Source organism: Zingiber officinale, chromosome 5B (genome assembly GCF_018446385.1).
Source record: "Zingiber officinale cultivar Zhangliang chromosome 5B, Zo_v1.1, whole genome shotgun sequence".
Lineage (NCBI taxonomy): Eukaryota > Viridiplantae > Streptophyta > Magnoliopsida > Zingiberales > Zingiberaceae > Zingiber > Zingiber officinale.
In genome coordinates, this window is record NC_055995.1 from 122,179,316 (window position 1) to 122,250,563 (window position 71,248).

Consider the following 71,248-nt stretch of genomic DNA (forward strand, 5'->3'; position numbering starts at 1 on the left):
TGTATTGAGGAGAGGAATTGGGTGAGGGAGAGGATCGCCCTGAGGGGAAGCTGAGGAGGCGGTCGGGTGTGGGTGACGCGATGAAGAGGAGGAGGAGATCGACATCGCTTCGGTTGGGGGAGACGAAGAGGAGAAGGAGCGACGATGGGTTCGGCGACGGGAGAAGAAAAAGAAAAGGAAAAAAGGAAAAGAAAAATAAAACTTTTAGGGTGCGTTTGGTTTGTACCGTTTTCATTTTCAGTTTCTAGAAAACGCGTGTTTTCTAGAAAACCGAAAACGACTTTTTGTCATTCTCTGTTTTTCTAGAAAATGATAGCCAATTTTTTAGAAAACGCGCGCGGAAAACGTAATCCAAACACCGTTTTTCAGAAAACGCGCATTTTCCAGAAAATGAAAATGGAAAACGCGCGTACCAAACACCCCCTTACTCGTTTAAGTGGGTAGCTTAAACAGACTTTCCCGTGGTTCAATAATTAATCCCCTTAAACTCGTCATACGAGCTCTGAAAAATTCCCAAAATATTTCTGAAAATTCCTAAGAATTCCAATAAGGTTATTCGTCTATTATACCTTATGATTAAAGTTTTATTTGTTGTCGTATTTTACAGTTTCTCTGTGCGAGGGCGCATTTGCTGGTACAAGGTGCCTCCATGTAGCTCCGAGATGCCTCCTCACATCTTTAAGACACTTTAGACACTGTCCATCCAATTCTTGTTTATACATTTTAACCCTGCACAATACGTTAATCCAAAAAAACAAAGTGTAACGTGCAAAACAAAATTAACACAATATAAAATAGCATTATTAATTAAATCTCGTCCTACCAAAATCAGAATCTAGTCACGGTCTTAGCTTAGATATCTAAAATAGTTCTAAACTAGACCAACGCCTACAGTCCCACTAGACTCATCCTCACTGGATCACTTTTCTCCAGTGACTTACCTCCAGTTAATAATTATAGACATCATTGATGTCAGGTGCCTTGATTCACTAGGACTTCCTGTCATATCTCAACTAATCTGGACTTTAGTCAGTTGTTAACCCAACTGGACTTCTTCCTGTCAAATCTCAACTAATCTGGATTTCATATCAGCTATCAATCTAGTCAGACTTCAACCTAATATTTTGGTCTTCTAGACCCATCAAATTTGTATCTTGTACACTTAGTAAATAGATTAGATAAACATATAACATGCAACTTTAATATATTTATCAATTGCTATTATTAGTATTTATTACATATTTATAAATAAATTTTAAATCTTAAACTTTAAAATATTGAATATGAATACTATTATATAAAAATATTATTTATCATCTTAGTAAAAATATTTAAATTTCACTAAAATTATTTTTAAATTGATCGAAATAACCTTTTGTTGTATTAGCTGATGTACGGTGTAGTAGATGGTCATAACCGCTACAACACTTTAAAAAAGGTTTTCTTAGAAAATAGAACGTCCTTTTATTTTTTTTCAGAGCCATTTGACAATTTGTTGATTTGAAAAATCTCCCATTTGATGTTTTTATTTATAAAAAGGACGCATCCATTTTATAAATGCTAAAATATTATTATTAAACAGTTTCTACAATCTACACAGATGATTCTCATGGATCAATTATTAGACAATTTCTATACAGTTTGTTAGAGTAAAGATTAGATTTATTAAACACTTTCTACACAGTTTGTTAGGGTAAAGATTAGATTTATTAAATCATCGAATGACATTCTTTAAAAAAAAAATCAAATGAGCATAATATTATTATATTTAAAATACTTTTTATCCCTATATTATTAATTATAATATGAAAACTTTCTGATAACAGCTATAGCCTTCCTTATATCAGCTAATAGGTAACTTCTATAATATAAAAAAATAATTATTTTATTTTAACTGAAATTATCATATAAGATTATTATATCAAAATATTCTTTTAACCAACTTAGTTAAAATTACTTAAATTTTATCTAAATTAATTTTAAACAATAGCAAAAACTAATAAATAATAACTACATAGTTAATAATTAAATTTTAAACCGTAAAATATTGAATCTTAAGTCTTAAATCCAGAATATTACCATATCTTATAAACTCTGTCAAAAATATATAAATTTTAGGGTTAATAACTTTAAGCCACCCTGAATTTTATAGCGAGTTACATTTTGCCCCCCTCTATTTAAAAAACTACACTCAACCCCCTTTGACATGAAGTAAAAAAAAGGAAAAAAAATAAATGACTAAAATAACCCTAACCTAAATTAGATTTTTAAGAAGAAAATGAAAAAAGTAAAAAAAATCTCATAAGACCATTGAAAGCTTAATCTTAACTAAATCTGATTTATATATAGGTCTAAAATTTCACTTGTTTATAGAAAAAATATCTTCACAAAATTCATACATGCACCAGTATAAATTTACATCCTTCGTGTTGGCCCTGGGACGGGTTGGCGGGGGTGCTAGGGCGAGCACATTCGCCTTTTTCTTATACCACAATACATGCACCAGTATAAACAACAGAAAAACAACAACTCTAAAAGTGTTAATCAATCAAAAACTCATTTTACCAAATAAAAAAGAGCTAAAATTCTAAATTAATGAATCAAAATTAAATGAAGATGGAACAAAATTTATCATTAAAAAAATAAAATGAAGACCCTTTGACGATTTAGAAAAAAAATCACTCTTTTAATTTTTGTCCAAAGGTAAATTTTTATTTCAAAGCAGCTAAAAATACTTTTCGTTTCAAAAAGATGTTTTGAAATGAAAATTTACTTTTGGGTAAAAATTAAAAGGATGATTTTTTTCTAAATCATAAATGGACTTCATTTTTTATTTTTAATGATAAATTTTGTTCTATTTTTATTTAATTTTGATTCATTAATTTAGAATTCAGAGTTACTATTTTTCTGTTATTTATGTTAGTACATATATGAATTTTATGAGGATATTTTTCTAGAAACAAGTGAGATTTTGAACTTATATATAAATTATGTTGAGTTAAGGTTAAGTTTTTAACGGTTTTATAAGATTTTTATTTTTATTTTTCATTTTCTTTTTAGAAGTCATTTAGATTAGGGTTATTTTGGTCATTTATTTTTTTTTTCTTTTTTTTACTTCATGTCAAGGGGGGTTGAGTGTAGTTTTTTAAATAGAGAGGGGCAAAATGTAACTCGCTATAAAATTCAGGGGGGCTTAAAGTTATTAACCCTAAATTTTATTAAAATTACTTTAAAACAACGGTAGTAAGTTAATAAGTAGTTGTGGGGCTCGGTGAGACCGGTTAAGGAGATGGGTAATCTGTAAATTAAATTATAATTTTCTTTTGTTTCGTTCTTAATAAAGATAAACACACGTTCAATAATATGAAATAAATCACATAAAAAGAAGAGTAAGAGACATGAATAATTTATTTGATTGCAATCGCGAGGGGAAGTTGTTAATCCAAGATATTGAAAAATACTAACAAACTCTTTCGATGGAGGTGGAGAAATCTTTTATAGTGATTAAGCACAAACAGTAAAGAAATAGTAGATCTAGAGATTACGAACGAGTGTTGTGTTAAACTCCCAGGACTAGGGTTCTATTTATAGTCTACTGGTCGAATTTACCTATTGGCTAACGTGGCAACTCCGGGGTGCCTGGAGCAAATCCAGACACTCCTAGTGGTGCACCTCATCTGCTTCACAACGGCTCTTCAACGACTTGTTGATAACACTTTATCCTTGCTCGAGCGTTTGGATTGGTTCATACACCTAGAATGTTATTGGCATGTACCCAAACTCTATCCCCGCTACAATGTCTCTTAAAGGGTGCTTCTGTTGGCCCAGGGTGGTCTGAGCGCCTGGACTAGATCTAGACGCCTAAACAAGTCAACTCTGTGTTGACTTGTTCGGTTGTTGCTCCGGTCACTTGGATGATTCTTCGTCCATTCAGAGTTGAGCTCACCCGAACTTAACTCTGGTCTTCTCCTCAAGCAGTCTTCCATTTGAGTTTCTCGTCTCTCAAAAGCGTCACGCTTATCCTTCTCGTCTACCAGTATGCTCTTCTATAACATCTCGTCCCTCGGATGCATCGAGCTCATCGACTTACTTCCCATATCATCCCTCTCGCTAACTGCCTCTTGTACTTGACTTATTATATTCTAAGTTCTTGCACACTTAGACACAAGGATCAGAGACAACATGACCTAACTTAACTCGATTGACCACATCAAAATTATCCCGGGGTGCCTACACTAGTCGTTACACAATTGTAGAAGATATTGTTGGTGCAATTTGTACTAATGATCTAATTTAGGTTTTGATCAATGATAAGTGGATTAAAGTTAGAGTATTTTGTGATCTAATTGTTTTACCAAGTGTACAGGAGTTGACGGGTCTGAAGGACCTGATACCAGGCTAAAATCCGTGGGACTCGATAGCTGGTGGGAAGTCTGGATAAGTCTGTGGGGCCGGATATCTGGCGGGAAGTTCGATTGGGTCCGCGGGACTTGACAACCGGCCGAAATCCAGTTGAGTCTGCGGACCTAACTACTGACAGGAAGACCTGGTGGGTCAAAGACAAGTCAAGCGTGATTACACTTCATAAGTGGAGGTAAGCAACTGGAGAAGAGATCCAGTGAGGACATATCCCCCGTTGAGGGAAGTGTAGGCGTCGGTTCAGTTTAAGTCCATTTGGGAAACCTAAGTTGAGACTTTGACTAGATTATACTATTGGGAAGACAAGATCTAATTACTACTCTTATCTTATTAATGTTGTGCTAATTCTGTTTTACAGGATAAATATATTTTTCTGTTGCTTGGACTAACTTTTTGTTGCAGGGAAGAAAAAAGACAAAAAGTGGTTCGAGTGCTCGAACTCTAGGTGCTTGGACCAGTCTCACCCGAGCGGGTGCCACAGGCACTTGGGCGGTTCGGACACCCAGAATTGGTCCAGGCGCCCGGACCATAAAAGTTATCTCGATGTTGAGTTAGAGCGCGACGATAGGCCTAACTCACGTCAGCGGTCTAGGCACCTGGAAGGGGTTCAGGCGTCCGGAAGTGGATAAACTTCACGGATGGAGTTTCGACGAGAGATCTGAAGGGTGTTACTCGGAATACCGTTCTGTTTCCTCTGTACAAAAATTTGTACAAGCATAGAACGTTTCCTAGCAACCCATGTGCTCTTCGGAAGTTAAACTTGGATTGGAAACAGAACTTAACATTTTTACTTCAAGTTCGTTCTTCAAAGTTAAACTTGGATTGGAAACGAAACTTAATATTTTTACTCCAAGTTAAACCCTTGTGTTCTTCATAAGTTAAACCATATTACAGAAGTTGATTAAATATTTATTTCAATGATTGACTTCCAGGTCGTTGGTGAGACACTAGGCCTTCTTGGTTATGGGATTATCCACCACTTCTTAGACAAAGCCTTTCAAAGAAATTTAATATTTAAACTTCTCATAGTAACCTTAGGTTTAATTACGGAGATCTCAATCAAAGAACAAGATCGAAACACAAAATCGAAGCACAAAAACGAAAACATGAAATCGCTAACCTCTTGTGTTGGTATTTCAGGATCCATACAAAGAAAACAAAACTAGTTGTGCTGCGAGAAAAATAACTAGTTGTACCTTTCTTCGTAGACAAATACCTCTTGGTCTTCTCCCGTATTCCTCTCTTCTTCTTGGATGTCGTGTGGACGACGATCTACCAAGATAAAAACACCTGAACCTCTTTTGTTTCCAAGCCGTCTACCACCAAAAGATGCAAAGAAATGAACACCTTCTTCTTCTTCTTCTCCTCCAAACCGTCGGCCACCAAGGTGCTTCGTCTCTTTGTTTTCTTTTCCTCCAAGCTCCGACCATCAAGAGAAGATGGAACGCCGGCCCTAGAGGGAAGAAAAGGGAAGAAGAAAAGAAGTGGGGCGTCGACCTTAGAGGAAAGAAAAGAAAAATCGGGTGCCGACCTTAAGGGAAAGGAGAGAAACTTATCAATTCTTAATTGAATTGTTGATTTTTGTGGCACAACCTCCTCTCCTTTTATAACCCTTTGCCCTAGATAAAAAAGGAGAAAAGTAATGGATTTTTGTTTAGAAAAAAATCTCTAGAAAATAATTAATATAATTCTTTTTAGAAAAAATTCTTAAGAAATAATTAGTATAATTCTTTTTAGAAAATTTCTAAGAAAGAATCAACATAATTCTTTTTAGAAAAATCTCTAGGAAAGAATTAACATAATTCTTTTTAGAAAATTTTTTTAGAAAAGAATTAACATAATTCTTTTTAGAAAATTTCTAAGAAAGAACCAACGTAATTCATTTTAGAATTAGATCTCTAATTCTGTTAAGAAAAAAATCTTTTTTTTTTTCTTTTCTTTTGGTTTGGATGGCCCCTTGCTTGGGCACCAAGCAAGGCTTGGCCGACCCCTTTCTTGGGTAGGAAGCAAGGCTTGGTCGGCCCCTAGCTTGGGCACCAAGCAAGGATATGGCCGACCCCTTTCTTGGGTAGGAAGCAAAACGAAAATGGGTGAATGCGAGGCTTTATAGAGGCTACAACAGGGGTCGAGAGGAGGAATTTGTTTTGGCCTCTTGATGGACTTGAGCTTCCTGTGTTCGACCCAAACACCCAACTCAAGTTCATCAATAATAACTCATACCACTAAAGAGTTATTATTGAACTACTACACCAATCCCATATTACAATATGAGCTCTTACTTATCATGAGTTCGTTAGTCTCCCTATGTTTAAGATATCGTATGTCTGTTAATTAAATGAGTTACTGACAACTCACTTAATTAATATCTAGCTCCAAAAGTAGTATCACTCAACCTTATTATAATGTCAGACTAAGTCCACCTGCAGGGTTTACATGATAATCTTTATGAGCTCCTCAAAGGGACATCATCAACCTAGATTACTAGGATACAATTTCCTTTTATAATTAACAATACACCATATAAATAATATTATTTCCCAACTTATCGGGCCTATTGATTTAACTGAATAAATCTCACCCTTTGAATAAATTTAAGAAATAAATACTAAGTATATGCGCTTGTTATTATATCGGGATTAAGAGTACGCACATCCACAATAACAGAGGTTTTATTCTTTTATGCAGTCAGTATAAAAAGAACAATCTCAAATGGTTCTGCTCAATACACACATAGTTTACTAGTGTAATTATATAGTCAAGACAAACTAATTCCAAATTACACTACAGCCATTCCAATGGTTTGTCCCTATCTATCTCGGTCGTGAGCTACTATTTATAATTTATAAGGAACTGATAACATGATCTTCTGTGTGGCACCACCCACCATATTATCTACAATATAAATTAAATGGACAACTACATTAATATACAACATTTGACCAGAGTGATTCTCATTTTAAAATATAAATGTTTATACAAAAGCTAGACTTTTAGTATACATCCTAACAAGATCGTCACACCAGCAACGATCGAGGCACCCGAAGGGGTTTCAGGCGCTCAGAATGACCCTATATAAGGGACTTCGATTAGCAACTTCAGAACAACATTGACTATAACTTTCATATTCAAGTGTTGCTTCGAAAAGGCTCCGGCGGCATTGAAAGGCTGCTCCGAAGTTCGAGGAATAAGATACTTCATTTTCCTTTTTGTTTGTTGGTACAACAACATCCAACAACAACATCCAAGCCTTTTCCTACTAGGTGGGGTCGGCTGTATGAATACTTTTACGCCATTGAGCTCTATCTCCTATTATATCATCATCTATATTTAAATAATTTTTATCTTGTTTTTGTTTGTTGGTAACAAATTTTATTTTTAGTTCTTGTATTCAATCATTGTAATCCTTTTGCGAACTGATAGTGATTGCCCAACGAAAGCGATCGACGATCGCGGGCTTTAAAGTAGGAGTCGTTATAGGCTCTGAACCAAGTAGAACAATTTGTGTTAGCGTTATTTTCTATTTTTTTATTTCGCTACATAACTCATTTTCAATCGCAATTTTCGACGATCGCTATTTACCCCTCTCTAGTAACTTTAGGATTCTACATATATTAAGTACCTACTGCATATTTATAAGTAAACTTTAAATCACAAATCCTAAACTCTCAAATTTTAAAGACTGAATTCTAAATAGAATAAAATTATATCAAAATATTATTTATTAAATTGATAAAAATATGTAAATATTATTAAAATTATTTTTCAATTGATTAAAATTACTTTAAAATAGTTATAGGAGTTATTAAATAGCTATTATAAAAAAATTATAAAATCGTTACATCAACTATCTTTAGAGCCGGTTCCACGGATATAATAAAAAATAAATATGATACACAACTAAAAATATATGGCTGAGCGTTAATCCTAAATATGCTATTATATAATTATAAAAGTTACTATGTAGCCACTATAATATTGTATTAATTATTATATATTGTAGTAACTAATGGTATATGCTTTAATATTTTTAAAATAAAGATATTCTCAGAAAATAGTTTTATTTTTTTAAAAGAGATGTGCATTTGATTTATTAATTTGATAAATCTGAAAATATCATTATTAAACAGTTTGTACACCGTTGACTCTCATGGAACAATTATTAGATAAATTAAATCGATTACAAATTAAAAAATCAAATATGCACTCTTAAGAGCTTGAATAATTCAAATTCTACTTTATTTTTTTTCAATGATAAAGTTCTTTACTCCATCAAGTAATTTAGACTAAAATTATTCAATGACCTTGATCTTATTTTATCTTGTTACATTATATATATATATCATTTTCTTTCTTATAAATTTTATTATTAGCAATCGACACGTCGAATGACGGAGACGTGTCATGGGCCCCACTCTTGACCATTGACCGCCTTCTTCCCCAGACGGCCAGACCCACCGCCATCACCACCACCGTAAAAAAAAAAACTACACCACAACTGTTTATTTGTTCGCCTCTCTCCTCGTTCGCGTGTGCGTGAGGGGTGAGCGTGAGTTGGATGCATCAGTACAGCAATCCCAACCGTCCGATAAAATCATACCATACATGGCAAGCAACAATCACAAGCTCACTCACGCCGACACAACAATTGCAGTAGCGATGGCTATAGCCGTAGCCGTAGCCGCTAGGAAACAGATTATACTATATCCCAAGCACAGTGACGACCGAAGCTACGTGCTATCGATCTCCGCTATTTACCACAGTTCAAACCTCTGCGTCGCTAGCCCACACACCGCACCATTTCCTCCCTCCAATCATTTCTCCTCCTCCTCCTCCTCCTCCTCCTTGCTTCCAACCTTCTTCGTACGGCTGAATCCCAACCGCCCTCCTGCGGTGCCAGCGGACGCGAAGGGCGAGCGAGGCGAGCTGCCTGGTAGCCGAAGCCAGGGGTCTAGGGTTGTCGTTCTACGCCTTCGGTTTCCTGCTTCGGCCAGGAATGATGTGATTCGCGGCTTCGAATTGAGATCCGCGCCTCGCATTTGTGTTTCTGATTCGGTTTCGGTGCGGCTTTGATGCGGGTTTCGATCCTGAGAGGCCAGTGCGAGAGAGTGGAGAGTTTTCCGGCCTCGATCTGGTGTAGGGAGTTAGGGTTCCGGCGTATGAATTATTACTCGCAGATGAGCTCGTGAAAGGGAATTAGGTCTCTTTTTTGTCTGATGTGTTTTTTTGAAGTTTGAGGCTGGGATGTTGAGGGAGATCGAGAGGTGAACGTTTGGGGGAAAGTTGGGCTTTACGGGGATATTTGGTATTCCGTCTTGTTGCGGTGGGATTACATGGGGAATAAGATAGGGAGGAAGAGGCAGGTTGTGGATGAACAGTATACTAGGCCGCAGGGACTTTACCAACATCGTGGCATTGACCAGAAGAAGTTGAGGAAACTCATACTCGAATCCAAGTTGGCGCCTTGCTACCCTGGGTGCGACGAATACGCTCTTGATCTGGAAGAGTGTCCCATCTGCTTCTGGGTATCTATCTCTTTTGTCCTGATTGTTTAGAATTCAAATTGATTGCTGCGTTTGAGCAAAACCTGACATATGCCTGACTTCAAGCCGTAATCTGCTCATAGCCTAATCCTTGTCATTTGCAGCCCTTTTGTTTATATATGCTACTTAATTTGGACTGTTCACCACCTTTTTAAATTAATCTTTTTTGTAGTATTATCCCAGTCTTAATCGGTCAAGGTGTTGCATGAAAGAGATATGCACAGGTAATGCGAATCTCTAATCTTGTGAAGTTCATTTTTGTCTGTTGTGCTCATCAAGGTTATATATATTCTGATTAATGTATGATTCTTCTTGAAGAGTGCTTCCTTCAAATGAAGCCACCAAATGTAACTCGGCCAACACTGTATCCTTTGTTTTCTATTGGCAATTAGTTGTTTGGAATTTGCACTATGTAAAGTTTAATACTTAACCTAATAGGTGCCCATTTTGCAAAACCTCAAATTATGCAGTCGAATACCATGGTATGAAGACAAAAGAGGAGAAGGGGATGGAAGAAGTTGTAAGCTTTTTTTAGTTTGTATTATCTCGGTTCACCTTTTTCATAGATATATGAATTGCCATTCTGGTTTTCATGCTTATATATTTTCTTCTGAGTACAGGAAGAGCAGAAAGTCATTGAAGCAAAAATAAGGATTCAACAGCAGGAAATTCAAGATGAAGGAAAAAGACTGAAGAAACGACAAGATACAAGTTCATCTAGAAGAATGATCAGCGCAGAGGGTGAAATTCAAGATGAAGCAAAAAGGTTGAAGAAAAGACAAGATTCATGTTCGTCAAGCAAAACAATTGATCCAACAGATGACTACTGTAACATAGGTGACACCTCCCTTCTAGTTCCCCCACTTGACATTTTCTCTACTGTTCTAAGATCTGATTATTAAAATTGACCTAATTTATGCTCCATTTTGTTGCCTTAACAACGCAGCTGTACCATCTTTTAAACTATCTACACAAACTAGTGAAATCTTTCCATCTCAAGCCTCATGCTCTGTGCCAGCAGGGCTACCTTCAAACTCTAGAAACAGGTAGAAACTGTTCCAATTTCTATACTAATTCAGTAGTTTTGTTCTGATATTATTCCTGATGTATTATCCTGTCTGCAGTAGTTTGGTTTTGATATGTCCAATACCATTTTCTGGAATTCGTCATAAATTGGACTGACCAATTTAGTATTTTATCTTTGCTACTCTTGCCTTTCCACTAGTGGCTTTGGCTGGACTTTTATCATGTTGAACTCTGAATCTGCTCATGTTTGGTACACTAATTCTTTAAAACGTCATTATAAGTCTGAATTTGTAGCTGCCAAATCTGGTTGTATATATTTACAAAATTGATAATTTTCTCGTTTTCCTCATTTTCTTAGAATTTCTTTACTTGAAGATATGTCTCTTCAAATTATTGCAACCTGTCCAGTAAATGAAGATCGTAAATGAGCTTTTGGATCATTGAGCCGGATGCACAATGAACATAACCACCCTATTACTCTCTTCTAGTAATTGTCCAATTCGTGATTATTGCAGTCGGATATAAACTCGAAACCCTAGAAAATTTGAATTGGTTTTCTCAGATCTGATACTAAGTTATTAGAAAATTGGTTCTTGTTTAATGGTGATCACCAAAAAATGGAAAGGAAAAGGGGATGATCACTTTGAGGAGATCTACTTCTAATGGGAAAGGAGTATATTGTCTCATAAATTTGCTTGATACAAAAGAGATCCATATATTGATTATTTAATTGCATCCAAAAGGGTGCAGTGTCTTCAATAAAACAACTAATTATGGTGAAAAATAAGCCCACAACTAATTCCTGACAAAATAGACAGAATAACTATTTCTGGAAAGATAGAGAGAATAACTTATGCTGTAGAAACAAAGGAAGAAGAAACAAAGGAAGATAAATATAAATTTAATGGATAAGTGAAGGAGTAGTTGAATTAATTCTCTTTTTTAACCGTGCCACTGCATGGTTTATGTAGCTATAGAACCACATGGTAGGCTTATAGCAGTCAAATGAAACAGGGGCAATGAGAGATAGAGAGAGTAGGGTAGTCAGGATTGTGATTTGAAGCTTATTCTCTTGCGGCCTTATGAACCCTTGTAGGATTTGAGTTGAGATTGGATCTCATGAAGCTATGGTATGATCCTATGCCTACTTAAATTCCTACATAGGATTTTGATGCCAAGAAAAAAGGCTAAAATTATATATATTTACATTCAATTAACATTCTAAATAATGATAATCGCTTTAACATTTTTTTCATGTCATAATTTGAATAACTTTTCAATTATGTGAGATTGTTTTTAACCCCTTAGTGGAATAATCCTTTTCATTGTTATCATTATCTTATTATTCATGTTGTGCTTATCATTTATCTTATAAAAGTTGCTACTTACTAGATAAACATGGAAGACTAACAATTTTATTGTGCTTTTAATATGTTTATTGATACGGCGAATATGGTGGGCCCCTGAGTCAGGTCAAAGTCTAGGAGGCTGGCTGATATGGAGGCCAAAGTTAAAAAGAGGGTCAACACTCGGGCCAGCGCAGTCGATCGTCTCGGCCGAGAGGTTATCTGATCGGACCCTTGGGTCGGTCGGATCCCGAGTCTCTCAGTACTGATGAAATTTAGACTCAAGTCAGTACCATCCAGAGCCAGGTCCTTTGCATCTCTCGAGGATAACATGGTTAACTATTTCAGCTGAGTAATCTAGTCGATTAGACTTATGGTCCGACTAGACAAACTGGACACTTGGTCCGATCGAATTCTGGGGCCAAATGGAGGGACCGAGCGAAGAACGAGTCCCCGACAACATTCCTCCAATCCGACCTGATTGTGCTTGCAAACGACGATCGATTGGACTATTTAAGGGACTCAGCTAACCATATTAAGGGCCCCTTAATCCAACGACTTTACATTCCTTTTTTTGGCATTTTGCGTCACAGATGACAAAATATTCTATATGCAAGCTGTACACTAGAAGCTTTTACCCGCTAAACGTAGGGATTACGGGTCCATTTTGGGAAAGGTGTCAGAGCATTTTTTTTTTTGAAACGCCTTGAGATTTGTGTATAGACAAACAACGCCACTATAAAAGGGGGTCTCCATCTACAGGCGCAGGTACGCTATGCATACGCGATGCTACACAATTTTACACACCCATAGCCACTGTTTGTTCTACTGTTCATTGCCTTCAGTGAGATCTTGAGCGTTAGAGTGCCTACGTCGGGACTCCTCCTTGACTTAATTATTGACGTTCCTTTTGACATGCAGGACCACGCGAAGTCACTTTTTTCAGCTAGGAGTCTTCGCTTAGTCAACATTAGAGTCATTTGCCCAGTGCACCATCTTCCCTGCTTTTGGCAGGATCAAAGTTAGCCCCGTCTATGGTAATCTTTGCCTGCATCTAAAACATGAAGATGGACGATACTGGATGACTCACCACAATAATTTTGCCTCAAGAAGATTTAGAAGTGTTAATACTTGCCCAAGTGGCTAGATTGGGGCAACAACAACAAGCAACATCCGGGTATCCTCTTCCCAACAACCCGACTGAATCTGTGACCGACCCTCAGGCCAAGCGCAGGATTCGAGTGGAAAGCCCGATCAGGTTCCAATTGATCCATCCTCCCTCGGCCGCCTTCCTGTAAGCGCAATGTATCCGACCAACCTTCCACCCGTGCCCCCATCGACCATTGCATACATCGGGCGTTGTTCTGCATGCCCCTTGATGATATGGGCTGAGTAGAAAGGCCCCAAGGATCGTCTTCTGAAAATACACCTGCCTGTGATCTTCGGAAAGGTAAAGATCCGATGGTCGGCGGCTCTCCTGAGTGAGCGAGCGTGCCGTTCTCCTCAGAAATCTTGGAAGATAAACCGCCGAGTTATTTTCGATCCCTGTCGATTGAAGAATATAGAGGAGTGACCGACTCGGAGGACCACCTGCTCAAATTTGAAAATGCAGCTATCTTCCATTAGTACACAGACGCAGTCAAGTGTCGAGTGTTCCTCACCACCCTTTCTAACTCGGCACAGAGATGGTTTAACAAGCTCTCGACCGAGCCCATCTGCTGCTTCAAGGGTTTCCGTAAAGTATTCTTTCATCATTTCGCTAGTAGCCGCCGTTACTATAAGACGACGCTGAGCTCGTTCTTCCTCAAACAAGGGCTCAAAGCGACGCTGAGGGCTTACATAAAAAAATTCAATCAGTTAGCCATGGATGTCCTTTCGGCCACCCCGGAGATTCTAGTGAGCGCCCTCTCCCAAAGGCTCACAGATGTTGACTTCTTCCAATCCCTTATTAAGAAGCCTCTAAGGGACTTTGACCATCTGCTCGGGCAGGTCACTAAGCACATCAACATGGAAGAAGCTCAATTTGCTTGGAAGGAGGTTGCCCCTTCCGCTCCTGTCGCCGTTCCCGAGCGTCGAGCTCCTCCTCCTACTTTGCCGCCTAAAGGGCCCTTATTGGGTCACATGTCACATCACCACGAGTAGAGGTAGAATGCAGTCCAACATGTAGAGGCTGAGCAGACGCGATTCTTCAAGTCCCGTCAATGGATTCCGATATTTTGTACCTACCACCGGTCGGGAACGCATAACACTGAAGATTGCTATCATTATAATCAGGAAATATTGTGAGCGACCAATCAAGGGTTTTGTTAATGATCGTCTTTCCCCAATTGTCAGCGTCATCGCTAACTGAACGAACCCCCAAGGAGAAGCCTTGAGAGGACCGATCGGAACTAACAGTAACCGAGCACCAGCTTGGCCTCTGCAGAACATCCTCGCTAGCTGACTTGAGAAGAAGAAAATTGTAGCAATGTTGCTCGGGGTGGCATTGGTATGATAACAGGCGGCTCGACCATCATGAGGCAGTTGGGTGTAGTCAAGAGAAAGCACAGGGGTCCGAGATTAGTTTCGGACCTAAAGACTTGGAAGGGGTGGAGATGCCTCATGATGACACTTTGATTATTAAGGCTGTTATAGTAAATTATAATATACATCGTACTTTTGTTGATACATGAAACTATGTAAATATCATCTTCATAAAGGCGTTTGAGCAACCGTAGATAGATAAAAGCGAGCTACAACTAATGTTAATGCCTCTGTACGGATTCACTCGTAACAAGGTGCAGCCGATCGGACAAATCCGATTGGCTATCTATCTAGGGAGGAGCCCCTAATGAGGCCCCGTCGATCGAGCTTTATTATGGTGGACATGCCTTTAGCTTACAATGTAATTTTGGGCTGACTGACGCTGAACGAATTCTGAGCCGCTGTCTTCACATTCTACCAGAAGATCAAGGACGACTCGGTCGGCAAAGTAAAAGGAGATGAACTGCTGGCACGTAAGTGCTACGTGGAGGTGGTGAAGATCGAAGCTCGCGTTGCTCGGAAAATTCAGTGAGTGGAAGTTAATGTCATTTAAGAAGCTCTCCCCGTCACTGAAGTAGCAACCAATCTGAGCCCGGAGCATAAAGCTGAGCTGATTGCGTGTTTAGCATGCAATAATGATGTCTTCGCCGGACGCCTCAAGAACTCACAGGTATCTCGCCAACAGTAATGGGGCATGTGCTTCACGTCCGCTCGGACGCTTGGCTGATTAAACAGAGGAAGCGTGATTTCGGAGCTGAGCAGAATCAAATTATCTTAGCGGAGGTGGACAAGCTACTTGAAGCCGAGTATATCCGTCAAGTACAATTCTCTAGTTAGTTAGCAAACGTGATGTTGGTGTTTAAGCCCGGGAACAAGTGGCTAGTCTGCATGAATTTCAGAGATCTAAACGAGGCGTGCCTAAAAGATTACTACCTTCTGCCACGCATTGACCAGGTGATAGACTAACTATCGGCTGCGAGTTGATATGCATGCTGGATGTATATTAGGGCTATCATAAGGTCCCTTTAGCCAAAGAAGATAAAGAGAAGGTTAGCTTCATCACTATTGAAGGAATTTACTGTTATAATGTTATGCTGTTCGAACTAAAGAATACAGGAGCAACATACTAACGACTTATGAACAAGGTGTTACAAAGACAGATCGGTAGAAACATAGAGGTATATGTGGATGATATACTAATCAAGTTCCTTCGAGCTACTGATCTATGCACAGACATAGAGGAGAGTGCCAAATCCTGAGGAAGTATGGACTCAAGCTAAACTTCAATAAATGCTTATTCGGGGCCCAGAGCGGACGTTTTCTTGGCTACATCGTGACAGAGTGGGGAATTCTCGCCACGTAATTTGAAGGAGACATAACGCCTATCGGACGAATCACGGCTTTATCTCGATTCATCTTAAAGTTGTTCTATCGGAGTCGACCATTCTTTAAGGACTCCACCGAGCCACCAAATTCCAGTGGGATGCCGAGTGTGATAAGGTGTTGGAGGAGCTTAAAAATTATTTGCCTGCTTTACCTGTACTCGCAAAATCCATAGTTGGTGAGCCACTCTGGGTGTACCTATTTGCCACTGAAAATGTCGTTGAGTTGGTGTTGGTGCGTTAGGACGACAAGGAGCAACAATCCGTGTATTTTTTAAGTCATTTATTAAAAGATGTTGAATGTCGCTACATTGCTCTCGAAAAGTTGGCGTGCGAGCTTATCATAGCCGCTTGGAGGTTACGCCCTTACTTTCTTTCTCATCCCGTAATTGTATTGACTAATAGCGCCTTGAGCTGAATGCTCATCAACCTAGAGGCTTTGGGAAGATTGATTAAGTGGACAACAGAGCAAAGTGAATATGACATACAGTATCAACTTCGAGCGACCATCAAAGTTCAAGCCTTGGCCAATTTTGTAACGGAGATACAAAGCCTCGAGCCAGAAGAAACTTGGAGAATTTATGTGGATGGATTGTCCACTCGGCAGGGCAGTGAAGTCGGGGTCCTTATGATATCCTTGCATGAAGATCGAATGCAATTGTTCGTTTGAGTAGAGTATCTGACCACCAACAATGAAGCGGAATATAAGGCAATAATAGCCAGTCTGTAGACAACAAAACATATGGGGGCTTCCCGACTCTTGATCTACTTGGACTCTCAGTTAGCAGCTCAACAGTTATTTGGTAATTTTGAAAATAAATAATGATCAGTTAAGATTATATGCAGAAACGTTCGAGAAGTTAAAAGTAAGGTTTGAAGAGGTGGTGCTATAGAAAATCCCCCGATTAGAGTCAGTATGCGGATGAGTTAGCTAAGTTGACTAGCTCTATAAGCCCATGGACACTGGGTAAGCTGGTCGAACAAACATATTGATAGCTCACATTGAGTGACAAGTTAAAGTAGAGAAACAAAGTGATTGGCAAGCGTCTATAATTTCATTTCTTCAACAAGGAATTTTATCAGCTGATCGAGAGCAAGCGCGTATGATAAAAAAAAGGGTAGTGTGGTTCACAAGTGATCATTTATACAAGAGGGTTTTTTCTTGTCCTTTGCTCAAGTGTGTCGGATCAGACGATATACAGTATAATCTACAAGAAGTGCATCAAGATTTATGTGAAAGTCATCCGGGCGATCGATCACTCGTTCGGAAGATTCTACTAGCCAGGTATTTCTGGCCAACTCTGCAGGCGAACTCGGCTCGGCTAGTAGCAACTTGTCTATTATGTCAAAAATGCTAAAACATTCTGCATCGACCCACAGAACTACAGAAGACCTCAGTCGTCTCCGTTCGATCAATGAGATATGGATATTGTAGGGCTCTTTCCAATAGCAGTCGATCAGAGAAAATTCTTCCTAGTAGTTGTGGATTGTTTTTCTAAATAGGTGGAAGCCGAGGCGCTGGCCAAGATAACCTAGCAGATGGTCATCAAGTTTCTATGATAAAACATCGTGTGTTGGTTCGGTATTCCTTATAAGTTTGTCTCGGATAATGGAAGGCAGTTCCAAGGACGGAAGATTCAAGAATGGTACTCAAGTTATGACATTCTACAAGCTTTTACTTTCATGGCTTATCCTTAAAGTAATAGTCTGGCGGAAGTCACCAACAGGGAAATCATCAGAGGACTCAAAACTAGACTTGGTCATCTTGGAGGGAGTTAGGGTCGATGAGTTGCCCAGTGTGTTGTGGGCTTACCGCACTATGCCCCGAGAGGCCACGGGTATAACCCCTTTTCATTTGGTGTACGGTGGAGAAGCGGTTGTACCTGTGGAAGTTGGCATAGAGTCCGATCGGAGGTACTTATACAATGAGGATAATTTCAGTCTACGATGTTAGTAAGTTGGAGCCATAATAGGGCAGACGTAGGGATCTTTTGTATAAAACAATAACGTACGCAGCGAAAAAACGATTCCTCCAGAGATCCCTGCGAATATAGTATACACGTTATTCTACTCTATCAAGATAGAATAATTATCTTTGTTGCGTGAACGATACAATTCCCACAACAATTTTGATTCGTTGGATCTCAGCACGATCAGAGTGGCCACACCTTTTCAGTATTCACACGAATACGCCCTTCGTTTGTCTCACAAACTTATCCTTCAGAAAAGAACCACCTTCGTTGTGCAAGCCACTTTAGTGATTCGGCCAGAGAAGAAGAAGAGGAAGAGGAAAATCAAGAGTCTTATAAAATTTCACTCAAAAGGTTTTTTTATATTCAACCAATGAATACCAAGGGTTTTGCCTTTTGGTCTTCTTTCATTATTGCTGAATTAATCTACATTAATTTTTATTGATGTTTTTAATGGGTTGGATTTAGTATATTGGATTAACTATTACCCAATAAGCCATTAACCCAATAATTCAATGAGTCTAACTTATTATTCTAATGAGTCTAATCCGAATTCATTGAGTCTAACTCATTGAGTCTAACTCAAAGAGTTAAATTCGGATTAGACTCAACCCTATAATCTTAGGGTCCATTATATTTTAGTCAAATTAAAATATACCCATCTCCAAACTAATATGTTCTTTGTGTGTGATCCAATAGGTTCTCGTAACGTTGACAATGTCTTGAAAACAACATTTTAGATACATAAACAATGAGTGATATGTATCATTGCTACCCAAGTGACGAGAATGTCGAGATTCGACTTAACCTTGTTGTGTCTATTATATTGTATAACTTGGTCCTTCTATCTTCAATATCTAGATTGATCAATAAGACATAGATCGTGTCATCTTATTATTAATCTTTGTGTTTCTTGATCTCCAAGTTAAACTCACTTAGCCAAATGATCTCAATATCTCATTTTGACTTATTTGAGCATGATCATGCACTTTAGTAGTCCTACTTAATTAAGAGGCTCTCAGATATCACTTTCGTCATATGGAAGGAATATAATCCAACTACATCACTCACATCCTTTCGCATAACTTATTGCATACCCAATGATCAACTTTATAGTCCACCTTGTTATAGGTAATATTTGTTGATACCAAAGTATACAGCTCCTTACATAGGGAATCATAGTGACTTCAGGTCTAAGGGCTATTCATACCAATAGCCACTATGAGAATGTTTATGATACTCATATAACGATCCATGAAATATTCTTATGGCGGGTCAATTCAGTACATATTCTCTAATATATACCCATGTGTTAACTTGATATCTTATATCGATGACTTGTGAGATTAAGTTATCAATTGACCTACATGCTAATCTCAACGTATTAATATTGTCTCTGTATATTAAGATTTGATTAGTAATAGTTAAGAGTAGTGTTCTATATATATCTATAACTTCCTACTATCAATTTAATCAATTGATATGTTATAGATTAGAACCTACTATCCTAGGATATTATTATACTTATTCATCTGGCACAGATCTGAAGTAGATATAATAACCATAACATTGTTTTTTATTTAAATATGATATAATATATCCTAAGTCAATCAACTTTTGATTGACTCTTAAGGTTTATACTAAGATGCAAAAGGAAAAAACTTGAATTGGCTATGGAATGCGAATCATTTACAATCCTATCAGGCTTGAGGGTATGTCTGTAAATTGGTGCATCTTGTTGAAAATTTATACTGAATACAGGCAGATTCAAGTCAAGAGGCCCAAGTCCCAAACTCTCGAGCCGTTCGACTGAGTTATAAGTAAGCTTGCTCCCACGATCAAGTCTCAGACTTTCGAGCCGTTTGATTGAGTTATAAGTGAGCTTGCTCTCACCATCAAATCCTAAACTCTCGAGCCGATCGGCTGAATTATAAGTGAGCTTGTTCTCACGACCAAGTCCCAGACTCTCGAGCCGATCGATCGAGTTATAAGTGAGTTTGTTCTCGCGATCAAGTCTCAGACTCTTGAGCCACCAAGTTATAAGTGACCTTGTTCTCACGACCAAGTCCTAGATTCTCGAGCCATTCGGCCGAGTTATAAGTGAGCTTGCTTTCATGACGAAGTCCCAGACTCTCGAGCCGCTCGGTCGAGTTATAAGTCATGACCAAGTCACAGACTCTCGAGCCGTTCGATCGAGTTATAAGTAAGCTTGCTCTCACGATTAAGTTCCAGACTCTCGAGCAGATCGACCGAGTTATAAGTAAGTTTGCTTTCACGATCAAGTCACAGACTCTTGAGTAGATCGACCGAGTTATAAGGGAGCTTGCTCTCACGACCAAGTCTTAGACTCTCAAGCCGATCGGTCGAGTTATAAGTCTTATACATTGAAGAAAAAGCGTTTAAGGCATAAAAACAAGGAGCAAATATATATACATTGAAGAAGCATAAGTTTTTAAGTTTTATATGGATCCTGCTAAGGAGGAGTTTCTAATATATCAAGAAAAATCAGGAAAGACGTTCGCTGGGATGATATCTAAAATCTTTTGGCAGCTTGTAAAGTTCCTAGGGAGGTTGCTGTAAGATAGCCACCCTCCCTTAGCTACTTAATGACCCCTTCTGCTCCGTAGCCGAACATCTTAGTAGTCTGATCGGCGAGCATTTGATTAAAGCTTGGGAGCAAAGATATTCTACTCTGAAAGTTTCTAGCCTCTCGGGCTCCCCTGCCTTGTAGCTTGCCATCTCCGCCTTTGAAGCTTCTAACTCAGCCTTTAGGGCCTTCAGCTCGGCGTCCTTGGAGGTGAGTGCCTCTTGCTTTTCTTCAAGCTGAAGGTCATTGACATTTGTTTGGTCGTTCGGCTGGCCTGCTTCGAGATAAGTGCAACCTCTGCATCTTCAAGTTTCTGGACAAGAGCTTGGACTTCCTTGTTCTTTAGATCGAAGTCTTCTATAGCCCTAATTTTCTGAGTGTTCTCCGAGCGAAGGTGGACATCGGAAGTGTTCAATTGCTTCTTGAGCCTTTCAATCTCGATCTCATGATCGTGGCCCTTATCCTTCTCTATTGAAAGAGCTTGCTCATCTCTCAGTCGTCGCTCCGACTGGTTCTTTAGCTCACTCTTTAGATGAGCCACTTTTGCTTTAAGCCGACCGACTGAGCCTTGAGAGGTGATTGCTCTCCTCGTCGAGTTCTTCAGAAGCTGGTTTTCATGGTTAGCCTCGCCATTTTTTGGCAAAGGGACAAGCCATTCACTCAGAACTGATGAGGTAAAGAAAATTTAAGGACACTTAGGAAAAATGACTGTGTAATAATGAAGAATGCTTATCGTTGTGACGTCTTGTGAAAACTGAGTAGCTAGCTCCGCGGGCGAGTTCTCGGCCATGCGTGCCTGGGTGGCTGCCCAAGTTTGAGCTAATGGGCCTTGGATCTTGATAGTGTACTTAGGGGCGAGCGACTATGAAGGATTGATGGAGAGCCATTCTTGTGAGGGCATCCTTAATGTTGTGATAATTTTCTTAGGCTCAAGTTGCCCGCTCGGCTCCTTTGTGGCGGACTTACTTTTGGACTTGGATTTGGGGGCGTAGGATATCTTGGAGCGAGGTTGTGATGATTCGATCGGAGGAGGTAGAAGAAAGGGAACAGGTCAGGCGGGAATTGCCCCAGCCGACAACTCAGTAAGTGGAGGTGTCCATTTGGATGAAGCTGGAGTATTCCGATCACACTAACCTCGTGAAGAATAGAGGTGGAACTCTCTCCACATTCGGAGGGTGGACGTATGGTTGGTACTTCGGTTGAGGCTTGTTGTAAGGGTGTGATCGATCAAACGAGTGTGGTCAATCGGCGCCTCTTGCGTCGTTGGCGGAGGATCAGAGGTTCTCTAGAATTTGTGGACTCAGAAGGAATTGCTACCAACAACAAGGAAGGTCGGGGTGGAATCTCTTCAGTGTTTGTAGCCACGTCACTCCCCGCGACTTGACTGGCTTCCTCTTTGCTAGTCTGATCCTTGAAGGGGCAAATCGATAACAGCCCGTGGCTCTTTAGCTTGGCTTCGCCATAAGCGTCCATCTCCTCATCGGCCAACTTCGTGGGTTACTCAATAAGACTTTCCACATAGTTTTGGTGCAAAATAAAAAAAAAAAAATCAGTTAGAGTCAACAGTGAAACGAGGCGGAATTTCTTACCAAAGCTATCGGGCAGTCGAACTCGGATGAGACTCAATCCAAATATGCATAGTATGCCCTCAGCTAGTAGCTTATGAATGTGGTATTTCAGACCGGATAGCTGAGTGGACGCTGTGATGTAGACCGACTCCCATGGTACATGCCCAGCTCGGGAGGGTTGGGCAATTCCATTTGTCAGCCGGTAGGGAAGGTCACTGGAGGGATCGGTCAGAGATAAAAGTAGTGAGACTTCCATTCTTTATTGGATGAGAGCATCTTATCAAAAAACACGGCACTCACTCAGGCTTGGAACATAATGATGCCCGGTTCGGATTTCTTTGGGTAATAAAAGTAGTGGAAGACCTAGGGGTGCAGTGGGACTCGGTACAGGCGGAACAGTATAATAACCCCACACAATAATCTAACGGGGTTAGGCGCTAATTATTGTAAGGGGATATAAAAGTAAGAACAAACTTTTGAGAAAAAAGGGTGCAAGGGAAAACGAAGGCCGACAAAGAACTGGTTCTTGAAGAAAGTAAGATAGTTGGTTGGAGGAAGATTGGCCAGTCATGGCCGGATGACGATGAGGTGGTCGGGAGGAATATAATAGGTGAGACGCATCTGGTCCACCTCTCTGTCATTGAAGTCGGAGGCGGTGGAGGTGCACCAGAGCTCGTAGATAGCGACAGGGGGAGTGGAAGCCATGGAAGAGGAAGAAAGCTGAACGAAGTACAGAAGAAAACGAACTTAAAACAAAGAGCTTAGAGAATCGTCGGCGACAGTAGAAAGGAGAAAGCGAAGAGGAAGACGATTGAGGAAACGATAATGTTGCGTCAAAGTGTGAACCTTAAAAATCATAGTGACGTCTGCTCACAACTGTTCGATCAAGGAGATGGAAGAGAGAGGTTTAATATGGACCGTTGAATTTTAATCGTCAATAGTCACATTGAATTTCAACAATCACTTGTCACATCAGATATTCTTTATCACAGGCATGCGACACGTGGCAACAAGACACAGGCTGCATTTATGAGGGATGAGAGATAATAAACAAGTTTATGATAAATAAGCGTGCTCATCATTCTGAGCATTAATTAGTGACGTGACGTGCCCTGTTTCGTAGGCGCAGAGTAGTGTTAGCTCGAGCCGAGCGGCAGTACAAATAATGAGCGTTCGATCGAGAAACAAGGGATCCCAGAATCACCAACAATTAAGTATAACATTAGCTTGAGCCAAGTGACATAACAAAGAGTGAACGTCCGATCGGAGGACAAGGGACACAAACAACATAAGTGTTTAGTCAGTCGGATATGTAGCCCCCTTCGACTAGATTTCAAGGGGAGACATGTGATACGACAAATACAGTGGGCCCCTGAGTCGGGTCAAAGTCCTGGAGGTCGGTTGATATGACGGTCAAAGTTAAAAAGGGGGCCAACACTTGGGACAACGATCGTCTTAGCCGAGAGCTATCCGACCAGACCCTTGGGTTGATCGGCTCCCGAACCCTCAGTACTGATGAAACTATGACTTGAGTTAGTACCATCTAGAGCCAGGTCCTCTACATCACTCGAGGATAGTACAGTTAACTATTTCGACCGAGTAAACTAGCCGATCGCTCCTATGGTCCTACCGGACAAACTAGACACTTGGTTTGATCGAATTCTAGGGTCAAACGAAGAGGCCGAGCGAAGAACAAGTCCCCGACAACATTCCTCAAATCCGACCTGATTGCGTTTGCAAACGACGATCAATCGGATTACAAAAGGAATTCAGTCGGTTTGCCAGCTAAGCATATTAAAGACCCCTCAACCCAATGACCTCACATTCCTTTTTTGACATTTTGTATTACGGATGACAGAGAATATTTCATATGTAAGTTGTACACTAAAAACTTCCACCCTGCCAAACGCAAGGATTGCGGTCCATTTTGTGAAAGATGTCAGAGCATCTTTATGATTGTCCTTTTTTAGAAACGCCTTGAGATTCATGCACAGATAAACAATACCACTATAAAAGGGGGTTTTCATCTACTAGCGCAGGTATGCTATGCAATTTTACACGCCCATAGCCACCGTTCGTTCTACTGTTCATTGCCTTCACCGAGATGACTTGAGCGTCGGAGTACCTGTGCCGGGGATTCCTCCCTCGCCCGATTACTAACGTTCCTTTTGATACGCAGGACCACGCGGAGTCACTTTTTTCAGCTAGGAGTCTTCGTCCAGTCAATATCAGAGCTATCTGTCTAGTGCGCTATCTTCTTCCCTTTCAGACGGGATCATTTATTATCATAAGTTTTTTATGCTTCATGATATCAGATATAGTGATTAACATAACAAATACGTATAAAAATCAAATTTCTAAAATATTTGTATTGAATTATAGGATCTTGTGATCTTAATCCAATCCCACGGACCCTTCACGTTCCTAATAACAACTCAATGCCGACAATTTTGAGAGAGAGAATTGTGGGGGTGGAAATCATAACCAACCTTGGCTTTACGAAGTCGATAGCAAGACTGCAAAACTGGCATTAAAATAATTATAATACAATTATATAATCATATGTAAAGTTTGAAAGCATAATAATAATAGACAAGTGAGAAAATAATTATAATACAATTATATAAACATATGTAAAGTTTGAAAGGAGAGAGAGAGAGAGAGGGAGAGAGAGAGAGAGAGAGAGATGAAACTAGAACATGTAGTCTAACATTTTCAAAGCTTAACAAATTCATAGAGGTTTGCTGTGTGTGGTATATTTTGAATGATAAGTTCTTAGTCAAACACGAACCATATAGTTGCTTTAGCAGATAAATATGTACAGATTCTACATGTCTGTGCCTTTTGACGTGTAACCAAATAACTCTAATCCGGAGGGGAAAAGTGTTAAATGGCTTAATATTGGAATTGTGAAGTTGAGATTCTTTGGCAATTTATGGATGTGGGGTTTCATTTTACTGGATAGACTTCTAACTTTGAGGCTCTTTTTTATTTTCTTAATTTCAGATACTAATACATTTACACTTCTCTTCTACTGCAGCTTGGATTATGGCAAAAATGATTTAATTTTTAAAGATAATAACTAGCACTATACATTTTAATAAGGAGTGGTACAAACTCCCGACCTAATAACTTGGCTCCAATTACATGTGAAAATGTGTTTGACTGTTCATTCCAAAAGTATAAGCTATTAGGTGATAGTCTGATCATAGAGATATGCTTCAACATTTTTTACTTTGTGGTCTCAATTTATTCTCACATGTGGAACAACCTCTTGAATTTTTTTGTATATCTAAAATGAAGTAAATTGTAAATACTAATTATCACTAAGTTGTATTTGCTGAACCAGTCTATACCTGCTGTGCACTTTGCAATGTTCAGTGGATATTAACAGTTTGAAGAATCATTAAGGATTGAGCCAATGGGCTTTACTTTTGTTGGATTTTGTCATCTTTTACAGTGAGATTATACATGTATGGTGCTGGCCTCAAGTCCAGTCAGCACCATCATGCATTAATTTTCTTCCTGATTGTTTTTTCCTGAAGTCTAGGAACTTGGTTTATCTGTACTCTATAGTCAGCATGTATCGGCCTTATAATCAGTTCACATCTTTTTCACTATTAAACTGCAGGACTGGCAATTTTGACATGGATTTTGATGATATGAATATGATGGTCATGGAAGCAATCTGCCTTTCGATTCAGGTAATATATATTATTAATTCATGTTGAACTTGAGCCTAATGTAGCAATTTATGAATAATGAATTTACAACGTGAATGGCCATTCTCAAGGATGCTATGTTGATAATGTTGCTTGAGTAAGCATTACAGGATCCATTTTGTATCTTCTTGCCTTTTCATGGAGTGTCAAGGCTCTAGTTTTTCTCCTTTACCAGAATTAGATATTTTTCCACAATGATGCTTATGTCATATCTGAAGTTGCAAACAACATGCTTGGCAAATTATAATCATATGTAAGACAAAATGATTTTATATATGAATTGTTTAAATGAACCATGACGATTCACTTTGATTCAATTCAAATTTGATAAGATTCTTATTTCATGCAATTCTAAAAAAAAGAAAATAAAACTTGAACCAATCAGAAACAGATCAGACTCATTAAGGCGTTAAATTGAGTTCAATATTTCTGAAATTAAACCAAACCAAAGTTATTATGAAAAAAGAAAGGAATTTTGTATATATAGAATGATAACATAAAAAATTGTCATGTAGAGACAGAGTGGAAGGTGAACTCAACACCGAATAATGACTGAGAAAAATGTTTGATGGCATTAATTCAAAATGACAACAAGGCAAAACGCCTATGACAATTTTGAAGTCATATCATCTCAAAGCTGCCTTCCATTCCTCTTGTTATTGTCTGTCTTTTTCTTTCTTAAATCATGTTGGTGCTTTTGAGACTCTAAGTTGACTGGGAGGATGGAATCAAAAACGATTTTTCCATGGATGAAATCTTCTATTGTTCATTCATTTCAATTTTTAAAAAAGAGAACAAAATTTGTACATTTATCAATGTAAGATATAAAGTGATATTTTTATCATGAATCAGATCAGCTTAATCTATAATGATATACAGAATGTTATTTTATGCATTATTGAATGTCAAAACTATTCTTGATAAAATAAAATTATTTTTTTAACATTTATTATATTTTATTTGAATCTTACAATTTATGACTTAAAAATTCTCAATATGAACCTTGATATAACACCCTTATTGATACATGGATCTTAATTGTCTTTTGAACTTTATGGGAGAGAATGTTGCTTACTATCTCGCTGGTGTTAAATTATACCTCCTATCATCACTGTTGAATAATCGCACAAATGAAATGGTTTTGTTAGCAGTATGACTTATACCTTCTATCGCCGATGCTTTGGTAATTGGGATATGTGGTTTGTCATTGTGGTAGTGAGACTGGGAACACTTCTCTTGTTGTTAGTTTACCCTTTGGTTTGTTCTATACACTTCTATAGGATAGCTGTCCTGTTCCTGTTTTATATTTTAAAAAGTTCCAATTTATGTATCCAGATTCATAATGTTTAATGGAAAAGAGGAAATAATTTTATTAGCAATACGACTTATACCTTCTATTGCTGAAGCTTTGTTAGTTGAGACATGTCGGTTGTTGTAGTAGTAGTTATTATATCGCCAACATTTCTCTTTTCATTAGTTTAGCCTGTCCTGTCCTGTTTTTTTTTTTTTTTGCAAAAGGTCAGCTTTATTGATCAATATCAGTGTTTAAACGCCACTGTAGGCATAGCCTGTCAGACTTCAACCGTAACCAAATGGATTTGATAGATTTCTTCAGTATTTTAATGCTACAGGCTTCTTTGAGTTCTAAAATTCCAATCTTACATCTCTAGGCTTCTAACAGAAATTCTCTGTTTTTATCATTTTTTTTTGTCAGTCAACTGTTATATTCAGTTTGGAATAAAGCTAAGATTAACCTTTTGACTCCACAGCGGTTATACCTGCATGTCCCATCCTCGTAATATACAATCTGGTTCCAGTGTGGACAAGACAGTCCAAAGCCTTGCCTTGGCCGAGCTTAATTAATATATGAGAATCTTTGATATTACAAATCCCCCACTTTGTATGCACTACTTAACAGGGACCGAGTGCTGATATCCTGCAATACCCAACAATCTGTTGACATAAAGACAATAATAAATATTTATGTATATCCTTCCAAAACTCGCTGTCATATTTGTCTGCCAAAATATGGTTATATTCTTGCAAAAAAATTTAAAAATGGATATATGCTATTTTGTCTGTCCAAGTCTATGCATCTATCTCCTTTGATTAGCCATTGAATTTCGCAAGCTACAGTATAAATCTCAAGCATCGACAAGGATCTTGTTTATACTGACACTAGTAATATGTTTATACTGCTGACACAAGTAATAAAGGATTACCTTTTTCCGTATTGCAGGGTTAAAATTTCGGCTCCAATACTTATTGTGATGTTTGAGTAGCAGCAACTTCACAAAATGAGACTCATTTTTAGAAACTTCAATTCTTCACGGTTTAGATGATACTCTGGTGCACATTCATGTGTTTGATCTACTAACAGCTCTTATATGTTCATTCCTGATGACATTTCCTTGAAGTAATTCTGAAAACAGAAAAACTAGTAGGCATATGTCAAATTAGGTCCCTCTAGATTGTATCATATCCAATACTTTTGTTCTTGCCCAGAGAATAAAAATTACATGTTTTACAATAATAGTTTCTGAGTCTCGTCAACCTAGTTTCTAATTGGACACGTTTCTTTTGACAGGAACATGGTTATCATGGATATCCAGCTTATTTTGGCTACTTCTTTCCTGGACCATCTTTTTCAGAGGAATCCTACCATTCCCATGGAATAGTTCCAGAAGTATCTTCCTATGGAGGGTTAGCTTGTGCAGCTGCAGTAACCGAGCATCAGCCTGTTAATGCCTTGTCCACTTCTAATATGCCGAGCAGTAGTACCTCAGTATTTGACATGATTCACCGGTCAGGCAACTTATCTGCTGAAAATACACGGTTCGTGCAGACTAATCCTTCAGTACATTGGTCTGACATACCTCCTCAAATTGAGAGGGAAGTACAAAGATGGGATTTGGGCGAGTGTTCAAGCTGTTACTGGTCTGATATGGCCGAGGCAGGGACCAGCTATACTGGTTCTCATGCTATGGTGGATACAGAAAATGCATTGATCCCATACCCAGATCGAGCTTTAATGAATCAAGGATACTTTGTTCCAGAGAGTTTTGAAGAGCAAATGATGATAGCCATGTCAGTTTCGCTTGCAGATGCACAAGGATGGATGAATACACAACAAGAACTTATGTGGCTGTAGTGATGATGATTGGAAGAAGGAAATGTCCTCTTTTTTGGCTTCTCTAGCCCTCCCCCCTTTTGTTTTATTCTTCTCAATTGGTTTTATTGTTCTTTCATTGTTGGTTTCCACTACACTTTATCAAGAAAATGGTGAAAAAATAAAAAAAAAGAAGCATGAAGCCCATGACACTTTTGATTAATGTGGAGGAAGAAATCACATAGAATTCTTAGGCTATTAGCGGATGAAATAATGGGATATTTTCTTTCATAGGGCTTGAAGTTAAATGATATTCCTGGTGACAGACTTAACCAGACGTAGGTAGCAAGTTATGTTTGTTTGTTTTTTCCTCAATTGAGGTAGTCATTTCCCACCAAAGTTTTTTTTACCGCTATATGCTGCAACTCGTTTTACTGTTAGTAGGTGGCGTTTGATTTAGATGTTTGGGAATGAGGGAATAAATTTATTCCTAAATTTTATGTTTGGTTGATAGGATTGGAATCAAGATTTTAGAATGAAATTTAAAAACTTAGATATGGATGAAATCCACCCCCTCTCTTGGGGTTTGATGAAATGGGAATAAGAATTAAGTTTTGGACGAAAATATCTTTATTATATTTGTTCAATTTTTCTTTCATTTCACTCTCTTTTCTTGTTCTCTCTCATCATATATTCTCTCTCCTTATTCTATCATCATATTTTCTCTCTCAATATATTTTCTCTTTCATCATATATTTTCTATCATTTTCTCTCTGTTTTCTCTCTGTTTTCTCTCTTATCACATTCTTTTTCATTATTTTCTCTCTTCTTATTTTTTCATCATATTTTTTCTCTCCTTAATCTCTCTTATCATGCTCTCTCTCTATATTTTATCTCATCACATTTTCTCTCTCTTTATTTTCTTCCATTACCCCCTCTCTTCTTATTTTCTCTCAACACACATTTTCTATCATTTTCTCTCTGTATTCTCTCTCATCACACATACTCTCATTATTTTCTCTCTCTTCATTCTCTTCTTATTTTTCATCATACTTTCTCTTTCATCATACTTTCTCTCTCCTCAATCTCTCTTATCATATTCTCTCTCTCTCCATATTTTCTTTCATCACACTTTCCCTCTTTTCATTTTTTTCCATCATACTTTCTCTCTTATCACATTTTCTCATCATACTTTCTCTTTTCAATTTCTCATTTTTTCTCATCACACTTTCTCTCTCTTCAATTTTTCCTATCACTCTTTCTATTTCAACACACTTTCTCTCTCATCATACTTTTTCTCTTTTTAATCTCTCTTATCACGCTCTCTCTCCTCATTTTCTCTTATCACACTTTTCCTCTCTTCATTTTTCCCATCACTCATTCTTTCTCATCATATGTTTCTCTCACATTCAACTTTCTCTTTCATCTAATTTTTTTCTTATTTTCCTCTAAGGGTAAAAAAGAAAATTTAGGTTCATTTCGATTGAAAATATTCAACTAACCAAATATTATTTTTAAGAATGATATCCAAGCTCATACTCATTCTTATTTCACAATACTATGACACTCATTCTCATTCTGATTCCTAAGAGAGAATATAATGTCATTAAATCAATTCTATCGAGTGAAAAGTACCTTCAGAAGTATTTCCCCCTAGTTTCTTATGTTCATCCATCTAAACAACTAAAATTTGCCATTAGTGTCATCTACTATTTAGGATTAAGTTTTTGTTGGAAGGTATAGCCAAGTGGTTATTTGGAGTGTTACAATCACTAGCATGTTTCCTGAAATAAATTTCTCATCATTTATTTTTTTACGACAGTTGACAACTTTTCCGGGAAGCATTTGAAAACAAAGGATAATGCTACAATACATTTAGTTAATAACTGAACACACATTTATAACAACAGCAGCAACCCCACAAGCCTCACAATCCTTTTTTTACTCCCCAACATGAATTGCCACAATGAAAGAAAGATTATAAAAAAAAACTATTTAAATCATCACTACAAATCCCAAGCCTGGATTAGCAAGTCAACGATGAGCAATGGCGGTCATAATTAATCGAGGGCGGGACCTTGTGTCCCTCCTGGACAACGGAGCCATCACGTGGTAGGGGCGGGGTATGTTATCAGTTTTAGCCTGCTTTGAAGCTCTGCTGCTGGTAGATTTGCCTCAGCCTGTCTATCTCCTTCCTCAGCGCCTCTTGATGTGCTGCAACAATTCGATCTCTCCCCCAGATTATATAACAAAGAACCAAAACGAAGACCTGGAACTTGGCTTACCGTCTTTAAAGACCTTGTCTTGGGCAAGCGCAGCAATTCGTTGCTTGAGATGGCTGTTGCCCAGGGTGAGCAGAGATCTCTGTTGATCGAGGAACGCCACTCGAGGAGACAATGTTGACACCTCAGTCTTAGGGTAGGGAAGGGAAGGGAAAGGAAATTGAAGAAATTGAGTACAGTCATTTATTCGTGATAATATTATCTTCATGTTACCTCGAGCGATGTGACACTCCTTTCCAACTCAGAGATGTATTGGAGCTTCCTGACTCGGGATCTCTGTGCAGATTGTCGATTTGCCAGTATCCTTCACGGAAAATTGAGAAACAAAGTAAGGATCGAACGCTACGATTTAGCTATTCGTATCTTTCTCACCTCTTGGCTCTTTTGGGATCGACAATTTGCTCTGAAGCAGCGGCAGCAGCAGCTTTCTGCTCCGCGCTCTGGTCGCCTGCAGCGCCCGGCGCGGTCTCCGACGGCGAGCGTGGCACCTCGTCGGAGAACATGGACATGATCATCTGGTCGGCGTCGTTCCCGTCCGCCGGCGCCGTCTCGACAAACGCGACTGAGTCGCTAGCCGACCGCCTGCGAGCTGCGCGCTTGGCGGCCGAAAAGTCGAGGAATTCGTCAACCCACAAGGACTCGGCTGCGCCGCCACCGCCTCCGCTGGAGATCGGGTGGCAAAAACTAGGCCAATTGGCCTCCGCGGAGTGGGGGGCTCTGGGAGGCAACTCGCGCTCCATGAATGATGAATCCGCTCGCCGGAGCCCACAGCAAAGGAGCAAGCAATGGCAGGGATCGGTCAGGATTTCGCGCTGCGCGTGGGGAATTATGCCTGTGGCGGGCGGTGGAGAATGTGGCGGTGGCGCTTGGGGAGAATTCTTATTCGATGGCACGAGGCAGGCACGGCATGGCACTGAGAGTGAGCGTCACATGACAAAGGGAAGAGGGACAGCTAGAAACAGCTAGCTATTGAGGCAGAGAGAACAAGAGGAGGAGGAGGAGGAGGATGAGGCGGAGAAGCAGGGCATGCATTAAGGAACACTAACAACAACAAAGGGTGTTTGACACGGGCACACCGATCATTCCATCCATCAGTAAGCTCATATGGCAAAAGACGATTCATTCGTCCCAGCATTCCCACCGATTTATCCCGCCAGTAGTAAAACTCAAAGTTACAGGCGGAGGAGAGACGGAGTGTGAAAAGTGGATCAGACAAAAGAGAGGAGGAAGAGGGAGAGAGAACGAAGATGTACTGGATTCAAAATCATGTTCCTCCATGTGCAGTCCTTGCACGCCACTTCACTCCACACACGTAGCATATCTATCTATCTGTTCATTCTCGATGCTCTCTCTACTTGGCCGACTGTGCATATCTTCTCATTTATCACACACACAAAAATAGATGAGACGATTCAAGTCTCCCAAAGCTTGAATGAGCGTCGTACGTACTTTCACTGGGCGTTGGTCACTCTCTCACTACGATGAATTCTACAGTAGAGGACAAGGTTAATGCCTTCATCGTTTCCTCTACTGATCGGAAGGTAAAAGATGCATGGTTGGAAAGATCTATAGTCGGTAATAAAAAAATTTAATTTTTAATTTTTATTTTTTTTCTGAAAACGTAATCGGCCACGTGTCAATCTCGATGTTGTCACTCCGAGCGTCAGCGAGCCCCCATTTTTGTCCACGCCGTCATCCACTTCTTCATTCGCAATCTGCCAAACCGAAGCATCCGATCGCAAGCAAAACCCTCGCAATCTTCCACTGCTCCTCCGATTCGGTTGACCTTACCGAATTACGCAGATCTCTCCTCGAAATCTCGATTTTTTTTTAACCCTTTCTGGAACCCTAAAGGGGGATGTAGGTTGCAGCTGTGTTTGGTTCTTTCCTGCCCCCTTTGTTGTCGGTGTGGGAATTGAACGATCGTGGGGAAGGATTTTATGGCGTCTGGGCCGCTAGTCGGCGCCGGAGGTGACGGTTCCCGCGGTAATCACAGATGGACGGAGAGCGGCAAGGTCTACGCGCGCAAGTCCTTCAACAAGATCCCTAGATCCTCGCCCAATTCCCAGCCACCTGCGCAGGCCTCGGCCGCTGAAGAAGAAGATGAGGAACTTGGCTCCGTCCGCCGTCAAAAATCGCATCTTCCTCCCGCTGCCGACGATGCCTCGTTCAGGTCGAAGCGACTCTCGGCCGAGGCCAATGGCCATGGCCGCATCGCCACCGTCAGCCTTGCTCCCAGTTCGCGTCAGGAGGTGCGGGACCTGCGCAGGAAGCTGGCCTCCGAGCTCGAGCAGATCCGCACCCTCTCCCGCCGTCTGGAGGCCCATGAGCCCCTGGTCGCCTCCGCTGCTGGATACGCACATTCACAGCTCTCGGCTACTGATCCAAACACGCCTGTCTCCACAAAGAGAGCATCGGAGGCCGCCACGCCTACGACTGCCCCTGCTGGACAATTCCGCCCTTTCGTCAGCGTCTCTGTTGATTTCACGAACGATAACCTAGGGGAGGGAGCGGAGAAGGAGAAGCGGACTCCGAAGGTCAACCAGTACTATAAGAATTCTGATTTCCTTCTAGGGAAGGATAAATTATCACAGCCTGATCCTCATAGCCAGAAGAAATCCAAGACGAATACTGGAAAGAAGCAATCTTTGGGGTTATCAGAATTCGACAGTTCCCCCATGGATGAGAAGAAGATCTATGCACAAGCCTTCAAGAGTTGTGGCTTACTTCTCTCCAAGCTGATGAAGCACAAGTTTGGCTGGGTGTTCAACAAGCCAGTTGATGCCAAGGCGCTTGGTCTCCATGATTATTATACCATTATCAAGCATCCGATGGACTTTGGCACAGTTAAGTCTCGGCTTGCTAAGAACTGGTACAGCTCCCCACGAGATTTTGCTGAGGATGTTAGGCTGACCTTTCGCAATGCCATGACTTACAATCCAAAGGGACAGGATGTCCACGTCATGGCTGATCAACTTCTGCAACTGTTTGAGGAGCTGTGGCCTGCCATTGAGGGTGAGTTCTCCTATCTTGCCTATCCACCAGCCTCAAACTCAAAGAAGCCTCGGCCTGGTGACATGAGAATGTTGGAGAGGTCAGATTCCACCGTGCATCCTGTTGCAGTTGAACAAAAAATAAAGCCAGTGAGCCACCCAATGCACATAGGTCGAGCACCAGCTCTAAAGAAACCTAAGGCCAAGGATCTGAATAAGAGGGACATGACCTTTGAGGAGAAGCAGAGACTAAGTAATAACTTGCAAAATCTGCCTCCAGAGAAGTTGGAGAACATCGTGCAGATTATTAAGAAGAGAAATTTTTCTCTTAGCCAACATGATGATGAGATTGAAGTTGATATAGATAGTGTTGATGTGGAGACACTTTGGGAGCTGGATAGATTTATGACAAATTACAAGAAGAGTCTGAGCAAGAACAAGAGGAAGGCTGAGCTTGCAATTCTCGCCAAGTCTGAGACTGAAGTTGATGCACGTGAAACATCACATGAAAAGGTAGGAGTTAGCACATCTTAATTTTCTACCTTTTCATTTATAGCATGAATTGTAGGTTTAATCATACCTCTATCTACCTATTTTCAGACTCACAATCCAATTGTTACTGAGTTGCTTGAGAATAGCAAGAAAGGTGAACTGTGTTTATTTACAGATGCTTTTTCTTTATTACAGTATTATTCTATGTTGCTGACAGGTTAATTTGACACTCAGTGGTGGATGAGAAATATGTAGCTTCTTCTTCACCTGTTGGAGGACAAAAGAAGGGAGATAATGGAAGTCGATCTAGTTCAAGCAGCTCTAGTAGTGGTTCTGGATCTTCATCTACTGGTAGCATAATCTACTGTGCTCTTGTTTCTTGGTAAATAAAATGCTGCAAGTATTTTTCTCCTAAGCATTATAACTAAGGAAGTACCCTTTTTCAGATTCAGATAGTGAAAGTTCCTCTGCATATGGTTCAGATGCTGCGCATTCACCTAGAACATGAACTTACTTGGGAAAGGTACTATTTGTTTCATTCACATTAAACTAGAATGTCAATCGTGTGGTCTATGTTTCAAATCATAAAATTTATTATGCTTTCTGAAGTTCTTGTGAGGTAATATGTCATGCATTCTTTCTCATTTTAGTAATTTTACAGTTGGATTATTAAAAAGAAAGGTAGGCAAATAGAGTTTGACTAAAAGATTATGTTGTCGTCTAAAGATACCTAGACTAGCTATATATTTGCAGCAATATTGTGATCAATAAAAATCGATTGCTTTATACAAACTGAGTCACTTCATTGACTAAAATAGATCATTTAATATTTCACAAATTATTTCTTTAATCATAACTTAGTTACCTTAAGTACCCCTAATCACAGGCAAGGCAAGCATTTACCTAACTTAATGCTTAGCACTCTCCCTTGTGATGTTGCATAAGTCTCTCTTATGCTTATGTGTTCAATTGGATGAAAAGCTTCACCGTTAAGGCCGTTCCTAATGATTGCCACTTGTAAATAAATTATTTGACTTGATTAATTGAATACAAATCAATAATGATTTCCACTGAAAAGAAAAAAAAATCAATGTTGATTCAACATTCTTTGATGAGACACTAATATGTCTCAATATGTTTTATACTGTCATGCCAAATCAGATTATGATCATTGTACATGGCTGCTTTTTTTTCTTGTGTTTTTAAAATGGGATGGAAATACTTTTCCTCAAAACTTCTACAAGGTATTTATTTAGGTGAGTTGGTAACCTTGCTACTGCAGAACCAGTTTTAATCTATAACGTAGCCATTAAAATGCTTCCACTAATGACATTGTATCAAATGTTAATAACAAACTTTAAAAACCATAGAATGCGACAAAGTCTTCATAAATGATAATAGGTTCTCAAGGGCTGACTTTAACTACCATAGTGTCTGCGTGGTGGAAGAGGGATAGTTTGAACTTAATAAATTACTCCCAGACCAATATTCGGCACTTGCTTGAGAAAGAAAATTCTCAATGCCTATTTTCAAATTATCAAGTAGCTAAGCTTTTATCACCCACAAATGCACTGCAGAATCCCTTAAATAATTGTTGTTGCTTAATTGAGGAGAAAACAACGGTCTTTATGTGATCACTGCTTCACAAGTGGCATCAACCCAATCCCTTTTTCTGCCAACTAATTTTTAGTTCAAAATCTAGGGCCTACATCCTCCTCAATACTTTTCAGGTTTTCAACACAATTAGCCTCTTAATCTTCAGCAGTTTTACTGTCTTATCAGTCTTCTTTTAACACTACTTGGGCCCAACATATATTATCATATTGCACCTAACCACTACTTTCTCATGCTTACTAGACTATTCTTTGGCTGCTATTTCTATTACTTTCAATGGTTGGCTGAGGTTCATGTGTTTTTCATAACTTTAGTTTAATTATCCACCTTATTAGTTGATGCATGAGTGATAGGGTCATTACCATGCCCTTTAGAGACGATGTGGCCATGTTGTACCTCAACTTCCAAATGTGAGTTGGTGCACGTGTCACTTTATTGAGATCTCTTCATAGAACTTCGTGTAGCACAACCATTTTCTGTCCACTTATACAAAGACTAACATCTTGAACTTCAGTTGCATCTGGGTTTATTTAAATTACAATTTATGAAGAAGTATACTGGTTTCTCAATAACCTGAGTATGGTATTCTTTGATACAATATTGATGAATTTCGCAAGGCAAAAATTGGGCCAAAATTCTTATCCCATGTTGCAACTGTTCCTTTCACCTGTTTGGGCCATCATTCTTTTAATGATTCTACCAAGTATAAGCTAGTTCTAAGCTTTGCTTCCACATGTATCATTTCATTTAAGTTTGCTACATCATTCCATCTTCCTTTGATGCCATCAACCCAATCTATACAAGCTTCAGTGGCACAGTCGTTCCAAAATGTACGCTTGCACACCTAGAAATTTTCTAGAGAATCTCCAACAAAATCTACCCACCATATTAGTCCATCATTATACTAGATGTCCTTCCATTAACATACCTATCATCACTAGAACTATCACTTTGCATCTAGTAGGTGAATAATTTTCATTCTTCAACTCTCTAATGCAGTAATTTCCATCTTTTATCTTAACTTTCATTTCTCTAACTTTTTTGTGGGCCCTCTTTTTATCATTGGTTGCATAATATGATGAAGCACCAAGAACAACTAAAGTCACCTAAAGAGAAAATTATTTTTAATTTAAAGATGGTTTAATACAAGAGATCCTGACCTTTTTATAGACCAACATTCTTTATAGAAATACAATTTAGTTGTCCAAACACTCCAACAAATTCTTTAGATAAATACACCATTTTTTTTTTAAAACTAAATCTCAACCGCCTCATTATCTTTTGCCAAGAAGAACTCAACTTCCTTGAGTAAGGGAGCATAATGATTTGTTGAGTCTTGCAACGCCTCACATAGGTACAAAACGAACAATCAAGGGTTGTCTTTGTAAGAGATGATTCTAGTGTCTCTTGTTGGATTTCAGCAAATAAGTAGGCCAATATGTGTTCTAGTGCCTCTTATCGGATTTCAAAGCATGGGACATGGAAAAAAAATGATCATACTTTGTGTGGGAGGAGATAATATTAAGACTAGGATATTTTGGTTATGTTTTGTAAACCATGGCAGACAAAATTCATTATTTTAAAATACAAGGGCGAAGTAAAAAAAGTTAGTAAAGTATAAAGGGTGGGTAAAACGAAATTTTCTTGATAAATTATTAAATTTTAATAATAACTTTTTTTATCATTAATACACTATTCTTTTAATGTATAGTCATAACACTGCACCATGTGCTCGCTGTAAGTTTCCATTTTTTTTTACTAATCCATTTTGGAATTAGCCAAGTTGGTAGAGATCATCTATTTTTATACAAATTAGATAATTAATTGAGCTATTTATTTTTGACTTCTGATCAATTTCAAGTGGACTTTATGTGTTTTTTCTTTTCCGAAGTCCCATTTCGAATGGGTGCTTGATGTTACTGAGAAAATGGTATCAAGTAAACCTAATCACTGTTAGTCTGCAGATTTTCTGAATTATTGATCAGTGACAACTTAATTTAGCTATAACTCTTTAGCAACTTGTCGATCAACTTAAGACTAGCATATCTACCTCTGTACCCTGGATTTGCTTCTCTTGCAGCCATCAATCCACAAGGCCAACCTATTTCCGTACTAGATTAAGTCCAAGAGGAATTTAATCAAGATCTTAGTCGTTTAACAATCAGATGTTTTGGAAACAACAGATCTCATCCTAAATTGGTCCACAACCGGGCCAGGAGCATGAAATATACTCTCTTTATGGATCATTAGTCATGCGTTTTATACAATTCCTCTCTTTTTCCAAGAAAGGCCTCCAAGTACCACTAGTTCTAAGATGACCATGGCAGACAATTTTCTTCCGTACTTAACAATAAGAAATTATCACAATGATTCACAAGAGATATGAATTCGACCAAACTAAGTCACAAACCTTAAAGCAACTAAAATACATCTTGAAACTCAAACTCATTACAATTTATATAATTATCACATAGTTAGAGCTTGCTTTCTATTTCATGGAAAACTGTAAACGCAAGTTTGTCAATGTTATCAATATGTAGTTAGATATTAATGGTCAACAGCACAAGTTAGTCAATGTTATCTATTGCAAGTGAGACAGACACAAACAATGTGAATGTATAAAATACCAAAGGCACTTTTGTTTAGTCTGATAGGGTTGGAACATGTGTATTCCTGTACATTTTTTTTCCTTTCATTTGCTTGGTATGTTGCAACTTAATTACCATTCATGACTTTTCTCTCATTATTTGTTAAGTTCGTCATGGCACTCTTGTTACTTCGTTTGTTCCCACCAAATATTTTTGTTTTGTGACAACAGAATCCAGTTGCACATTAAATCAGATGGCCGCTGGACTAATGATCTGGGATAATGCTATAAAACACACTGGTGGTGGTAACTGGGAACATGGACTCTGACTGAAAACAGTATGTTATGTGATGCATGAAGATATGATATTATCTAGTTGTAGTGTTTAAGTAGTCATGGTTTGACATCACTGAAAGTGGTAGAAAGCCTTCTGGTCTCGTTTCCAGTTCCTCATTCATGCAAATAGCCATTGTAGGGTGTAATTTATTCAAAATAATTATTTAGTTAGGTGTTTGTCCTGCACCTCCGAATGATGTATATTTAGTTCCTCAGCAGCCCAGCCATCCAGCCTGACTTGTATAACTCACCATGTGTAAAAAAATCTGACACCACCAATTCTGTACCATTGTTGTGTACGTCTCATTGCATCATTTGTTTGCTTGATCCTGTGATTTCCGGATTATAGATGCTAATTGGATTTGTGTTGGTCAAATGATGATTAGTAAAATATCTTGACTTGAATGGTCCATTTACAAAAAAGGAAGGCCCCAATTATGTGTTCAATAAAATGACTTTGCATTCTGAGTGTTTGAAGCGTCTTCATGATATTCAATTGCACGATCTATTTGCAATAATAGTTTATAAAAAAGAGATTAACAGATAGTTAGCTCCTCCGTGGATTTTGTTTATTTTTAATTAATGGTTTTAATACATATTCAAATAAAAAAAATAGAATTTATATAAATCTTTTATTTTGTAAAAAAAAATAAGTATAGTTTTTTTTATTGGATTTAGTATAAAGTTTATAAATTATGTTAAGATTTGTCTTCAAAACATCCGGCGGATTATAAATACGATGACTAGGACACAGAATCGAACCGATGGCCATCTAATTATAAAATACCGATTCACTCTCGTGTGCATCCCGAGTCCATGTATACGGCCTCTGCATTCCCAAGTTCAAGACGCCATGGCTTCTTCTACTCTCTCTTCTTCTTGGCATTCCATCGTTTTCACTCTGTTTATTATCTTCTTCGTTTTCACACGGTCGAGCGAATGATCTACGAGAGGTTGATAGCCCATGGAGCCTCTCCGGTCGCCGTGCTACCGGGAACGTTGTCACACTTTTTTATCAAATTATTTGTAATCCTATGATAAGCTTTTGTATCTATACCCCGTTGTTAGAAGTTTCATAATAGACTATAAATTTTACTTTCATAGTATAAGTGACTATTAACGTCCTATTGATGCTTTTCTATGATATAACTCCTTCTGTCATCATGAAGATATAACTTGAGATAGAGCTCCTGCTATCTAAGCATCCAGCAAAATCAGAATCTGAATATTCAATTATTTTGCATAACATTCCCATAATATTTCACCTTGAACCCTTATTATTCTTGTTAGTCGTTTTCCCCTTGATATATACTCAACGTAAATTTCAAAATCTAATATATCAAGAGAATCAAGAATTTCTAATGACATTAACCTTTCTAAGCATTGTTTAGAGATATGTCCTAAACACCTATGCTACAATATGAAAAAAAATTTTATTTGCCACACTACTGTTTACATCTATACTATGCATCACAATATTATTCGTATGAGTTTCAACGTTTAATCTATATAATTTGTCAATCAAGAGATTAATACCACACAAGATAAAATTTCAAAATATACTAAACTTTTCCATTTCCAAATGAACAAGTGTATATGGATTTATCCAAACATGAAATAAAAATTAAGTTTCGTCTAAAAGATAACACTACAAATGTATTTTTCAAATTTAAGAGTACATTGTTCCTTAAACAAACTCTAAAGACACCTATTGTCTCTATTTTTGTCTTCTTACAGTTCCCGTGTAGATGAATCTTTCAGTATCAATTGACATTTAGCTCCTCAAACAACCTTGCATAGTTAAACTTATGTGAGTAATTGTACAATATATATCCGTTATGTGTTATTAGGTTACAATATGTTGGTACAAACGTATATTTTGATGGATGACAAAGGGTTTAAAGTTATATGTTATGTGCTTAATGGGCCAGGTAAGTGTGCAGGTCACTAAACAAGGAAAGTCCTAATGGGTCAGGAAGACCAGACATTAGGTATCAGGAGACCTAGGGTTAGACATTAGGTAAGAAGTCTTAATGAATCAAAAGGATCAAACACCAGGTGGAAAAATAGATGAGCTAATCTGATAGTGCACTTGATGGGTCAGTTGGATCAGATATCAAGTAAAGAAAGTCCTTGTAGGTTGATTACACATTGAGTAAAAGCAAAAGTCCAAACAAGTCAATCAAACTAATTATTTGATGGGTAAGTTAAGGTAAGCTCCTGGAGTAGAGTGCAGTGAGGTTGTGTCCCAGTTAGACAAACCTTAGCCGTTGATCCAACTGAGGAAACCAACGGAGGTTTCTAAGTCAAGATCTGACGATCCTATCTGTCTTCTTTATACATGAATATTATATCTAACTCTATTTTGTTGTATCAAAATAATTATTATAATGTGCAAACTATGTTTTTGTAAAAAAATAAAGTTCGGCATGCTCTAAAGTTTCGGTTGACTGAACCAAGTAGTTTAGTTCAATGATCCCCAGTGATGAGACCAGATCAAATTCAAATTAAGCCGAAAAGAAAATATTGGTTCAGTTGACCAATAGTATGATCAGTCGACCGATTATATTTGGTAACCAGAGATCAGATAAGATTGAATCACATGAGGAAAGAAATAACAGAGTTTAGTCAATCGAACATGTGATCGGTTGATAAAAAATATTTGGTAAAAAAGGATCAGATTAAATTGAATTGAGCAACAAAAGGAAATTCTTGGTGTTTAGTCGACTGAATAGGGCTTCAGTCAACCGATCTAGGTTGATTTCACGGAAGATATGATTTGGATCATGAACCTAGACACGAAGCCGAGAAAATTTGGAAGGTCAATCGACCAAAAAAGGATTAGTCAACTGAATAAAAAGGTTATAAAAGAAACCTCGAGGTTTGAAACTCATCATCAATTCTTTCAACGAATCACTTGCTTCTGCTATACTTTGTTCTGTATATTCAAGTGTTGATACACCAAAGCTCTCCGATAATTTACACAAAGTTTTATCCATTTGTTGTCGGTAACTGTTCATTATTAATTGTATTTATTTCTATTAAAGGGATAGTATCTTGTTACTATCACCTTTATCTTTGTACGCTCTCCACCTTCTCTAAAACCTTTTTGGAGAGGAGATTTTAGTGATTGTCCCTTTGAAAACGGTTCAAAGGATCATGAGCCTTGTAGTAGCAGTTGTTGGACTACAAATCAAGCAAGCCTTGGTTAACTTCTTAACAGAGACGCCGAGTCAAGATTAGGAAGAAGCTTGGAAGATTTTCATGGATGTCTCAACATGATAAGGTAGCAAAGTCACGATGTTGTTGATCTCTCCTCAAAGGGACGTGCTTTAGTTAGTCATTTAACTCCACTTCTGAGCCTCTAATAATGAAGTTGCGTACGAAGCACTACTGACTGACCTTCAAGCAGCCAAACAGGTGGGTGCTTCCCTAATTGTTAATTCATTTGGACTCACAACTAGCTGCTCAACAGCTAGAAGGGACATTTGAGATCAATAAAGATTGACTTTGCCAATACACAAAGACCTTAGGAAAATTGGAGGTCGATTTCCAGGAGATTGTGCTTCAAAAGATCCCCGAGCTGAGAACCAGAAGGCAATAAACTTGCCAAAATGGCATGTACACTCTTAGCTTGGAATTTCGATAATCCAATAACTCTAGTCCAACTAATTGCATATATCAATCATGTAAGCGATCAAGGTAATCTAAATGACTAGTGGTCTCCAATTATTACTTTTCTTCAGCAGGGTGTTCTATCGGACGACCATTTGCAAGCACGACTCCTTAATAGGCACGCGACTTTGTTTACTCTAATTTGAGACAACTTGTACAAACACTCTTTCTCTTATCCCATGCTCAAATGCTTTAGTTCCGAGGACGTTGACTATGTCATGCAGGAGATCCATCAAGGCTCTTGTGGGAGGTCAAAACTATCTAGGAAGACCTTGTTAGCTGGTTACTTCTAATTGATCCTACAAGCTGACGCTGCCTAGCTTGTCAGCACTTATGTCAATTGTCATAAACATCAATGTTTCACTTGGTATCCTACTGAGCACATGAAGGTTTCCTCTGCCTCTTGCCCCTTTGATCAATAAGGAATGGACATAGTCAGTCCTTTTCTTGTTGGCCCCAACCAAAAGAAGCTCCTCCTAGTGGTGGTCGTCTACTTTTCCAAATGGGTGGCAGCAGAACCTTAGCTCGGATCATGAAAGATATCATAGTCAAATTCCTTTGGAGTCACATCCACTATCAATACAACATTCCTCATAGAATTGTCTCTGACAATGGTCGCCAGTTTTAGGGTCGCAAACTTAGAGAATGGTGCCAAAGATTTGACATTTAGCAAGTCTGCACCTCAGTTGCATACCCCCAGAGCAACAGGCATGCAAAAGTGGTCAATCAGGGACTCATCCAAGGACTCAAAGTCAAGCTGAATCATGTGGGCATCAACTGGATGGAAGAATTACATAGCTTCTTGTAGTCCTACCAAACAACTACTCAGGAAAGCATTGAGATGACTCTCTTTCATCTTTTCTATAAAGGATAAGCAGTAGTGCCAATCGAGATTAGGTTGGAGTCAGCCCAAGTCAGCCAGTATGATCAAGGCAACTTAGATAGATGGCTACTCGAGTTTGACTTAGTGAAATAAGAGAGAAGGCAACCACCTAACTCATAGCATACTGACAACACATGTGTTAGATCTACAACAAGAGGGGCATATCTCACTCTTTTTAAGTTAGGGACTTTGTTTGGAAGAAGGTGAAGTTAGTGGGAGACGTCCGGAAGCTGGAACTGTAAATACCCCGAATTAATTTTGATGTGATCAACCCAGTTAAGTTAGGCCCTACGGGTTTGATCCCTTGTGTGTAAGTGTACAAGGATTTAGGAACACAAGTCGAGCGGAAGATGCAGCTAGTGAGAAGGATGGAACAGAAAGTGAGTTGACGGGCACTGTACATTCGAGAAACGAGGAGTTACGGAAGAGTACACTAGCAGATGAGAAGGATACGCGTAGCACTTCTGAGGGACGAGAAGCCGAGGAGGAAGACTGCTCAAGGAGAAGGTTAGAGTTGGGTTCAAGTGAGCTTGACTTTAGATGGCTGGAGAATCATCCAACGACCAAACAAGTCAACTTCTGAGTTGACTAATGTCCAAGCGCCTGAACTGTTCCACCACATCAGCAAATCGTTGGTCAAAGAGTATCAGCACAAAGTCCACGTCAGCCGAATCTAGGCACCTAGTCCGGGTTCAAGCGCTCGAGAAGCTTTGATTCGTTAGAAAGAAGGTGTTGCAGAGTGTTTTGAGTCGATCGAGTCTAGGCGCCTGGACCGGTCCAGGATCTCGGGAAGTGCCACATCAACAAACGGCTAGGTGCGACCAGTGAGTTATAAATAGAACCCTAGCGCTTGTAGTTTGAACAACTTAACTTGTACTTTCATTTTGTAATTCTGTTTTTGTTGTTCTATGCTTTAAACGTCTGTGAAGAGGCTACTCCGCCTGTTTCAAAGGAGATCTTTTTATTGGAACTTTCACTACCTTGGATTAGCAACCTCCCCTGTTGCAAACCAAGTAAATCTTTGCATCTTTCTTGAATTAATATTTTTATTATTTTTAACTAATTAAGTGTCTCCTTGCTAAGATTGATAATAAGAGAAAAATTCTAACTTGATTTGCACGGCTATTCACCCCCCTTAGTCGACCTACCTAGATCTACAATTGGTATTAGATCTCAACCGCTTTAGAAGGACTAACCGCCAGCTAAAGAAAAAGAAAGATGGTTGGATCTAGCATCTACCCACCAGTGTTTGAGGGAGAGTTCGTGTTTTGGAAGTGACATATGGTGACATTTTTTAAAATTGATTTTAATATTTTATTAAAAATTAAATATGATTTTGAAGTGCCCAAAAATAAAGATGGAAAAGAACTCGAGAAACATTGTTGGACTAAAAAGCAGCACGATGAATTTATGACAAATGGTAACGTTGAGTTCCATCTTCTAAATGTGTTATCTGCTCAAGAACTCGAAAGAATCGACAACTACAATTGTGCCAAAGAATTTTGAAAAAAGTTTTTGGAACTCCATGAAGAACCAAAAGAGGCAGAATCTGACTCTTCGATAAATATCAATTCATCTTCATAAGACTCCAAGATTGAAGAGATTGTAGGAACAACACTAATATAACTGAACACCTACCTGAAAAAGATGAAGCCACTTCGAAAGTGAGCAACAATGAAGGGGGAGCATATACCTATGATCCGGTAGTAAGAGCGGGCACCCCCCTCTTGCAAAGTCAACGCCAAGTGAAAGTCACCGGAGCAGCCGCCCATCCGGGGAGAGTGTGGTCCGACCGGACGGACGACCGTAGATGGCCGGTCCGACCGGACTGCCGGCCGGCCGATGGAATCGAATACCCGGAGGGGCCCGGCCGGCTCGCACTTATGGTTGGAAGACACCCGGTCAAATCGGGGTTCCGACGCTCAGTTAAAAAGGTCATGGACCGAGCTGACCTTTTGACCGGCCACAGTCATAAAGCGCCCCTGTTTATTAGTCTCCACAAAGCACAAGTAAACCACTGCGTATGTCCGGTCGGATGTTGAGGGAGCTGTTCGCTCGGACGACAAGTTTGGAGCAAGGAAAAGACCCGAGGATTTCTTGTCTGACAACCGGTAGGTTTCACGTGTGTGCCATGCTCCAAATCTTGTGACAGGGGATTCTGCTGTCCCATCGAGGGCATGCTTTGACTGTAGCGATATGGGTCAGGTAAGTTTTCTGACAGCCGCATACCTAGGAAAGGACAGAGGACACGTATGCACCTAGGTACGCGTGCCCAGACTCTTCGTAGCTCTATATAAAGAACCTCAGGTTTCGCCGGTGAGGTACGTATTCTGAGATTTTGGAAGCCACTTTGTTCATCGTAAGCTTACCTGACTTGAGCGTCGGAGGGTCGCCGCCGGGAACCCCTTCCCGGCTCGACTTCTGTGCAGGTTAGCCGGAGCATCGTGCCACCAGTGGGAGATCTACATCAGCGAGCCAGAGAGCGCCACGTGCCCAGCGTCTGTTGACTTCTGGTTCGGACAGGATAAATATCCGCGCCGACGAGCTCCGTCGTTAAAGATCGAGAGACGAGCCGGCGTCTGTAATCCCTCCGAGCAGAAGACCAACGAGCTCCGTCGTTAAAGATCGAGAGCCGCGCCGACCGGCTATAAATATCCGCGCCGACGAGCTCCGTCGTTAAAGATCGAGAGACGAGCCGGCGTCTGTAAACCCTCCGAGCAGAAGACCGACGAGCTCCGTCATTAAAGATCGAGAGCCGCGCCGACCGGCTATAAATATCCGTGCCGACCGGCTATAAATATCCGCGCCGACGAGCTCCGTCGTTAAAGATCGAGAGACGAGCCGGCGTCTGTAAACCCTCCGAGCAGAAGACCGACGAGCTCCGTCGTTAAAGATCGAGAGCCGCGCCGACCGGCTATAAATATCCGCACCGACGAGCTTCGTCGTTAAAGATCGAGAGCCGCGCCGACCGGCTATAAATATTCGCGCCGACGAGCTCCGTCGTTAAAGATCGAGAGACGAGCCGGCGTCTTTAAACCCTCCGAGCAGAAGACCGACGAGCTCCGTCGTTAAAGATCGAGAGCCGCGCCGACCGGCTATAAATATCCGTGCCGTCGAACTCCGATGTTAAACATCAAGAGACGCGTCGGCGTCTAAAAATAATCCGAGAGGAATATCGTCGACACGGCAATTACCCGCAGCCGATATTGTTATACCGACGCTAAGTTCCGCTCAGACTCGAGGTATAAAAGGTTCTGGTCGGCTTACAACGAGCGAGTCTTGCTAGCAACACAGAATGATATTCGGCCGCACGGAAGGGCTGGGGAAAACACTTCGAATGCCAAAGGGGTGATAGCGGACGAGCGGACAACACAGGTATTAGCAAGTGGACAGTGCAAAAAGATAGAGTACACGAAAGGAAAACATTTCATTAAAATTAAAAACTTTAGGCCTAGTGGCCTAAGTACAAAAAGATTCATGTTCAGCCGAGCGGCGAAATTACAAGAATTACTCGATGTAGTCGTAGAGGTCCCTCGGAATGTTGCTCAAGAGCTCCACTTGATCGCCGGCCGGAATATTGGTGGACTCCGGAAGAAGGCCCTTTGACTTCAGATAGGTCATAGTAGCCGTAATGGCCAAGTCGAAAGCCGAGTACATCCGCTAGCAAATTTTCTCCGAGAACTCGGGCGATCGGATGTGGCTTTGTTGGAGAGCGGCGACTCGGCTCGGCTCGGCATCCTGGTATTCTTTGAAGGTCGCCTGGGAGCTTGTGAGGGCCTCATTCAGACGTTCAATCTTCTCTGCATCTGCCGATCGGCCTGCCTTCTCCCGGTCGAGCTGCTCCGTCAGCTCCTTTATCTTCAACTCCAGGCCTCGGGCCTCCACGTTTTTCTTCTCCAGATCGGAGATGGCTGTGTTCTTCCGAGTGGTGGCCAGAGTTATCTTCGTGTCAAGCGACTTGACTTGTCGCTCGGACTCGGCTAGGGCGTGGGCCTGGTCAGTTGTTTTCTTCTGCTCAGCAGCCAGCAGAGTTTGAGCTTTCTTCAGCTCTTTTTGCAGCTCGGAGTAGGAAGGGCCTTGGGAGCCGCTCGGACCGCCTGCCGCCCTCAGTTGCCTTATCTCCTCGTCCGCCATAGCCAGGCGGCTGGAAACTGCTATCTCTTCCACCCATCTCTGAAGCAAGACGCATTTGTTAAAATCCGGGCGGAAATATTCAGACAAAACTTCAAAAAGCAACAAACTTACCCTCGTAGCCGCTTGCATGTGGCTGTTGGCTAAGTTCTGGAGAGGGATCATTGCTACTCGCGCCCGAGCGTCGGCCCACATCTCGGCGAGGGGCCCTTTCAAAGTAATGGTATGCTCGGGCGCGGTGGGCCGGTCGGCTTCTGGTAGCAACTCTTCAGTTGGAAGATGAAGAGTAACTCGTATTGTGTGGCCGTGACCAGGGATCGCCCGACCGGGATCAGAAGCTGGCGTAGAAAATCGTGAATGGATGGTCGAGCGTTGGACCGAATGGCGAGCAGGGGGGAGAGTGTCGACCGGAGTGGCCTCAACCGGAGTAGTCAGCTCGTCCCAGTCAGAAGGTGTCCGATCGGACGAGATGGTCTCGGGCACTGGCGCCTTGCCTTTAGCAGTCGCAGCGGCCCGGTCGGAGGGTTGGACCGCGGAGGTAGCCGAGCGCAGCGGAGTCTCCACCCGGCGCCTCTTTTGCAGTGGTTGTTCCTCCTCCCGAACGGATCCTTCCTCGGGGGCCGTTGGTTCCCTGGAGGGGGCAGCTCCGCTGGCCGCCTGCTGTTGAGAGGTCGGAGCGGCCGATTCAGCCTGGGTGCCGCTCTCTCCTTCGTGAGAACCGACCGGCTGAATGCCCAGCGCCTCCATTTCCTTGGCCGCCGCGGCCTCCAGCGCCGCTGCCTTTCTCTTTAGAACGCCGGCCATCACCGAGTCCATGACGATTTCAGCTGCATGAAAAGAAGAAGAAATCAGTTAGCAATTAAAGCAAGTGCCCAAGCAAAATTCTTACCGAAGCCGGTCGGAAGTGGGGTCCGTATAGGACTCAGCCCAAAAATGTACATCACTCCCTCGTGAAGAAGTTTGTTGATGTCGAGCCGCAGACCGGCTAGTACATTTGTGGCGTGAAGATAATCCGGTCGGGTCTTGAATTTCTTCAACTCGGGAGTAGGAGGTAGACTGACCTGCCACTGGGTCGGAAAGTTTGGCTGACTGGGCATGCGGATGTAGAAATAATAGTCCTTCCAATGTTTATTGGAAGTGGGTAGTTTATTGAAGAAGACCAGACCGGGCCGAGCTTGGAACATAAAGGTGCCCAGCTCGGCTTGCTTAGGATAATAGAAATAAAAAAAGACCTCCGGGCGGAGGGGAATGTTGTGAATCTTAAACAACACGACAACGCCGCAGAGGAGACGGAAGGTATTTGGTACTAAACTTCCGAGCGGCACGCCAAAATAATTACAGACGTCTGCTATAAAGGGATGCACGGGAAACCGCAGACCGGCGGTAAATTGGTCACGGAAGACACAGAAACCACCGCGCAGCGGTCTGTGTGGCCGAGTGGCGGGACCAGCTAGACGAACTTCGATATCCTCGGGGATTTCGAAATTGTCAGCCAAAATATCAAAATCCCGTTGTTCGAAACGGGATCGCATGGTAGTATACCATGGGCCTAGGGATTGTTCTTCGGGATGAGAGGAACTGACCATGATCCGGATAGGAGAAATCACAAAAGGAAGTTCCAAAGACGAAGAAATGGAATTTCAAAGACTGGAGCTAGGGGAAGAAAGGCGAATTAGATACCGAAAAGGAAGGAGAAAAGCTCTAAAACCTTACTGAAGGGAGATGGATCAAGGAGAGGCGCCGGAGAGCGTCAGAGGGCAGCAACAAGATCGCCGGAGCTCCAAAGCGCAGAGAGCAGCAGTAGAGGTAATGGAGGCGTGTGAAGGTGAGAAGGAAACGAAGAATTTATAGGGTGAGGGCCGGGCGGCCTCCACCGTCGGATCCAGGTCACGGGAGTCAAAGCATACATCTAGCCGTTTATTTCGAATTGCTTCGATCACATCACAATATCATGCAACCGCCTCCGTACTCTGGTGGCATTGCTCCACGTGGCAGTCAATCATTCGGAGCATTTAATGAAGGTATGATCGACCTTGATGGCGAAGATTGGCGCGGAACGCGAGGAGATCCGGTGAAGGCCATCGTTGATTCATTCAAGGACATTTCTACGGCTGACCGAGCGGAGAGTATTAGCATTGAGGAGTCGTTCGGCTAGACTCACAGTCCAGTCAGTCGGACTATTCGCCTCCTTCGACTAGACTTGAAGGGGAGGCAAGTGATCCGGTAGTAAGAGCGGGCCCCCCCTCTTGCAAAGTCAACGCCAAGTGAAAGTCACCGGAGCAGCCGCCCATCCGGGGAGAGTGTGGTCCGACCGGACGGACGACCGTAGACGGCCGGTCCGACCGGACTGCCGGCCGGCCGATGGAATCGAATACCCGGAGGGGCCCAGCCGGCTCGCACTTATGGTTGGAAGACACCCGGTCAAATCGGGGTTCCGACGCTCAGTTAAAAAGGTCACGGACCGAGCTGACCTTTTGACCGGCCACAGTCATAAAGCGCCCCTGTTTATTAGTCTCCACAAAGCACAAGTAAACCACTGCGTATGTCCGGTCGGATGTTGAGGGAGCTGTCCGCTCGGACGACAAGTTTGGAGCAAGGAAAAGACCCGAGGATTTCTCGTCTGACAACCGGTAGGTTTCACGTGTGTGCCATGCTCCAAATCTTGTGACAGGGGATTCTGCTGTCCCATCGAGGGCATGCTTTGACTGTAGCGATATGACAGCCGCATACCTAGGAAAGGACAGAGGACACGTATGCACCTAGGTACACGTGCCCAGACTCTTCATAGCTCTATATAAAGAACCTCAGGTTTCGCTGGTGAGGTACGTATTCTGAGATTTTGGAAGCCACTTTGTTCATCGTAAGCTTACCTGACTTGAGCGTCGGAGGGTCGCCGCCAGGAACCCCTTCCCGGCTCGACTTCTGTGCAGGTTAGCCGGAGCATCGTGCCACCAGTGGGAGATCTACATCAGCGAGCCAGAGAGCGCCACGTGCCCAGCGTCTGTTGACTTCTGGTTCGGACAGGATCAACCTACAAGTCCGATACGGTGAGTGAGGTACGTAACCTTCCTTTTGATCAATTATATGAAGTTGTACAAATGCTAAGTAGATCGCTTTGTAAAACTAGGACGAAATATATGAAGGTCAGAGTTGGGTCCGAGTGAGCTCGACTCTGGACGGCCAGAGAATCACCCAAGTGACCGGATAAGTCAACTTCTGAGTTGACTAGGGTCCAGAAGCTCAGACTAGGTCCAGGTACCTGAACCCTAAGTGCCCGGACCAGATCCAGGTGCCTGGACTGTTCCTTTGAGTCCCATCTTCTAAGTGTGTTGGTCTGCTCAAGAACTTGAAAGAATCGACAATTACAATTGTGCCAAAGAACTTTGAGGAAAGTTTTTGGAACTCCATGAATAACCAAAAGAGGTAGAATATGACTCTTCAATGGACATCAATTCGTGTTCAGAAGACTCCGAGACCGAAGAGATTATAGGAACATCACTAATAGCGGTCGTCTACTTGAAGACGATGAAGCCACTTCGGAAGTGAGCAATGATGAAGGGGGAGCATCTACCTATGAGTCTGACACGATAAGTGAGGTACGTAACATTCCTTCTGATCAATTATATAAAGTTGTACAAATGTTGAGTATATCACTTTATAAGGATGAAATATATAAATGAAAAGAAGAAATATGCATGTTTGTTAGAAGATCTTAATAAACTTAAAATAGAAAATACAAAGTTAAAAGGTAAAATAGAATTATTAAAAAATTCTGCATGTTCAAATCCTAACACTCATCGTAGTTCAAATTTTAGAAATTATAATAATGGACTTAATTAGTGTTTAAGAAACCATAAGGGTCAAATTATAAAAATTACTAGAAATAATATTTCTAGAAAATATTAATTAATCCAGTATGTAGAAATTTATTTTGGATTCCTAAATTATGTCCAGCTTGTTAAATTAATATGCATGCTTAAATTTAATTTAATTTAATTTTTACATGTTTAGCAAAATTTATTATTTCAAAAACCTTTAGTTCATATTTTTATTTAAGTTTTTTCCTCGTAGAAAATGAAGATATTATCTACTAACAGAAAAATCCTTTAAAATTTTTTGACTATTATATTATTTTTAAAATTCTTTCAAAAAAAAAATTTAAAAGTAAAAATATTTCAAAATTTAAATTTTTAAAAAATTATTTTTTTGTGATAATAAATTATGTTTTTTATTAACATAAAATTTTTTGAGATTGTTTTGGCTATTATATAATTTTTTATGAATTTTTTATTTAAAAATAATTTTAATATTTAAATGTTTTTGGAAATTAATTTTGAAAAACCTGATGTTTTAGCTGAAGATTGTTATATTTTGGATGTTTAGAAAAATAGCAAGATTTTTAGAAGACAATTTCTATTTTTAATCATTTAAATTTGAAAATGATTATTTCTGCTCAAATATAGTTATTCTAGTCAAAATAAAAATATGTTTACCTTAGAAATTTTTATCCTGATCTGACTGTTTCTGTTTGACCATGACAAAAAATAAAATTTTAGCATTTTTTGAAACTTAAAAATAAATTTAAAATTATTTTTTAAAAACAGAGAATTAATTGGTAAAATTACTATATTTGAAAAATAATTTCAGTAAAAATACATGTTCTTATTTACTCTGTTTAAAACCCCTAGAAAATTTTCTCAATATTTTTCTAGTTTTTTTTAAAATTTTTCCTAATAATTTTTTTTTTATGTGATCAAAGGATGAGAAATTATGATTAAGTTAAGGAGGGGTATAACAGTTTTCTTGTATTTATTGTAAATTTATTATTATTTGTACTAAATAGAAAATTTATTTGTTTTAGAATAAATTATTTTATTGTTTGTTTTACCCTAAATTAATTTGGATTGATGTTCATCAAAAGGAGGAGATTGTAAGTACCCAGGGTTGGTTTCGATGTGATCAACAAAGTTATGTTAGGCTTTGTTGTTTTGATCCCTTGTGTTTAAGTGTGCAGGGACTTATGAATACAAGAAGTTGAGCAAAAGATGAAGTGAGCGATACAGATGACATGGGAAGCAAGTCAACGGGTTTTATGCATCCGAGGATGAGAAGCTATAGAAGAGTACATGGCGGACGGGAAGAACGCGTGCGACACTTCTGAAGGATGAGATGCCGAGGAAGAAAACTGCTCCAGAAGAAGACCGAAGTTGAGTTTGGGTGAGATTGACTATGGACGACCAGAGAATCACCTAAGCAACCGGACGAGTCAACTTCTGAGTTGACTAGGGCCAGGCGCCCGGACCGGGTCTAGGCACCTGGACTGTTCTGCCACATTAGCAAGCTCTTGGTCGAAGAGTATCATCACGAAATCCACATCAACCGACTTGAGGCGCCCGAACCAGGTCCAGCCGCCTGGGAAGCTTTGATCTGCTAGAAAGAAATCATTGCAGAGTGGATCAAGTTGACCAAGTCAAGCGCCCTAGAAGTGTCACATTAGCAAACGGGTAGGTGCAACCAGTGAGACATAAATAGAGCCCCGATACTCAAAGTTTGAACAATGCAACTTGTACTTTCATTTTGTAATTCTGTTTTTGTTGTTCTACGCTTTCAACGTCTATAAAGAAGCTACTCCGCCTGTTTCGAAGGAGATCTTTTTATTGGAGTTTTCACTGTATTAGATTAGAGACCTCCCCGACTACAAACGAAGTAAATCTTTATCTCTTTCTTTTAATTAATGTTTTTATTGTTTTTAACTAATTAAGTGTGTCCTTACTAAGATCAATAGCAAGAGAAAAATTCTAACTTGATTTGTAGAGTTATTTACCCCCCTCCCTCCTCCCTCCCCCCCCTTTAGACATACATGAACCTCGGTGGGATGGACTGTTAGTGCGGGAAGCATCCGACGATTGAACCTGTGTTTTGATTATGTCAAAGAGTCCAAAGTTAAGTTATTTTGTTATCTAACGAGTTTGAATGAGATTGCAAGAAAGCCCTAAGTTGCGGTTAGGCAGGTGGAAAATCCTAGAGGATGGTAACCCTAAGTCCTAGGGGGTGGTAACCCTAGGTGAGGAAAAGTCCTAACTACGGTTAGGCAAAGGGAAATTCCTAGGGGGCAATAACCCTAGGTCCTAGGGGATGGTAACCCTAGGTGGAAAGTCTTGGCGAGTCGAGAGCTTCGGGCAAAATCCTAGGGGGTGGTAACCCTAGGTTGAAATCCTGGTGTTGTAAACTGGGTGGAAGATTGGACGAGTCGTGGAGCGGACGTCTAGCATGAAGACTGGAAGCTTTGGATACTGAGCAAAAGTCCAGTTGGTCTGGAGGATCAACTAGCAATAGATAAACTCTCCTGAGTGGAGTAGGTGAGGGCACACTCCCCTATGAGGGAACAGTAGGCGTCGGTTCGACCTAGGATTTCCGGAGGAGAAATCCAAAGTCAGAACCGGACAGTCCGATGATTGTCAAAATTACTTTTATTTGTCTTATTTTATTGTGCTAACTCTGCTTTGCAGGGTATAGTTTGTTTGTAGACTAACATACCTTTGCAAGACGTAAAGTGAACAAAAAAACCTCGGATGGACAGTCCCGGGGCGCCCTCTATGGAGCTTGGAGGCGCCTCGGGTCACGTGGTCGACAACCCCTCAGAAAGGTGTTGGCGTTACTCAAAATTCCGTTCTATTTCCTCTATACAAAAATTTATACAAGCACAAAACTTTTCCTAGCAACCCATGTGCTTTTCAGAAGTTAAACTTGGATTGCAAATGAAACGTAACATTATTAATCTAAGTTCAACCCATGTGTTCATCAGAAGTTAAACCATATTACAGAAGTTGATTAAATATCTATTTCAAGGATTGACTTCTAGGTCGTTGGCGAGACACTCGACCTTCTTGGGTACGAGATCATCCGCCATTTCCTAGTCAAAGCCTTTCAAGGAAATTAAATATTTAAACTCCTTACAATAAACCCTAGGTTAAACTACAGAGACCTCAATCAAAGCACAAGATCGTTAACCTCTTGTGTTGGTACTTCAGGATCCATACAAAGGAAAAATAAACTAGTACACAGCGGAAACACTTAACTAGTTATACCTTTCTTTGTAGCTTAAAGACCTTTTGATCTTCTGCTGTATTCCTCTCCTCCTCTTGGACGTCGTGTGGGCGACGATTTACCAAGACACAAAAACCACCGAAGTCCTTCTTTCTTCCAAGACTTTCGACCACCAAGGGATCAAAGGTAGGAACACCACCTCTTGTTCTTCTTTCTTCCTTGCAACCCGCCGGCCAAAAGATGGTTGAAGACTCTTGATGTCGCCGACCTTAGGTGAGAAAGCAAAGGGAGAATAAGAATATGAGGGGGCCGACCACAAGGAGAATAGAAGAGGAATAGAAATAGTGTAGATGATTATTTCCTCTAAGGCACCATCTATTCTCTTTTATAATCTTTGGTAATGGATAAAAAGGAAAGATTTTAACAACAATTAAAATCTCTCTTTTAAATTTCCTATTGTAGATGGCTACAAAAGGAAAGTTTTAAAATTAAAAATCTCCCTTTTAAACATTGTAGATGGTTACAAAAAAGAAAGATTTTTAAAATTAAAACCTTTATTTTAAATCATGGTTACAAAAAATGAAAGTTTTAACAAAAATAAAATCTCTCTTTTAAACCATTGTAGATGGCTACAAAAGGAAAGATTTTTAAATTTAAAACTCTCTTTTAAAACCATGTTGGTGGCTTTAAAAAAGGAAAGTTTTTAAAATTTAAAATCTCTCTTTTAAAACATTATAGATGGCTACAAAAAGAAAGATTTAAAAAATTAAAAATCTACTTTTAAACCCATCTTGGCTGGCCCCTTGCTTGTGCACCAAGCAAGGGGTGGCCGACCCCTTGCTTGGGCACCAAGCAAGGATGTGGCCGGCCATAAGGATGACTTGGGTGGATGCGAGACTTTATACATAGAGGTTACAACAGAGACCTAGAGGAGGAATTGGTTTTTGTTGAAGCAATCTAGGTGCCCTAGGTTTTGATGTTTGGGCAAAGGTTTAAGTTAGGTTTATTGTTGTATTTGATATGCATTGTGAGTGTGCAGGATACAGGTACAACAAGGAAAGTCCAAGTGTGATCTTGGCAAAGGAGGAAAGTCCAAGAATGAGTCTTGGCGGTGTAAGTCCAAGCATGTAGTCTTGGCAACGTAAGTCCAAGTGTGACTTGGCAATGGATGAAGCCCCGGAGGTGAGGAGCCTCTTGGCAAAGGAAGACCCGACAATATGGACAAGGCCGAAGGAAGCTCCAGAAGGCAAGACGTGAAGGATGGGGAGACATCCGAGGGACGCGAGGCTGATGGAGGAGGCTAGAAGGCTAGGTCTAGGTTGGTCGGGCGAGAACGAGTGCTGAGTGAATGTACTCGAGGCAAAATCCTAAAATTAGGGTTTACTGTAGCAGTACTGTAGCGTTACTGTAGCAGTACTGTAGCAGTCGACTGATGATTGTAGTAGTCGACTGATGCACTGTAGCAGAGAGCCGTTGAGATAGCCGTTGGCACCAGTCGACTGGTGCATTGACCAGTCGACTGGTAACGAGCAAATCAGGTTCTGATTTGTTCCAAGCTCTATAAGAAGGAGCTTGGTATGACCGACCAAGGTGACGAAATTAGATTTGGTTAAAGCCTAATTAGTAGTCACTAAAGTGCTCAAGGATCTCTTGTGTCCAAGTGTTCTTGGTTGAAGTTGTGGTGAGGTTTCTCCACCCACAAGGAGCGGTTTGAGCTAGCCGGAGTTTCCGGGGACTAATCCACCGACGGATTGAGGGATCGTCCACCTTACGGACAGTCGTGGAGTAGGAGCATCATCTCCGAACCACGTTACATCGACGTGCATTGGTTTGCTTGTTCTTTTCTTTATCTTTAGCTTTCGTATTCGTAATTTGTATTGTATTATTCCGTTTGCGCACTAACGAATACGTAGGAAGCCATCGATTTGGGTGAGACGCTATTCACCCCCCCTCTAGCGGCCACCGATCCTCCAACAAGTGTATCAGAGCGAGGTCGCTCTTCTACGGACTAACCGCCAAGAGAGCAAGAAGCTAGAGGAAGAAGAAGATGGAGTCCGAAAGACCGCTCGGATGGGATATCCGAATTCCACCTCCGTATGACAAAGAAGACTTCAATTATTGGAGGAAGCGGTTGGAGACATGGTTCCAAATGGATTGGAATCAATGGGTTGTCTTGAGTGACCCATTTGAAGCTCCTACGGATAAGAAGGGTAAACGCCTCCGACCTCGGCATTGGACCGAAGAGCAACGAGAGCAATCGGAGGCGGACAAGGAGGTAACGAGAATTTTGCATAATTTACTACCTTCTAATATCATTGTGAGTGTAGGTGAATTCACAAGTGCATGTGATCTTTGGAAAAAGATCATTGCCTATCATGAAGACCCGTCACAATTCCAAGGAGTAGAGGAGTCCAAGGAAAATGGCTCATTGGTCCAAGAAGAGAAGGACCAATCCGATGTTGACATAAGGTCAACATCCGAGGAGGAGAAGGAAGATGAGGAGGTATCATCCACATCTTCAAGGGAGGAAGAAGTGGAATCATCGACATCTTCAAGTGAAGAGGAAGAAGGGCAATCCAAGGAAGAGGAGATCTTGGAAGCTCAACCCTCCACCTCAACTACCAAGAAGAGCACAAAGGACCACATCAAATGCTTTGAGTGTGGTAAGATGGGGCACTACAAGAGTAGGTGTCCTTCACTCAAGAAGGTAAAGGAGGTAAACCCTAAACTCACTAAAGTTAATTTAGAAACTAATGTGAGTTGTAGGAAGAAGAAGAAGGAGGAGAAGAAGCACATTAGGTGTTTTACATGTGGTGAGTGGGGTCACTACCACACAAAGTGCCCAAGGAGAGGAGAGCTCAAGAAATTGGTGCACTTGAAGAAGTGGGAGAAGAAGAGAGCTTCAAGGGTAAGGGAGGTAAACCCTAACTTGAATGCTAATTCAAATTTAAATCGTTATAATGCTATTTATCATGAAAATAGAATGCATGATAAATCTAAGGATAAATATATCCCTCCTCATGATAGATTTATCACACCTAAGGCTAGGAAGGTAAATAACAATTTAGGCAATAACTCTAAGGATTATAGATATATGCCTAGATATAGAAATGCTCATAGGGGTCAAGAAAAATCCAAGTCTATGGATTCAATGACGGAAAACCAAGTCTTGAGGTCAAGATTTGATAATTTAGAAAGAACCCTAGCAAGAATGGAAAATATTCTTAGGGGTCAAAATGAGCATAACCAAGGAAAAGCTAGACAAGAGCCATCCAATGGCTATATAGGTTTGGGATACAAACCTAAAGCCAAGAAGGATGTGACTTCCTTTCATAGGGTTCCATATAGTTATGGGACCAACCCTAGGTTTAGTGGTCAAGCTAAAAGTACAAGGGAAGTTGTCCCTAAGAGTACTTTTGCAAAGACCAATGTGACTAAGACTTCTAAGAAGTCTAATAATGTCACAAAGAAGGTCACAAGGGAGGTCATCCCTAGAGTTGACTTAGTAAAGGTGACTAAGGCTCCAAAAAGGCCAAACAAAGTCACAAATAAGGTTACAAGGGGAGTTAGCCCTAGAAGTGACCTAGTGGAAATGAAAAAGGCTTCTAAGAAGCCTAGAAAGGTCCTTAGGAAGGTATCTATGGAAGTCATCCCTAGTGAGTACCTAGAGCATCCAAGGAGCACCAATAGGTTTTGGGTTCCTAGGAGCATATTCTCTACACCCTAGATAGGTTAGAAAGTGTCAACTCCAATTGGAAAGGTAGTTAACCCAACCTTTGTAAAGTTGACACTTGAGAGCATTTTCAAGGTTATTGTTAACCTTTGAAAAAGAAAAAGGTTATTGGGTTACTCTTTGAGAGAGTAATATATGTGCCAAAATTTGAAGAGTTGAACTTAATCTAACTTGGCACACTTAAGAAAAGTATAAGAAAAATCAAGTTAGAATTTTGATACTTTCTTAAGGAATTAAAAGAAAACCCATGCTTTAATCAAATGTGCTTAAAGCCTTGAAGAGCAAAAATGTGTCAAAATTTGAGGAGTTAAATCTAATTTAAATTGACACATTTGGAAAAGGATAAGAAATGCCAAGTTGGGGGTTTTGGCATTTTCTTAGAAGGTTAAAGGTGAATCTAAGCCTTAATTTGATTTCATATACTCTTTGAAAGAATAAAATGTGTCATACTTTGAGGAATTTGTTTAATTTAAAAATGACACAAATTTAGAAAGGGAAAAAGAAATGTCAAAATTGGGTTTGGCACTTTCTTGAAGAAATTGGGCAATCTAGGATTTAATTTTAAGGTATAGCTAAGAATTAAGGATACTTAGATAGATTATCTAGGTACATTTTATTTATGCTAACTTGTCATGATTGTTTGCCCATCATATGTCATGACATCATATTTAGCATTCACATTTTATTATGAAAAATACAAAAATACCATGTCATGTCATGCATATATCATGTAGTTATAGCATGCTTTGCTTATTTTGATGTATGCCATTAATCATCATGCAGTATGTCAATTTCCTTATAATTAAGAACAAAAGGTATTTATTATGTATGGAAGTGTCCCAACAAGAGGGATCATATCAAGTGACATCCTAGATGGATGATCATGATTTTTACAATGCCTAGATAGAGATGCATGATCCCTTAGTTTAGGGCAAGACCAAATATACATCTCACAAAGAACTATAAGGTGACTTGTATATGTTTTAATACACATTAGATACAAGTGAGATGTTAAGATGGTGAACAAAACTCAAGATGTTGATCTAGTGCATCTTGTTGAGTTTTAGGTTCATCAAAACAGATAGTTATGTGTCTTCCAATCATTGGGAAAGCTAATGTACAAGTCATGTGCATGAGCCCAAAGAACGTGGTTGGATATTGGTTTTGAAAAAAGATTTTAAAATACTTTTGAAAAACCTTGGTGAAGACTATCTTTTGATAGTAATCATCATTGGAAAGTTAGACACAAACTAGGAGAAAACATTGAAGTTTTCAAGAGTTTTCAAATTTGTGTCAATCTTTGAAAATAAGAAGTATTTTCATAGAAAACTGTTTTTCCCTGATAAAGTATACCCTAAATAATGTTTACATGAGTTTTCATGATGAAAACAAGTATGGATTGGTTAAGAAAAACCAAAGTGAAGTTTCGGTTGAGGTTTAGTTTCATTATTGAATTTTGAACCTCAAAACTTCGAGTTTTGGTTTTCCTAATTATTTAGGAACCCCAAGTCATTGTTGGTGCAATGATGAAAGTTTGACCATATTTTTAGGGGGAGTTACGCTTTGGAAACATAAAAATCTTTTCCAAGACCAAAAGGAGGTCAAGTGTTAAGGTAGCACATGACATTGGTATGAGAGGTGTTACCAAGGACAAGGGAGAGTCATCCAAGGCCAATAAGAAGGAATATGCTAGGGTAGCATATAATTATAGCAAGGATGAGGTGTCCAAGATTAAGGACAAGAAGAAATTAATCAAAGACAAGGTGTCTAAGGTTAAGAAGGTGAGTTTAGTAGGCCAAGTGTCACCCGAGGTGCATCGAAGTGACCTAGCCATAGTGGATGAGTCACCAAGAGAGGTGACTAACGTTAAGATTCCTAAGGATAGGAAGAGCTTTTGGGACCCATGATAGATGGATTATCAAATGTGCCAAGTGGTTAAGAGACAGAATTAAGTCTCTAACCTAGTGGGTTGGCACAATTGGGATGTGTTTCATGCATGAAAATATGACATTGGGGGTTATATTGCATAAAAATTAGTTTTTGATGTATAGATGTCATATAAACCCATGCTAGGGAAGTATTGTGATTTAGTATGGGCAGATACATCAAGAGGAAGCCAAAACTAGGACTTTAGGTCAAGGTTCAATTGAACAATTTAGCTAGGTTTGAATTTTGTGTCAATCTTAGGATCTGTGATAAATATATTTTTATATATATTTTTCTCAAGTATACAAGGTTAAAATAGACCTCTCCACAAAATTTGAGATTTTTTGGAGGTCTGTAGAATTTCTGGTGCATTTCTGAAGTTGGTCAGAAAAGGCTGATTTTTTTCAGAAATAGGGTGCCAGTCGACTGGTGCAGATACCAGTCGACTGGTAACAGTATTTTTGAGCACATAATGTCTTTGTAAGCTCATTTTTATGAGGGCAGTCGACTGGTGCCAAGACCAGTCGACTGGTAACAGTAGATTTCAACTACAGAATGTTTCTGTAAGGTTCTGTCGAAGGGGGCAGTCGACTGGCACTTAGGGCAGTCGACTGATACCAGCCTAAACGTGTTTTTCAACATTGTTCTTGACCGTGTCAACTCGTTTAAATATATGAGATCCATGGGAGATAATTACATGAGTTTAGGGTCAATTTGGATGACATGTTTTCAACAATTGGGATATTGTTGGAGCTCTTTTTGATGTATGGCAAAGGGGGAGAATTTTAGGTTTAAGTAGAAAACCTATACACCTTTGCAAGAAATCCTAGCTCGAAGGGGAGCAATTGTTTAGGCAAAGGGGGAGAAGTTTACCTTTGCGGGAAATCCTAGCTCAAGGGAGAGCTTAGGTGAAGGGGGAGCCTAGGGATTTAGGTTCCATTATTTATGCATGAGTTGATTTGCATATTTATTTGCATATGTATTACATTTATGTTTCCCTAACTTAAACAGGTTGCCAAACATAAAAAAGGGGGAGATTGTTGAAGCAATCTAGGTGCCCTAGGTTTTGATGTTTGGGCAAAGGTTTAAGTTAGGTTTATTGTTGTATTTGATATGCATTGTAAGTGTGCAGGATACAGGTACAACAAGGAAAGTCCAAGTGTGATCTTGGCAAAGGAGGAAAGTCCAAGAATGAGTCTTGGCGGTGTAAGTCCAAGCATGTAGTCTTGGCAACGTAAGTCCAAGTGTGACTTGGCAATGGATGAAGCCCCGGAGGTGAGGAGCCTCTTGGCAAAGGAAGACCCGACAATATGGACAAGGCCGAAGGAAGCTCCAGAAGGCAAGACGTGAAGGATGGGGAGACATCCGAGGGACGCGAGACTGATGGAGGAGGCTAGAAGGCTAGGTCTAGGTTGGTCGGGCGAGAACGAGTGCTGAGTGAATGTACTCGAGGCAAAATCCTAAAATTAGGGTTTACTGTAGCGGTACTGTAGCAGTACTGTAGCGTTACTGTAGCAGTACTGTAGCAGTCGACTGATGATTGTAGCAGTCGACTGATGCACTGTAGCAGAGAGCCGTTGAGATAGCCGTTGGCACCAGTCGACTGGTGCATTGACCAGTCGACTGGTAACGGGCAAATCAGGTTCTGATTTGTTCCAAGCTCTATAAGAAGGAGCTTGGTATGGCCGGCCAAGGTGACGAAATTAGACTTGGTTAAAGCCTAATTAGTAGTCACTAAAGTGCTCAAGGATCTCTTGTGTCCAAGTGTTCTTGGTTGAAGTTGTGGTGAGGTTTCTCCACCCACAAGGAGCGGTTTGAGCTAGCCGGAGTTTCCGGGGACTAATCCACCGACGGATTGAGGGATCGTCCACCTTACGGACAGCCGTGGAGTAGGAGCATCATCTCCGAACCACGTTACATCGACGTGCATTGGTTTACTTGTTCTTTTCTTTATCTTTAGCTTTCGTATTCGTAATTTGTATTGTATTATTCCGCTTGCGCACTAACGAATACGTAGGAAGCCATTGATTTGGGTGAGACGCTATTCACCCCCCCCCCCTCTAGAGGCCACCGATCCTCCAACAGTTTTGACCTCCTGATGAGCTTGAGCTTCCTGTGTTCGACCCGAACACCCAACTCAAGTTCATCAATAATAACTCATACCACTAAAGAGTTATTATTGAACTACCGCATCAATCCCATATTACATTATGAGCTCCTTCTTATTATGAGTGCGTTAATCTCCTTGTATTTAAGATATCGAATGTCCATTAATTAAATGAGTTACTAACAACTCACTTAATTAACATCTAGCTCCAAAAGTAGTACCACCCAACTTCATTGTCATGTCTGAACTAAGTCCACCTGCAGAGTTTACATGACAATCCTTATGAGCTACTCAAGGGGACATCATCATCCTAATATATAGGACACAATTTCCTTTTATAATCAACAACATACCATATAAGTAATATTATTTCCCAACTTATCGGGCCTATTGATTTAACGAATAAATCTCATCTTTTGATAAATTAAAGAAACAAATACTAAGTACATGTGCTTGTTATTATATAGGGATTAAGAGTATGCACATCCATAATAACAGAGATTCTGTTCTTTTATGCAGTTAGTATAAAAGGAACAACCTCAAATGGTCCTGCTCTATACACACATAGTGTACTAGTGTAATTTTATAGTCAAGATAAATTAGTACCAAATTACATTACAACCATTACAATGGTTTGTTCCAATCCATCTTGGTTGTGAGCTTCTATTTATAATTTATAAGGAACTGATAACATGATCTTCTGTGTGACACCACACACCATGTTATCTACAATATAAATTAAATGGACAACTGCATTTAACTAAATGCAGACATTTGACCAATGTGATTCTCATTTCAAAATAAATGTTTATACAAAAAGCTAGGCTTTTAGTATACATTCTAACATAAGATACGAGAGCGTCTTCCATGGAGCTTGGGGGCACCTTAGACGCTTGATGGAGGGCGCCCTGGATTCTGATGGAGGGCCCCTCCATGGAGCTTGGAGGTGCCCTCAGGAGGATAAGTAGCGATAAAGCAGGGCTTATCTACGCGCGGCTGGCCCGGGGATTGGAGGCGCCCTCAATGAGGTTAAGGGCACACTCAACAGGCTATATATGCTTGGTTCGACCAGCAACAAGAATACAACGAAATCTGACAATCATTCTTCCATGTGCTGCTCAAAGATCGATCCGACAAAGCTGTAACTCAACCCCGACGACTAGAAGCTTCAAGTTTACTGTTCTAAGTCGTTGGTATAATTGTCTTTATTACTTTAATATTGTAATTCAAAACTGTAATTTTTCAAACTGATAGTGATTGCCCAAAGTAAATGCTCAACACGTGTGGGCCTTGGAGTAGGAGTTGCCACATGCTCTGAATCAAGTAAAACTCTTGGTGTTCATGTGTTTGCATTATTATTTTATTTCCACTGCATATTACTCGAAAGTCTTCCGAAACAAACGTGAAAGCCACGAACGCTATTCACCACCCTCTAGCGCTTTCGATCCTACATGGACCTTATCGAATTACTCACAAGCTGAGCTCAGAAGCTTATTATATGCGCGACTTGAAGGGGAAAGAGGTCGAAAGCCCTTGGAATGTTGTTCATCTCTAGGCTTACCATCTCTAGAAACCCAGAGTACCTTTGTCTAATTTTTAGATTTTTTTTCTTTGTACTTCCTACTTTTTCTAGTAAAAGTGCCACTCTGTCAATTCTTGTCTCCACAAAAGTTAGCTCCCTTGATCTTATATTAAGGCCTCCATCGACTTCTCTTTCGATTTAGACATAGTAACATATCTAGCTAACTCCCATGATCTTGGATCAACGCATCCATCAACCTCTCTCCCGACTCGGATATAACCACATATCGAGCTAACGCCCTTGGTCTCGAATCAAGACGTCCATCAACTTCTCTCCTGACTTGAGCATATTCGAATATCAAGCTAACTCCCTTGATCTCGGATCAAGGCATCCATCAACTTCTCTCCTAACTCGGACAATAGTGGATCGAGCTAACTCCCTTGGTCTCGGATCAAGGCATCCATTAACTTCTCTCTTGACTTGGACATAGTCGCAGATCGAACTAGCTCCCTTGTTCTCAAATCAAGGTGTTTATTGTCTTCTCTCCCGATTCGGACATAGTCGCGGATAGAGCTAACTCCCTTGATCTTGGATCAAGGTGTCCATCGACTTCTTTCCTGACAGAGTCGCGGATTGAGCTAACTAACTCCCTTGGTCTCAGATGAAGGCATCTATCGACTTCTCTCCTGACTCAAAAATAGTTGCGGATCGAGCTAACTCTCTTGGTCTCAAACCAAGGCATCCATCTATTTCTCTTCCAAATCGAATATAGTCGTGGATCGAGCTAACTCTCTTGGTCATAGACCAAAATATCCATCAACTTCTCTCTTAATTTGGACATAGTTAAAGATCAAGCTAACTCCCTTGGTCTTGGATTAAGACATTCATTGGCTTCTCTCCTAACTTAAACATAGTCACAAATCAAACTAACTCCCTTAGTCTCAGACTAAGGTGTCCATCGACTTCTCTTCCGACGCAAACATAGTCGCGGATCAAGCTAACTCCTTCTCCCTGTGAGATGAGGTTGAGTCATTATCTCAAAATCATTGCAAATCCCAAAAGGTGCCCTTCTTAAGTTCTAAATATTTTTCTTACATTCATTTGGTAGCCAACACCGAGGCATCCAAAAGTTTAATAACAAAACAGAAATCTTACTACAAAAGACAAAACCTAAATCCTAGTTGGCCATCATGTCCTTGAGAACATTGGCTAGTACCTTATAAGGGTCTAGAAAACCCAATGAAGTCCCAAGGGCTAAGTGTCCAACTTTTTTCACTTGCTCATTGCCCCCTCCAAGCCATGGGTCAGCATGAACATTGCCCGACTGCCTAGGATGTCATAAAACTCCTACAACTTGAGGAAGGCAGCTTTCCTTTGCTCCCATCGACCTTCTTCGTCGACTTTATAGTTCTCCAACTCGGCCTTGAGTGTCTCCTCCTTAGTAGCCAGCAGCTCCTCTTGGTTGACTTCCTCAGCCACCTGTTTCTCATCTTGCACTCAGCACTTCTCAGACTCCTCCCACTGTTGGGTAAGGCAGGCGAGCTCTAAGGAGTTCATAGTCACCTCTGCCTTGTGTGCAATCGTTTTCTCCTTATGAGTGAATGCCTCTGCCATAGACGCCTCCAGATATTGACTTTTAAGGGCCAGCCGAGTCTCCAACTCCTTTACTCAAGCCTCTAAATTGGTTACTCACCCCTGCGCCGCCTCTGCCTTTGCTGCCTCCAAGTCCTAGGCCTAGAGAGCAAGGCGGGCTTCCAACTCAGCCATGCATTCCTTAGCGGCTCGAAGAGAGCTTGATAGGTACGATAGGTGGGTGGTTATTTCCAAATGATCTAACCAAAGCTACACAGACAGAAGGATTTAGCTTAGCCCAGGAAAAACAACCTCACACACACATACCTTGGTCATATTCAGGCTCAGTGAGTTCTGCAGGGCCCAAAGCCACTTGTTCTTCGTCGCTTCCACCTCTGTGGCTTGGATTCAAGCCAGATAGTTGCCTGGTGCTGGCAACACCCTGAAGGTGCTCGACACACCATGCCCACTAGTGATCCTGAATATGAAAGGGGAACTTTCACTTGGCTCTGGGTGAGTCGATGAGGGGACTTCAGTTGGACCCAACCTAGACTCAGTCGGCTCTCCTCATCGTGAAAAGACTCAATAGGCCTTCCATGCAGTTGAGTCTCCTTGTTGGGTGAAGACTCAGCAGGACTCTCTTCAGGTTGAGCCACCTCACCGAGCGGGGACGTCGTCACCTCTCCTTATGGAGGGAGCCTTAGAGATGGGATTTGTCTGCGACAAGGGACTTGGTTTGACAGGTTGCCTCTATGGCCTCTTTCATTTCCGGTGTTGGATCAGTCAGTTCATCAGAAGAGACAGACTTGAACTCCATCGACGAGCCGGTAGCCTATTAGCAAACGTGGCCGCCTGATAGGATGGGTGACTTGGTTCGACACCTTGTGAACCTTCAGAATAGGTGACGGGTGGTTCGAGGCGAGCCTTGGACCACTTCAGAAGCCCATTGCAGGATGCCATAGACATAGTCTTGGCTGCACTACAAAAGAAGCTTTCAATTAGTTGTTATAAAAATGGCAGCTACAACAAACTTGCCAAGGGGAAGTCGGAGCAGAGTTGCAATTGGACTCAAGCCCAAGTAGAAGAGCAAGTCATCCTTAATTAGAAAGTTAACGTCAAAATGGAGGCCAGTCAGGGCCTCCGAAGCCTCCAAATAGTCTGACTATAATTTGTGCTTACCTAAAGAGGGAGGAGTCGACAACTCCATCTACCAGCTACTTGGCCAAGAAAAGGAGACAACCAGCTTGATAACAAATAATGAAATTTTCAGACCTTGTGAGAAGTCAAATACTTCTCTAAGAACTGACACAATACTTAGGCAGTGAAGAAGAAAACTCCAGCTTCTACTTTCTTAGGATAAAGAAGTAATGAAAAATCCTAGGGCTGAGAGAGATTCGGTATAATCGAAAGATAATGGCTACACTACAAATAAGATAGAAAAAATTTGACGCTAATTGTTGTAACGGGATATGAAAGTACTCAAAAATCTCGCAAAAGAAGTTTGGGAGGGGAAACCTCAATTCACTCATCAGCTGGCCGTAGAAGAAAGTGATAAAGCCAACTAGTGGCTAATGAGGTTAATCATCAGGTCAGGGCACCCTAATTCTATGGTCCATGGGTATCTGGAAATGCTACTAGAGCTCATTCGATCATCAAGAGTGTAGGACGATGGCATGGATTCATACCAAAAAGATGAATAAGGGTCGGAGGAAGGTCTGTCGATCTCAAGAAAGCAAGAGTAGGGATGTAAGACTTATTAGTAGAGGATCGCCGGAAGCTGAGAGGAGTTGAGGAACAAAATAGAAGGACAACAATAGAGAGATGGAAATGCTCAACTCACTCCTTTGCCTGCCCTAATATAGCCCCCCTTCAATCAAAGTTGTCTGATGAGAGACGTGAAATGGCAGGCTACTGACAGACATTGAGGATGCTTGGGTGCATGCAACGTTGAGACATCTCCGGGTGGTGTTTGTTTTGATATGTTTTGACATTGGCGACATAGAAATGCTTAATCCCTTGTGGCATAAGGAGTATGGGTAATTGAACAGAGTACTTATGATACGGGTTACATAGAGAGTAAGAATGATGGTACAAATATGAGCACTTGTACGTTATACCTCGGATACCCTCTCAGATCTGACACTTCGTTAGACATGACATGAGAAGAGATTTGCATATTTTGTATGCTTGTGTTTTCTCTTTGATGATATGTATTTATCCTTTCATCAAAACAAAATTGATAGGGTGACCAGATCTAGGAGATCTCAGCCACTAGGTTAGTCAGTTTGTCATGATGGCCTTGGCAGCTATCACGATCAAAGCATGCGAGCATTTATGGCGAGGCATGACACCCTAATCGAGCTACTCAACATCGCCATCTGATCGACTAGACACCTCGGCCCTGCCATTGGATCAAGCATCATGGCCCCCAAGACCCCATCTTTCTTCTTAATCAAATCCTTAAGGTTGCCTCAAAGCACACCTATATTAATGGCCAGGCGTGGCGGCATTAATGGCTCCCACATGCCGGCCCGAGTAGGAGCTTGATATGCAATCCCGTATATCGCACACTTTAATGGTTTTTGATCTTGCTGATTACTAAGGTACTAAAGGTTGACCTAGTCTCGCCTCATGATACTAGCTTTCTGTACAACATCATTGTCCAGTCAATCAGACTCCTACCACCTCCTTCAACTCGACTTGGCCGGGAGACTTGTGATATGGGAAAGATGGTTTACCCTACATGGCATGGAAAAGTCGAGAGTCAAGAGTCAAGCCGGCCTATAAGGCAGATGAACCCGACCAAGGCGAGACTAGAGTGTAGGCCCTTCGAGTTATGTCCAAACCTGGTTAGACTCACATCCTATGTGGATTCGACTCTAGGACCAATGCCACTCAGCGCCTGACTCCCATCTACGGGACCAATGCTACTCGACTATTAGTATTAGCCCTAAGAGTTAATTATAAGATGATTAAGCTTATTGGATTATTGAGTTAATGATTAATCCAATATAATAATCCGATCCATTAAGAGGAAGATAAAGATAAAAAAAAATCATGAGTTCATATGGTAGGTCATTGGATTAAGTCTAACCTAAATTAGACTAATTGAGTTAGACACAATTCGATTCAATTGTTAGATTTAGTCCAATTCGAATTAGACTCATGTAGTCAATTTAAATTGATGAGGGTCAATGAGTTAGACTCATTGGGTGAACTCAAATTCACCAAGTAATAGAGGAAGACCAAAAGGTTCTTCATAAAAGATGATTAAGATTAATTCATGAAGGAAGATCAAAAGACATAAGACTCTTCATGAAAAATGATTAAGATCAATTCATGAAGGAAGATCAAAAGACACATGACTTTTGGTATTCCTTGGATGAATACAAAATGCAAATTCTATTGATTTTTGGCCATGTGAACAAGGATGTTCATTTTTGTCTTCTTCTCCTTCTTCCTCCTCTTCTTCCTCTTGGTTTATCCTTCCTGATGGCCGACCCACTCTTGCTTGCTAGTACAAGAAGGTGATTCTTCTCCAAAGCCGTGTTCGCCCGACAGACGAAACGTGTTTGTGTGGATTCCATAGAGGCAAGAACTGCATTTAAAGAAAAGTTGCTACCGAGATAGCGAAGGGCACGCAACAAAGGTATAATACCTCTCATTAAACTTAGTATATGATTTTCCTTCGCATGGATCTTCTGGAGAGGATCTAGTTTATTTTTTCGCTGCACTTTCTCTGTGTTTAATGTGCTAGATCCTTACATTGACACCCAACTCCTGGACCAACGCCACTCGGCACCCAACTTCGAGAGCAACACCACTCAACTATCTACCATGGAACCAACGCCACTCAACACCCAACTCTCGGCTCCAAGACCCTTGTCACTCAGCGCCTATGTAGGGACAACGTGGCCAAGAACATGAAGAACGTGTGAGTGGATCACTCCCCTCAACCCGAACGTGGGAAAGTAGAGAATGTGAGTTCCGCTTTCTTGGCTAGGGTACAAGTATAAAAGAGAGCCCACCCTCGTAGACACATATATACGCACAAATTCAATCACTTTTTTCTAACAAGATAGTATTTTTCCTCTCCTTTCTCTCCGATCATCGAAACTAAGTTAAGTGTCGAAATGACTGCGCCAATGTTAGCTTTGACATCCATTTTAACCCTACTCACTACAAAGACCAGAGACCTCTGACCGTCACTAACATCCTCATTGGCGGTTCCCTCTTAGATCTCAGACGGAATCAATTATATTAGATTTAAAAGGAGAAGAAAAAAAAAAGACAACTTTCACTGGACTACACAAAGAACCTTTTTGTCAGATTTGATAGATACTATTTTTGTCCAAAAATGGATCCACTGAGGAGTTCTTCCTCTTTCCAAGTTGAAGGATAAGTGTGTTGATGTGCCATTCAAGGCGACCCATGCATAACATTCATCACTTCGTTTCCAATTAAAAAATAAAAGAAACATTTAATTACATAGATTTGCGATCAGTGTTCACTAATTAATAAAGCTAAGACCTTCCTTACATGTAATCCAAACTTAACAAAACGTAATATAAATCATTACACAAAAATTTATAATTATATATTTAACAAGTGACAAATTAATGTATATAATAATTATTATACAAAGAAAAAAGAAAGACAGTTGCAGTATTCTAAGTTAGTTAATCTTTTGTAGTAGTAGTTTAGGACCTCATATTTGCTCTATCGGGTTCCAAGCAGAAGTGTCCCACAGGCAATGATCACAATAATGACTCGTACTCCCTGTAAAAGAAGGTAACAACAACAAAAAAACGAGGACAAGTAAAGAGTCATTTTTTTTATTAAAAAAATGTTGAATCACAAATATGATGTTTGTCTTATTTGGAAACTACATTCTTGAAATTTCTTTTTCTTTCCCTACCTTTTTGTTGTGCCGGAATAAGTCAAATGAAAACCCTTTGCATTTGATCATGATCGATAATTAAATTTAGTTAGAACTCCCTGTGAGTGTGTTTAAGATACCTGGGCAAGCAGTCTTCCGTTTAAATTTGAAGCGCCAACATCTTCAGGGCCCAATTTTGGCAGGCTATAACAGATATGCTCACTCAGCATCGCTGCGACAGATGGATCATTTGATAACGTTGCCTACAATGTTTTAC

General features: G+C 40.3%; 4 protein-coding genes across 12 annotated transcripts in view; 2 read left to right on the forward strand and 2 right to left on the reverse strand.

Moving 5' to 3' along the window:
* Window positions 1–9,234: 9,234 nt before the first annotated feature.
* Window positions 9,235–29,591, forward strand: LOC121985723 (E3 ubiquitin-protein ligase GW2-like). Of its 2 annotated transcripts, none has more exons than XM_042539327.1 (8): window positions 9,235–9,941; window positions 10,132–10,183; window positions 10,278–10,323; window positions 10,398–10,479; window positions 10,580–10,796; window positions 10,906–11,005; window positions 25,993–26,065; window positions 28,671–29,591. In XM_042539327.1, the coding sequence occupies exons 1-8, from the start codon at window positions 9,750–9,752 to the stop codon at window positions 29,232–29,234; spliced, it is 1,326 nt and encodes a 441-aa protein (XP_042395261.1). In that variant the 5' UTR covers window positions 9,235–9,749; the 3' UTR covers window positions 29,235–29,591. The 2 variants fall into 2 exon arrangements, with proteins under 2 accessions (XP_042395261.1, XP_042395262.1); XM_042539328.1 differs by having other exon boundaries at window positions 9,851–9,941; window positions 10,278–10,306; window positions 10,430–10,479.
* Window positions 29,592–31,022: 1,431 nt separating this feature from the next.
* Window positions 31,023–32,745, reverse strand: LOC121985725 (basic leucine zipper 6-like). 5 transcript variants are annotated; one of them, XM_042539335.1, is made up of 4 exons: window positions 31,847–32,745; window positions 31,688–31,778; window positions 31,478–31,576; window positions 31,023–31,397 (listed from the first exon to the last, which is right to left on the reverse strand). In XM_042539335.1, exons 1-4 carry the CDS (start codon window positions 32,212–32,214, stop codon window positions 31,389–31,391), a joined length of 567 nt encoding a protein of 188 aa, XP_042395269.1. In that variant the 5' UTR covers window positions 32,215–32,745; the 3' UTR covers window positions 31,023–31,388. The 5 variants fall into 5 exon arrangements, with proteins under 5 accessions (XP_042395269.1, XP_042395267.1, XP_042395266.1 ...); XM_042539333.1 differs by having other exon boundaries at window positions 31,023–31,406; window positions 31,478–31,556; window positions 31,847–32,742; XM_042539332.1 differs by having other exon boundaries at window positions 31,478–31,604; window positions 31,847–32,742.
* Window positions 32,746–33,172: 427 nt separating this feature from the next.
* Window positions 33,173–39,872, forward strand: LOC121985724 (transcription factor GTE4-like). 2 transcript variants are annotated; one of them, XM_042539329.1, is made up of 5 exons: window positions 33,174–34,980; window positions 35,068–35,113; window positions 35,194–35,310; window positions 35,406–35,482; window positions 39,392–39,872. In XM_042539329.1, exons 1-4 carry the CDS (start codon window positions 33,415–33,417, stop codon window positions 35,465–35,467), a joined length of 1,791 nt encoding a protein of 596 aa, XP_042395263.1. In that variant the 5' UTR covers window positions 33,174–33,414; the 3' UTR covers window positions 35,468–35,482; window positions 39,392–39,872. The 2 variants fall into 2 exon arrangements, with proteins under 2 accessions (XP_042395264.1, XP_042395263.1); XM_042539330.1 differs by lacking the exons at window positions 35,068–35,113; window positions 35,406–35,482; window positions 39,392–39,872 and having other exon boundaries at window positions 33,173–34,980; window positions 35,177–35,242.
* A 30,772-nt stretch (window positions 39,873–70,644) lies between these two features.
* LOC121985727 overlaps window positions 70,645–71,248 on the reverse strand; it is a 5,604-nt gene continuing 5,000 nt past the window's right edge. For all 3 annotated transcript variants that reach the window (XM_042539338.1, XM_042539337.1, XM_042539336.1), the window contains 2 exons: window positions 71,112–71,234; window positions 70,645–70,871 (listed from right to left, as the gene is read on the reverse strand). In XM_042539338.1, the coding sequence (XP_042395272.1) occupies window positions 70,812–70,871; window positions 71,112–71,234 (183 nt within the window). In that variant the 3' untranslated portion in view covers window positions 70,645–70,811. The remainder of the gene's footprint in view (window positions 70,872–71,111; window positions 71,235–71,248) is intronic.

What these genes read in the sequence shown, in the direction of transcription:
- LOC121985723 (XM_042539327.1), top strand. Translation starts at nt 9,750, where the DNA reads ATGGGGAATAAGATAGGGAGGAAGAGGCAGGTTGTGGATGAACAGTAT. An exon ending in CCTTCAAACTCTAGAAACAG is followed by an intron (nt 11,006 to 25,992) that starts GTAGAAACTGTT and finishes ATTAAACTGCAG; the next exon opens with GACTGGCAATTTTGACATGG. An exon ending in CAATCTGCCTTTCGATTCAG is followed by an intron (nt 26,066 to 28,670) that starts GTAATATATATT and finishes TTCTTTTGACAG; the next exon opens with GAACATGGTTATCATGGATA.
- LOC121985725 (XM_042539331.1), bottom strand. Translation starts at nt 32,214, where the DNA reads ATGGAGCGCGAGTTGCCTCCCAGAGCCCCCCACTCCGCGGAGGCCAAT. An exon ending in GATCCCAAAAGAGCCAAGAG is followed by an intron (nt 31,779 to 31,846) that starts GTGAGAAAGATA and finishes TTTTCCGTGAAG; the next exon opens with GATACTGGCAAATCGACAAT. An exon ending in GGAGTGTCACATCGCTCGAG is followed by an intron (nt 31,605 to 31,687) that starts GTAACATGAAGA and finishes CCCTACCCTAAG; the next exon opens with ACTGAGGTGTCAACATTGTC.
- LOC121985724 (XM_042539329.1), top strand. Translation starts at nt 33,415, where the DNA reads ATGGCGTCTGGGCCGCTAGTCGGCGCCGGAGGTGACGGTTCCCGCGGT. An exon ending in GTGAAACATCACATGAAAAG is followed by an intron (nt 34,981 to 35,067) that starts GTAGGAGTTAGC and finishes ACCTATTTTCAG; the next exon opens with ACTCACAATCCAATTGTTAC. An exon ending in TTCTGGATCTTCATCTACTG is followed by an intron (nt 35,311 to 35,405) that starts GTAGCATAATCT and finishes ACCCTTTTTCAG; the next exon opens with ATTCAGATAGTGAAAGTTCC.